Here is a 72,089-nt window from a genome sequence, read left to right on the forward strand (position 1 = left end):
GTAGTTGTTGATCCTAATGCCCTCTTGTGCTTTCCTGCTCTTGTTTTTCCTTCTTTCTCCAAAAATTCAAGTATGACACACCCTCCAAGAGTGCTCCAAGAAAATTCTAAGTGTCCAAGAGTATGAGAGAGAGATAATAATGAGAGAGCTCCAAAACTGAACTGAAAAATTGTTACCAATTGATCCTCATAAGCCTTTTTATGAACGAGACCTCTATTTTCTTCATTTTCCATTATTTTCTTTCAATTTCCTCCTCACATGCAACCTGTGACCTTTCACCTCCCATTTCTCCTAATTTCCATTATTTTCATAAATAATTGTGCCAAAATTCCATTTTTCCTTTCCAAAGACTTAGTCATTTCCTTTGCCAATTTCCTTAGCCATTAACCAACCACAAGTGATCCCCATCACTATGTTTTTGCCCAACATTCAGCTTGGAATAAGTGTCCCATCAAGCGTGGTTATTATTTTTCCTTTATTAACTTTTATTACATGGATTTTTCATAAGGGTTGTTACAGGGCAACTTACTAATGGCCTTTCTGCAAGGAAGATAAGGTATTTCACCATGGAAGATGAAGCCATAGGAAAATCATATTGTGCTCTGATGTTACAAAGGAACATTGTGGAGTGTATGTTGGAAGAGAACGAAGAAGATGTATTATCTTTGCCCGCTTATTCCAATCATTCTCGGTTTTGGACATTATTAATGAAGGCTAAAGAAGAGTTTGGGTTTGATCGCAAATGGGCTCACTCTTCCTTGTGATGAAGTTGCTTTCCAATATCTGATGACCATGTTTGGGAAAAAGGACCAACCAACTCCTGCAAATTTGAATATGGATAATCTGGATAAAATCATTGATAGCCATTCTAAAAAGGGAATGAATTGCACATATAATTTTTACTGACTGATCCAATTTATCGTTGCAGTGCACTCCTTTTAAGATCTCCAGTCTTAAAAAGATGAAATGTGCTTGAATCTTTTGGGGTTTGTGTATCTTATGGTTGCAAGGTCGCAAAGCCAACTCACTAAAAATCTGGCCTATTCTAACCAAAAGTCGGTTTTAACAGGTGTCAATTTGATATAAAAAGAATGGCTAAACCTTGTATCTATATTTTGAGTTAGCATGGTTAAATTGAATTCAAATGTTGCTAACGGTTGAGAGATTTTCTCATGGAAGTATGCTTAATGGTAAACCACATTAAAAATTCACAAGATATACTATTGGGTATGTGATTTGACCATTACATTATATTTACACGTTCCATCGTTATACTTGTTTTTTACCTCGAATATTTTTTTTAATCAGCATTCACAAAATTCCATTTTGTGAGAGATTTTCTCATGGAAGTATGCTTAATGGTAAACCACATTAAAAATTCACAAGATATACTATTGGATATGTGATTTGACCATTACATTATATTTACACGTTCCATCGTTATACTTGTTTTTTACTTTGAATAAAAAAAAAAATTAGCATTCACAAAATTCCATTTTGTGTAATAAACAACCTTAGGGAACTTGCATTTGGATTAATTCTTTCTGTCATTTAAAAAAATAGCAGATTCAATTAATAACTAGTTAGCCAAAGCCATTTTGTGTAATAATTTACTTCGAATAATTTTTTTATTCAGCATTCACAAAATCCCATTTTGTGTAATAAACAACCTTAGGGAACTTGCATTTGGATTAATTCTTTCCGTCACTTAAAAAATAGCAGATTCAAATAATAACTAGTTAGCCAAAGCCATTTTGTGTAATAAACAGCCTTAGGGAACTTGCAGTTGGATTAATTTTTTAATTCACTAAAGAGATAGTAGATTCAATTAATAGCAAGTTAGCCAAAGGGATTTACTTCTACCGGATCAAAAACTTCACACCCATGTATTGTTTTTTAACTCTATTGATCTTTTAGATAGACAGCTTGGTGTTGGAGTAACGTTATTAAGCCCTCTGTTTTGTGTTTATCTCATTTAATTTTAATATGCATTGTCCCCATAACAATTTGATTGTTTTTATGGTTTTTTCTTCTTTTTTTTTAAATCAAAACATTGTGAAAAATAAAAATAATAACAAGATCTTCTTTTTTTTTAAATCAAAACATTGTGAAAAATAAAAATAATAACAAGATGTGTAATAAAATTTTGTGCCAACAATATTTCCAACAATTAGGTAATATGTTAATACAATTTTGTAACGATTTTGTGAATATTTTGATATATTTTTAATATATTTGAGTAGTTACAATCTCAATACATGATATTAGACTTTTTATATATAGATATATATTTTTTTCAAACTATAATTCCCTCTAATTACATAATTAGAGAGCTGTAGAATTGTTGACTTAAAATGTTGAGATAAGTAAATATTTCCCAAGTAGTTATGAAGTTATGTGTGTCTCGAAACTACCTAACACGTTCTAAAATATATGAACTTGAATTCTCCCCAGGAACAAGCAATCACACCACCGAAATAATCGGATTTATGGTTGTGGTTCCATGGAAATGTGTAGATAATGCAATATGACAGGTCATTTTTTAACTCAATTTTAATAGATCATGTAACTCATTTTCATGTAGGAGCGTAAGTGAAATTTTAATGGCAAATCATTTTAAGTTAAATTTATTTTAAATATTACTATAATTTTATTGAAATAAATAAAAATATAATATAATTTTAAATACAATATGGTATAGCATATTTGGAAAATAATGAAAGAAAAATTTCAAATCATTTAGATTCATTTTAAATTTTATTATAATTTTTATTCAAATTAATAAATAATGTTAAAAATTAGTTATTATATTATTTCAAATCTATTTAAACAAGAGATTTGAATATACTTTCATTAAAATTATAATTAATTATATATATATATATATATATATATATATATATATATATATATATATATATATTTCAAAATAATAATATTTTTCTAGTATTAGTTTATATAATTAAATTTATATTAAAAATATATAATTTAATATAATAGTTAAATTATTAATATCTTATTCATATCATTTAAAAATTTATTTGGTATAAATTAATATGAGATATGCTACCAGTCATGAGTTACATATTTTTTCTTACAATTAATATTTCTTTGTGTCTTCTCTCTTTTCATAATAATATCACGGGGGTTTGAAAATATTGTCTTATTCTCTACTTTATATATTTATTTGTGCATCAATTTAAATTTATAATAATAAACAAAGTATCAATTAATTATTTGAAATAAAGACAGAGATAAAACCTAGTGTTAATAAACTATTGAAACTATCAATAGTCTTCATAGTCTCTAAAGTCCTTATAAGAAAACAACAAAATTTCCATCACTAATTTATCAGTTGTATCAAGTCTAGTTTCAAGTTCCAATTAGATTCAAGGTGGGAAGATCCTAGCCGTTACCAATGCACTCATAGTACAATTAATGTAATTCACCAAGAAAGGTTTATCATTCGTCACATTCTTGCATATAAGTTATATGCATCATGATAAATGGACCTATTTTCATATGAGATATATGCACCCTAATAGATGGAAAAGCATTTTGAATATTTGTTGCATCTGCTTTTAGTGTCAATAATAGAATAATGCATCAGAACAATGAAATCTTCTTCATTGAATGAACATCACTATAACTAACAATATTGTTATTTAAATTATAGATCTATTTGGGAAAATATGGTAAAGGGTAATGTTTGTCTTCACTCTAAGAATTCCTATGTAGCTCTAATGCTCTGAGGCATGTCAACCTTGTGATCCTTTGATTTGCCATGCTTCCTTTGTGACCTTGAGGCACTGCTTGTTAGGTCGACGTCCCTCCCATTGCATCTTCCCTTTTACTCTACTTTGCTACCTTGAATCCCCCTTTTTTTGTTTTTTCTTTGCTTATTCCCATATTCTCCCTCCATATAGATCTTCTAGCCGTCGGCCCCAGCGTTGGCCAAGTGGTTAATCATCACTAATCCGGCCTCCCCTCCTCATCTTGACCAGGAGGTCGAAGCTTTTTATTCCTTGGTTTGGAATGGACCTAAGTTCCAAAACACTGCATCATCTCATTTTGTGGAAAAATTAGATGAGATCCCCAAAGTCTAAATCTTGGCTCCCCAAACTAGGCTTCGAGCTCTCCAATTGGAAGATTGGGGCCTACTAGGCCAATTCATGGGCCTATGGCCCTCCCCATGAATAGTTTTCCAATGGGCCCTAAATAATTGGAAACCCTTGATAGATGGAAGAGTCACTTCTTCATTTTGTGGCAAGGCTTTCTTCACCATCTTCTTCGAGAAAAAATTAGATCGATATCAAATATTCCACAGTGGGTTGTACTTCATGGGAGCACAAGGGTTTTATTTGGATTGATGGAGCCCCAACTTCAACCTCGATTTCAATGTGCCTTCCTTTGTTTCTATGGGTGAATTTTTCCTTCCTTCCCCTTCACTGTTGGAATGATGCCACCTTCAAAACGATCGAGAACACATTGCGGAAATTTGTTGATTTTGCTGAACCCAAAGATGGACTATTCTCTTGTGCTAGGATATGCGGCAATCAATCTAAGCTTGGAAATTTGGGCACACATTCAAGAAGTCGACTAAGATCAATTGCCATTCAGATGCAAAGTTTTTCACGACTATTGACATTTTGCTAGAAATTTCCTAAAGAAACTAGAAGATCAGGAGAAGCAAAGTGATCAAGGGGAACAGTGGCAAAAAGCTAAAAAGAGAAAATTCCCTCAAAAGCTAAATCCTCCTTCAACCCAGCCATAGAGACAAGCGCCTACCAAAGAATTTGCCCCCGTCCACCCCCCCCCCCCCCCCCCCCCCCCCCCTCTCCAAATAACAAATTGGTAGGAAATGGAGAAGGAAAAAACAAATTAATTAACGGAGGAATCTCAAGTAATAGGTATGAAACACATGCAAATCAAGATGAAGATGAGGAAATCCCCTAGGAACGTACCTAACCGTGGATCTGACCCCTATCCTCGTACCTTCCCAAGGCCCAACGAAAGAATCTATGGTAGTTAGATCCAATGAAGACCCAATGCACATGTAAGTCAAATCCTCAAAAGCAGAGGAATACTTTTTTTTCCAAGGGATGGTATGACAGGAGCTCCATTTTCTAGTTCAACAGATGAAAAATAAAAAGCATACAAAGCTAGGGATATTAATCATAGAACCTATTGATCAAGGAGGAAATCCAATAGATAAATAAGGATTGAACAAATGAAAAAAAGGAGAGAAAGAACTTAGCCATTAACCCACCCTCAAAAACATCCAAATGGGTGACCTATGAAGTAAAGGAAATAAGAGAAGTTTTGGATTTTCCCTGCCTAAACGGGTTCCCCACTAAAAATGTAAGCAATGATAGTTCTCTCCTATAATTGTAGGGGCTTAGGGTCTAGAAAAAGGAAATCATAAGTGAAATCTCTAATCAAGAAGGAAAATCCCTCTATTGCCCTTCTCCAGGAGACAAAGCTTGAGGATCAAGAAATATTAGCCCAACACTTTTAGTTGTGGAATGGATGTCTTCATTTAGTGCCCATTGATCACCTTTCACTCCTCCATGGAAAAAGGATCTATGTTAGAGGAAATGATGAGCTAAGAAAAAATTTTGTTTGAAAAATATCATTCACTACTAAAATATGAAGAGGAATATTGGGCACTTAATTCTCGAAGCTTGCGATTATAGGGAGGAGATTGAAACACCAAAATCTTTCATAAACAAGTGAAAAATAAGTAGAGGAAAAAAAAATATTTAGGAGATTGAGGTAAATGGTACCAAGATATGAGACCTCCAACAAATCAAGAAAGCAACGATGTGATTTTTTCATAATATCTACTCTCATAAGGACCCTCTCTAATAGGAGGTTGAACTCTATATATTGGAGCATACTTAGCATGCCAAACCTGCTAAGTATGCAGAACAATATACAGGGTGATGTTGTATAGTGGAGAAGTGGAGGTTGTAAATAAAATCTGTAGCAGTCGACGAGGAAAGTTTGGGGTTGGGGTAGAGAAGGAATTCAATGCACAGATGGAGATGTTTAGCAATAGGATGAGGCATAACAATGTGATGAAGCTTTTGTGTTGCATTTCAAGCAATGATTGGAATCTATTGGTCTACGAATTTGTGCCCAACGACAACTCATTTGTTTTCTGAAGTGGGAATGAGAATGGTTCGTCAAGAGAATTGTTGCAGTGGCTTGTTCGTCCTAAGATTGCAGTAAGTGTTGCTGGAATTGTGAGACACTTGTTTAAGATTGTGACAGGAATGACGAATCTGAATAATGTCACCATGATAAACCTCACAATAAAAACGCCTATCAACATAATTAATATACGACCGTAGTATTAACTTTCTACTTACACACCAATAGCATTTTATATATAATAAATTTGTATCTATAATATATATTATAGATATTCATATACATTATACACTCTATTATAATATTACTATAAATTAACATAGATTTAATATATATTATATTATTAATATAATTTAGAAAATAATATATATGTAATTAATTTATATTTTATTAGTGTATTAATTCATTCCAACATTATTATATTATATTATTTAATATAATAATTTTTTTATAAATTATTTTTGTAGTTTTAAGTCGACCATATTATTTATGTTTTTTATATTTACTCGGTGCTTTTGAAACTCGACTGAAACACTGAAAATCCCAACTACATAAACATAAAAAGTAAATATGATACATAAACATTAAAAATAAATATGATTATGTTAATTATTTTATATCATTTTTAATATTATAATAATATAAAAAATAAATGTGATACATAAACACAAAATAAATCAATATGATTATATTAATTATTAATTAATATGTGAATAATATTAATTATTTTATATTATTTTTAATATTATAATAGATGTTTAAAAACCAAAAAACAACTATATAGATTTATTTTATTTTATTTTTTAATGTAAATATATTCATTTTATAAACATTCAAATTTTAATTAAAATTCAAGTTTTCATATTTAAAAAGTAATTACAAATTTTCCAAACCTTTTTCTAAACCTTTGCCTAACAATATTGCATGCCGACAAAAGTAAACCGACAGGAGAATATACAAGAATATATGATGTCATACCGCGTACGATTTACTTCTCTCTCTTTTGTTTTTTAATTTTTTTAGAATTCAGTTTTAATTTTTACCATGCTTTGAGTTTTTTTCATATATTTTTGTGTGGTCGAAACTACAACTATTTATCACTGTAATCATTCACGGTTCAGCGTATGCACTTGTCATGTTGTTTGGGGATACTCTAGTAATCTAACATTCACCCTTCAAACTTTCAAACATGGATGGACTCCACTCCCTAACGGAACATGGAGGACAGCAAGGCCTCATTACATACATCCCCGTACAACTTGCACAACCTGTGTTGGCGCTTCTCATTTATTTATACTAAGCGACACATAAGCGTCCCTTTAATCGTTGTATCCTTCAACATATAGGCGAGTCTTTCGTTGGCGCAGCTGCTCGAGTACTCCCCTACCCCACCGGACTCCCGGACAACTGCGAACTACAAGCCGTTCCAACGACATCGCATATTCCACACCTGGCAGATCCTGTATCTTAGGACATCCCCAAACCTGTAGGTCTTTGAGGTTTGAGAGGAACCTCAAAGGTGTTATGCTCTCCAGCTCCTCGCAGTCCCTGACATCCAAAGTCTCTAAAGAAATCAAATGTTCCACACCTGGCAGATCCTGTATCTTAGGGCATCTCCGAACATGTAGCCTTTTGAGCTTTAGGAGTAACCTCAACGGTGGTATGCTCTCCAGCGCCTTGCAACCCACGACATCCAATCTCTCTAAAGAAATCAAATGTTCCACACCTGGCAGATCCTGTATCTTAGGGCATTCCTGAACACTTAGGCTTTTGAGCTTTTGGAGGAACCTCAACGGTGGTATGCTCTCCAGCCCCTTGCAACCCCGGACCTCCAAACTCTCTAAAGAAATCAAATGTTCCACACCTGGCAGATCCTGTATCTTAGGGCATCCCAAAACATGTAGGCTTTTGAGGTTTAAGAGGAACCTCAATGGTGTTATGCTCCCCAGCTCCTCGCAATACCAGACATTCAATTCCTCTAAAGAAATCAAATGTTCCACACCTGGCAGATCCTGTATCTTAGGGCATTCCTGAACACTTAGGCTTTTGAGCTTTTGGAGGAACCTCAACGGTGGTATGCTCTCCAGCCCCTTGCAACCCCGGACCTCCAAACTCTCTAAAGAAATCAAATGTTCCACACCTGGCAGATCCTGTATCTTAGGGCATCCCAAAACATGTATCTTAGGGCATCCCAAAACATGTAGGCTTTTGAGGTTTAAGTGGAACCTCAATGGTGTTATGCTCCCCAGCTCCTCGCAATACCAGACATTCAATTTCTCTAAAGAAATCAAATGTTCCACACCTGGCAGATCCTGTATCTTAGGGCATCCCTCAACATGTAGGGTTTTGAGCTTTTGGAGGAACCTCAACGGTGTTATGCTCTCCAGCTCCTTGCAATACCAGACATTCAATTTCTCTAAAGAAATCAAATGTTCCACACCTGGCAGATCCTGTATCTTAGGGCATCCCCGAACATGTAGCCTTTTGAGCTTTAGGAGTAACCTCAACGGTGGTATGCTCTCCAGCGCCTTGCAACCCACGACATCCAATCTCTCTAAAGAAATCAAATGTTCCACACCTGGCAGATCCTGTATCTTAGGGCATCTCTCAACATGTAGGCTTTTGAGCTTTAGGAGTAACCTCAACAGTGGTATGCTCTCCAGCTCCTCGCAGTCCCTGACATCCAAAGTCTCTAAAGAAATCAAATGTTCCACACCTGGCAGATCCTGTATCTTAGGGCATCTCTCAACATGTAGGCTTTTGAGCTTTAGGAGTAACCTCAACAGTGGTATGCTCTCCAGCTCCTCGCAGTCCCTGACATCCAAAGTCTCTAAAGAAATCAAATGTTCCACACCTGGCAGATCCTGTATCTTAGGGCATCTCTCAACATGTAGGTTTTTGAGCTTTAGGAGTAACCTCAACAGTGGTATGCTCTCCAGCTCCTCGCAGTCCCTGACATCCAAAGTCTCTAAAGAAATCAAATGTTCCACACCTGGCAGATCCTGTATCTTAGGGCATCCCTCAACATGTAGGGTTTTGAGCTTTTGGAGGAACCTCAACGGTGGTATGCTCCTCAAGTCCTCGCAATCCGTGACATTCAAACTCTCTAAAGAAATCAAATGTTCCAAACCTTCGAGTGTTTGTAACCCATACTTTCCTGCGAGATCTATATTACTAACATTCAACTCCTTCAAAGAAACCAAATGTTTCAAACCTGGGAGCGTTTGTATCCGCGGGCATCTAGTGACATCTAGTGTCTCGAGCTTTGTGAGGTGCCCCAATCCTGGCATGCTCTCGAGCTTCATGCATAGACCAACCGACAACTTCTTCAAAGAAGTCAAATGTTCTAAACTTGGCAGCGTTTCCATATCCATTCCACTGATATCTAGTGTTTGGAGCTTTTTGAGCTGCCCCAACCCTGGTATACTCTCGATCCGCGTCAAGTCACAAAGAGTCAACGTCTCCAAAGACGTCAAATGTTCCAGATTTGGTAGCTTTTGTAGGCTAACCAAAAAAGAAAGATCTAGATTTCGGAGCTGTGTGAGCGACCCCAACGTTGGTATGCTCTTCAATCCCCGGCCCTCCAACCAGCAACTTCTAATTTTCAACGTCTGCAAAGAAGTCAAATGTTCCAAACCTGGTATCCCCTGGGGCTTTTTGCAACGAACATCAAGTATCTGGAGGCTTTTTAGCTGGGCCAGCCCTGGTATGCTGTCCAGCTCATGGCTCCCAATCTTCAACGTCTTCAAAGAAGTCAAATTATCCAAACCCAAGACCGATTGTATGTCGCAACAACCACTAGCATCTAGTGTTTGGAGCTTTGTGAGCTGCCCCAACTCTGGTATGCTCTCAAGGTTCTGGCACTCACTAACATTCAACGTCTTCAAAGACGTGAGACGTCCCACGCCTGGCAGCTCTCGTATCTCATAGCATCCACTAACATTTAATATCTGGAGCTTTGTGAGCTTCCCCAACTCTGGTATGTTCTGAAGCTTCTTGCACTCACTAACATTCAACGTCTCCAAAGACGTGAGACGTTCCACGCCTGGCAGCTCTCGTATCTCATTGCACTCACTAACATTCAACTTCTTCAAAGAAGTCAAATATTTCAAACCTAAGAGCCGTTGTATCTGGCACCCACCAACATCTAGTGTTTGGAGCTTTCTGAGCTGCTCCAACCAGCTTGTGCTCTGAAGATTCTCGCACCCACTAATATTCAACGTCTCCAAAGACGTTAGAAGTTTCACACCTGGCAGCTCTCGTATCTCATAGCATCTACTCAAATTTAATATTTGAAGCTTTCTGAGCTGCCCCAACCCTCTTATGCTTTGCAGTTTCTCGCATCCACTAACATTCAACGTCTTCAAAGAGGTCAAATATTTCAAACCTAAGAGCCGTTGTATCTGGCACCCACCAACATCTAGTGTTTGGAGCTTTCTGAGCTGCCCCAACCATCCTATGTTCTGAAGATTCTCGCATCCACTAACATTCAACGTCTTCAAAGAGGTCAAATGTTCCAAACCTAAGAGCGATTGTATCTCGCAGCACCCACTAACATCTATTGTTTTGAGCTTTGTGAGTGACCCCAAACTTGGTAATCTCTGCAGCTTCTTGCATCCACTAACATTCAACTTCTTCAAAGAAGTCAAATGTTCCAAACCTGAGAGCGTATGTATCTCTCTGCTTCCACTAACATCTATGCTCTGGAGCTTCTCGCATCCCCTAACATTAAAAGTCTCCAACGAGGTCAAATGTTTCAAGCCTGGCAACTTCTTTATCTCACTGCAGCCACTGACATCTAGTGTTTGGAGCTTTGTGAGCTTCTCCAACCCTCCTATGCTCTGGAGTTTCTGGCACCCGCTAACATTAAAAGACTCTAAAGAAGTCAAATTTTCCAAACCTGGCAGCAATTTTATCTCACCGCATCCACTAACATTTAACTCTGGGAGTTTTGTGAGCTTCCCCAACCCTGGTATGCTTTGGAGCTTCTGGCATCCGCTAACAATAAACATCTCCAAAGAATTCAAATGTTCTAAACCTGATAGGCTTTCTATCTGGCTGCATCCACTAACATCTAGTATTTTGAGCTCTTTGAGCTGCCCCAACTCTGGTATGCTCTCGAGATTCTTGCATCCCCTAACATCTAACGTCTCCAAAGAAGTGAAATGTTCCAGACCAGGCAGCTTTCGTATCTCACTGCACCCTTCCAGAAATAGATACTTGAGTCGAGTTAAATTCCCAAATGATGGTGGAAGCTTCTTCAAGTGAGAAGCGCCTTTCAAATCGAGATATTGGAGGTTTGCTAGATCTCCGAAGGGATTGGGCAAATCTTCGAATGGGAGTGGTCCAGAATATTTCACTACAATCTTTTCAAGGCGCTTCAGTTGACATATGGACTGTGGAAACAGTGAAAGGGGGGCGTAGATAATTAGCTCCCGCAACTTGAGAGGAGCCTGCGATGTTTAGATATCAACTATCAGACGATTTTCATCTACGAAATGAAATGAAATGAAACGAAGGAATAACGAACACAAAAATTTACCAAACCTGAGATTCAGTTTTCCACAATTCTGTTAATTTGCTTCCGTCCACTTCTAAAACGCGTAATTTCTCCATGGAAATCCAGGGAGGAAGAGAAGAGTGGGTGCACTTATTCCACTTTAGCCATAAGAGATCCGGTGATCTCACCCTAGTCAATATCTTTTCTACATAACCACCTTGAGCTGCAAGAAATTTCAAATTCCCGGAACCACTAAACGTCTCACATGGCATTTCAGTTTCATCTCCGGGGTCTCCATTCATTGTAATTCCACGGAATTGGGCTAGTTCCTGTTCAATCATGATAACTATAAAATACAGAGATACATTTCTCTTAAGAATAAATGGAAATCCAAAAGTATTAAACCGATTACAAAGGTTTGAAGGATTGCAGAAGCACTTACAGATGACGATTTCTCAAGCAAATCATTGATCTGCTTGGTCTCCTCCTGATGCCAAAGCCGACGTGGCGTTAATCCGTTAGCCTTATTTCTTCCATAATTTCGCGGGATTTCATTCATTTCTATTTTACTGGTCACCTGCAATAGACATCTGTTCTCTAGCTTCTCAAGTCCTTCCATGCCGAATATCCTTGTTGCGCTATCACTGTCTTCACCTATGAAGAAGCAAGCAACATCTAAGAATATTTGTTGTTCCACTTCATTAAGTGAATCATAACAAATATTAAGTTTATGCTCTATCTCGATAGGTAGTATGCAGTTGTGTCGAAGTTGATTCAATTGCTCTTCCCAGCCAGATCTGTCTTTTCCACTCAGACGCTCCCCTAGTTCTTTCAACGGTAGTGGCAAACCATCACAGGCCATTACAAAATTTTCTACCAGAGATTCAAATACCGGATCAGAAGGGTGTCGTGGAAACGGGCGATTCAAGTCATAAGAGAGTAAAAGGTTCTGGAAATCTTGTATATTTAGTTCAAGTAGATGATGAATGGTCGGGAGTTCTAAATATGGGAGATCGAAGGCATAGGAGAGTAAAAGCTTTCGGGAGTCTTCTCTATTTAGTCCGGGCAGATGATAAATGGATGAATCTGAGATGTCTGACATATGAAGGACATCCTTGGCACTAGAGGTAACCAAAATCAAGCTTTCTGGGGGAAGGACATTCTTGATTGGCAGTAGCGCATCAAGTTGATCCACATGATCAACTTCATCTAATATTACGGCGAGAGCGTCACAAGACGGGAGTAGCGCATCAAGTTGATCCACATGATCAACTTCATCTAATATTACGGCGAGAGCGTCACAAGACGGGAGATGCTGTTTGACACTCTCGGCGAGAGCGTCCCAAGACGGGAGGTGCTGTTTGAAGTCCTCAATGACCTTACCTTCCAAATCTTTTAGAGCACGTTCTCTCAAATTAAACAAAACTGAGGATTCTTTGAATTTTGATATCTTACAAAATTCTTTCGCCAGCGTTGTTTTCCCAATTCCGGCAGCACCCAGAATTCCCACAACCTTAGCCTCCTCCACAGGCTGCTTCTCTTGCTGCGATCGAACCCATTTTTCAAAAGCTTTTAATTTTTCGGTCAGCCCAATGTAATACTCTTCCACGGACGTCCTCTGGTTGTCTTTGAATTGCTTTGAATCATCTTCATCGAGAATACTTTCCAGCGCTCTTTGCACTTCGGAGCTTTGCCTGAACACTTCTGATGGTTCTTGAATATATTTCAACACGCTTTTCACAATCTTATTCATGAGCGCCTCTATGTTCTCCTCTTTGTTCCTAAATATTCTGTTAAGTGTAAAATAAATTAATAAGCAGTGAGAAACAGACTCGAGTGACATGTAGCTATTATTCCAACAAATTGAAAACTAACACTTACAAGGATGGGAAAGTCTGAGCTATTTCTATTGCAGATTGGCTATCCAACAGGTATGAAGTATAGTAAACTATGCATCCAATTTGCAGAGCAAAATTAATGATTAGTTTTGCTCCATGCTTATTAGATACCTGGAATTTGCAATGAAACAGGATGCTCTGGGAAAAGATTATAAGAATTCTTACCCGGCCAGCGTCAAATCATCTGATTTTGGGACATTGGCAAGCGCGCCTCTCCATCTCTTAATAGTCTCTATGTTATGTCGCCGTTTCTTTAGGTGGGAGTGCAGGGTTTCATTGTAAAATCCATCAAGATCGGCAGGCTTCACTCCATAGAAAACTGGAAGAATCTTAGCCCCGCACGTTTGCATAAGTAAGAGTTCATCCAGACACCACGAAGATTCCGGAAATTTGGGAGAAAATATAACAATATTGACAGAGGCGAATTGAATAGCCGCCTCTATTTGCGGTTCCATCCGGTGTGCCGCCACCAATTCTCGCTCGTCCAGAAATACTCGTAACCCCTGAAGCCCTTTAAGGCGACCGTAAAGACGTTTGGCCAATACTTCCTTCGTATCAGGTCCACGATGACATATGAAAACATGGTAAAACCGGGCTTTCATCACGCTTTCCACGCTGTTCACGATTTTGCACAAGAGCTCCTCCTCCTCGCTCCTAAATATTCAAACAGAGTGTAAAATAAGCAGTGAGAAACGGTTTTATATATCTAAGTCACTAGGGTGAGAAACCCCTGTCAATCTACCAAATTGAAAACGATTAACGATTCGAATTGTGGGAGATGCTTACCCATTACGCTTCTTCAGCTCGAAACCCTTTCGTTTGGAAACCTTCTCCAGCGCGTTTCTCCAAGCCATAGTTCGCGAGTCGTATGGTCCTTCCTCATGGGCACGCAGCGATTGAGCGTATGGTCCCTTACCACCTTTGCCAGTGTACCTGAGATGAGAAGGTTCCACTTGGTAAAACAAAGGGAGAATGGGCGCCTCAGACTTTGTCATCTGGACGAGCGTATCCATGCACCGTTTACAAGTAGCATATTTTTCAGAAAATATGGCGATCTGGAGAGAGGCTAGTGAAATGGCAGCTTCCATGCCGGATGTAACCTCCTCTTCAGACCCGTCCAGAAAAGCATCCAATCCACGGCCATAAAGACGGAAGCAGAGTTTCCTGGCGAAGTCTCTGGTTTCCTTCTCATAATGGTGAATAAAAATTTCATAATGGACATCATGAATCGACGGAGAGAGAGGGGCAGTGGAGGAGGAAGCAATGTCATGGTGATGATGGGTAGGTGTTATTTCTGCCATAGAAATTGGAAAGAATAGACGTATAGAAGAAAATTTGAAATGATGATGCGCAGCGGTGTACTTAGATCGCTGGAGGAATGTGTTGTAGGCAACAGCAGATATCTCTGGCCAAAATGATTATGCGCAGGCGTGTAGTTAGATCGCTGAATGAATGTGTTGCAGGCCTGTAGAGATCTCTAGCGAAAATAAATGTGAAGGAATGTGTTACAGGCCTGTAGAGATCTCTGGCGAAAATAAATATGTTGCAGTAGTGTAAATAGATCGCTCGAAGTGTTCAAGGCGACTGCATTAATCTATTGCAAAGGCGTTAGAAGTATTGGGCTGCTGTCACATTTGTTCAAATGGGCGTCTTTATGGATTGGATGGGCAGCTGTCACATTTGTTGTAATGGGCGTCCTTTATGAATTGCATGTGTACCGTTGGATTTAAATGATACACATACCACGGCGCGTCTGTTTTATATGGCTATGAGCTTGGAGCTAAGCTGGCACTTAATGGCTCGTTAGGCCTTGCCCACATACCACTATACAGAACCATAAAGACTCCGTGTGTAGACGTTTTCCTAAGATGGTGACATGTTAGTGCTATTTTCACAATGGGAATACATAATTGGCGAACATAAAAAATAGAGGTAGAATTATTTACTCAGGCGCCCGCGGTTTAAGCTTCTGTGTCATTTATTCCTCTTTCAAATGTATTTGGCGTTGAATAAAAATAAATGCTGAGTAAATTTTACATGTAAATGCTTAAGTTAGTTATCATAAATTTTTAACTGGTTGAAATATACGTTTAATGCAGAGTAAGTCAATGAAACCTAAATATGTAAGTTATTTATCATAATTTATCTATTTATTAAAGTATATGTTTAATGTAGAGAAAGTCAAAGGTCATTATCCAAATTTAAAAATTTGCCATCTTTTTCCAGATTTTTGTTGAATAACTATATTTGTTTGTTATTTTTCCCGAAAGAAGTCATATAAAAGTAAGTTAATATTTATCCAGATTCCATTAATAAATTATTTTATTTGAAATTGATTTTTATTGTTTTTTTATTTTATATGAATATTTTGTAAGTTTGTCATTACTCACTAATGGATAGTTTTTTTTAGATTTTTTATTAATTTGTCTTTCACCAAGTATTTTTGTCACCTATTTATAGTTTAACATTAAGAATTCAATTTTGTTATTTATTATTACTATTTAAATTTATTTGTTTGTAAAATGATTAGTTGAGGTTTTTAGTAATTTTCATTTTTCTATTAGTTATCATTTTTTTTGTTTTTAGTTTTATTTCCTTTATATTCAATTTTTTTTACTCTTTTTTTTTCTACTATTTTCATGAATTATATTTTTTCCTCCACATTTTCAATTTAAGATGACAAATTTTAAAAAGGAAAAAAAAAAAAGTTAAAAAAATAAATTCTAATATATTTATTTTAATTTTTAATTTTATTACTTTTTAATTTGACTTATATTGTTTTGTTTTGTTTTGTTTTTTGTTTTTTTTTTTTAAATGATCTTTTTTCCTCAATTTTAAATTCCAATTTCATTAATTATAGTTTTTTTTTTAGTTAATTTATAATTTGACATTTTTTTTCGTAACTTTCTATAATTTTCTTTACGGGATGCAACAAGTATACAATAATATATAATTACTAATTTTTAGGATGAGTATTTATTTCCTAACTTTAGTTTTTATAATTCGTGTGTCCAAGTATATAAAAAATTCAAGAAATTGACCTTGTTACAAGAAATTGAATTCAAGAAATTTATCTTCTTGAATGATCCACACTTAAACACAAACCCAAAAAAATTACAGATATAACTTTAAATACACAAATGCAGCATAAATAACACTTCATTTCATTAATATCAAATACTGAAATATGCTTACAAACAAAATGGAAATAAGACTAGCTCGGGCGATGGTAGCTTATCTCTGAGAAGAGATGTGGCAGCTACATGCCTCTGAACTATGTTACAATGAGGCTCATAGGCCTATTTATTATTGAGAAAATATGAAAAACCTTTAACATCCAAAAAACTAATCGTAGGAGATGAAGCACCAAACTATGGACCCAGTTTGGGTAAATCGGTATATCAACTTTCCAGGGTCGTAACTTTGGTATACTTGGGTAAATCGGTACATCAACTTTCCAAGGTCGTAACCTCGTCAAAAATATCTATCCCAGGACTACAAATTTTTAGTGTCCAACAATGATCAAACCCCCATGTTGGCCCCCATGTTCCCAAAAAACGTCGTTTAGAGCCTCAAAACAACTTCAGAAGTTCAGGACTCAAAAAACTACCAAAAATAGTAAATTGTGCTACAATTAAGGAAACTAAAAAACTTAAAGAGACAGTGGTGGGGGTCCAAGTGGAATAAGCGGGTGGCCACCAACATCCACTTGGACCAGTTCTTTCCCTTAGGAAGTAATGGTCCCCATTGCGTTGAGTGCCTCCATGAAATGGGGAAACTTCTGTTGAACTTGGTCCGTGGTGAGCCACTTGCCTTGGTGTAGGAGTTCACCAACTTTGAGTGAGTTGTTTTGCAACATCTGATGTGTCCAGTAATGGTGGGAATTATGGTCAAAGGCGGTCCACATTGAACACTGGGTCCAGGCCATTGAAGGGGGAATGTTGAGCTCAAAAGCATTGTCTCCCACAACCATGGTAATAATGTAAGGACCATATTAGGGTGCTATGAGCTTCCGATGGGCTCTGGTAAGGCGTTCTTTCTACAAATAAAACCAAACTTTGTCGCCCATCTGAAACTTGTGTGGCACCCAATGTTGGTCATGTAGTCACTTGTACTTGGCATTTGACTTCTCCAAGACGTTGTGAACCTGATGGTGGATGTGTTGGATGCATTCAATAAATCTGGTCGTTTTATCAACCTCAGATAATACATGTGCGGATTCTGTCCATGCAGTTGCATGAGGCATGGAAACATCAATCAAACATAATGGTTGAAATCCTAGACCCACTTGAAAGGGACTGTGACCAGTAGAGCTATGGAGAGCTCTATTATAATTGTGTTGCACATAAGGAAGACTCTCATCCTAGGTTTGTGGATGCTTGGAGTTGTATGTGCGAAGTATGTGCACTATCATCCTATTGATGACTTTCGTCTGGACATCAGTCTGGGGATGGAAGGCAATCGACTTGGTCAGGTTGGTGTCCAATAGTTTCCAAAGGCTTGACCAGAATGTGTTAAGGAACCTGCTATGCCGATCTGATATAATGGTCTGCGGGATCCCAAAATATACCCATACTCATTCAAAGAAGAGTTTGGTAGTTTCCATTGCTCTGATACTCTTCTTGCAGACCACCAATATATCCATCTTAGAAAATCTATTCACGACCACAAATACACAGTCATTACCATGCTTGGTAGAAGGGAGGCCAAACATATAGTCCATGAAGATGGATTCCCATGATTGGCTGGGAGTAGGCAAAGGAGTGTACAAGCCTTGCTTCTTGAGGGTTGGCTTGGCGATGGCACAGGCACTGTAGAATCTGATATATTTCCCAACGTCTAGTTAGAGTTTGGGGCAATAAAATTACTTTTGTAGTATAGCCACAATTTTATCCACACCAAAGTGTCATGCGACCTGACTGTAGTGCACCTCCCAAATCATCTTGGCACACTCGCTTGAAGGAACATAAAGGTGGCCCAGGTAGCACAATAATGCGTCATGGAGGTGGAAATCAGGAGCTTGCTTTCAATCTACTAACATATGGTATGTGGAGGTGAACTCTGGATCATTTTTGTATAGTTGTGGCCATCCAAAGGTCTCGTGGCCACAAGAGTTGAGAACAATAGTCAGTGCTGCAACTGGGGGTCGACTGAGGCAGTCTGCAACATTATTGGTGTTGCCCTTTTTGTATTTAATGTTCTAGTGGAATTGTTGCAAATATGTATACCACTTCTAATGGTGATCATTTTGTAACTTCCCTTGTGTCCAAATAAAATAAAGTGGTCGGTGATTGGTGTGGATCACCGTCTCCTTCCCTAGAATGTAATGCTTCCATTGCCGACAAGCCTACATGATGGAATACATTTCTTTATCATAGGTGGGGTACTAACTAAATTTATCGAAAAGTTTCTCATTGTGATAGACCACTGGATGCCCATGCTGGGTGAGGACTACACCAATAACATAGTTTGAGGTGCTTATCTCGATTTCAAATGGTTGTTGCTGGTCTAGTAGTGTGAGTACCGGTGCAGAGTATAGTCGGTGCTTCAACTCAATGAACACCTTATGTTGGGACTCGGACTAGGAAAAATTTTCTTTGACCCCGCTCTTTGTAATCTGACTCAAAGGCCAAGAGATATGGGAGAATCCCAACACGGACCTCTGATAAAAAATTTCAAGACCCAAAAAGATGTAAAGCTCCGTTAGAGTTGTCATGACTGGGCAATCCCGAATGACTTGGATCTTAGTAGGATCCACATGCACACCACATTCATCTGTGATGTAACCCAAATATTGGTCCTGGCTCATGCCAAAGGTGCATTTCTCCAAGTTGGCACATAGTCTGTGTTGTTGAAGGGTTTGAAGGACCTGTTGAATGTGTTGCAAGTGTTCTTCCCAACTCTTATTGAAGATTAGGATGTCGTCCAGATAAGAAACCACGAATGAGTTGGTGAAGGGTCATAAGATGTCATCTATTAGCCTCATAAAAGTAGCAGGGCCATTTGTCAACCCGAATAGCATAACCAACCATTCAAAAAGGCCTTCCTTGGATTTGAAGGTGGTCTTCAATATATTTGTGGGCTCTATTGGAACTTGGTGATAGCAAGACTTCAGATCGATCTTGTTGAAATACTTATCCCCCTTGAGTTGGTCCAGAAGGTCATCAATCCGTGGGATTGGATACTTGTTCTTGACAGTGATTTTGTTTAGTGCCCGATAATCAATGTAGAGCCTCCAAGTCCCATCCTTATTCTGTGCAAATACAATTGGGCTCCCACAAGGCAAGGAACTTAGTCGGATGTGCCCTTTTTGCAGCAACTCTTGGATTTTCCACTTGATCTCTTCATTTTCCATAATGGAGCGGCGATATATCAGCCTATTGGATAGAGGTTCTCTGGGAGTCAAATCGATCGAATGCGTGACCTGACAGTGCAAGGGTACCCCTGTGGGTGAGGAGAAGATATCCTTGTATTCTTCCATGACTGTATCCACCCGCTTCTGCTACGTGGAGGAACCCTTCCCAGGGGCCATGGATGTGGCTATGACCTTCGCCTTACTTTGAGAGTGAATTAGAAAGAAAACAAATTTCCCAGTCTAGGAGATGATCTTACTGCATTGCTTAGTAGATATCAAAGAGATGGCAGTAGGTGGGGCTACCTCCGGTATCCTATATAACTTACTACGCAAATAAATAATAATAGAGCGGAGTCTAGAATCATATAGATCATGTCAGTTCCACAAGTATGGTTGTCCTAATAATACATCACAAACTTCAAGAGGAGCAACATCACACAATATCTCATCCATGAAGGGCTTGATGTTGTAGGGAAGGCATCACTGTTGGCTGACACAGAGATCTCGTCCTTGGTGAAGCTACATGATGGTGTGCGACTGCAGATGTGTTGTAGTCGGTAGGCCTAGCCACTTTATGACCTTTGCTGAAATAAGGTTCTTTTTTCTCCTGTTGTCGACAATGAACTACAACGAAGAACCCTTCACCCACACATGTGAGTGGAATATGCGTTCCTCCTCCTCTGGATCTTTAGGCTCAATATTTTGGATCTGGCCACAATGGCACTGGGCCTGCATCAATGATCTTCTTCCATTTATCATTCCCCTTGTTGGGTTCTAACTCAGAGTCGGAACATGCATCTGACTCGAAAGCCTTCATCTTGACCACCATTGAATGCTTGGATCGACACTCACTTGTGTTGTGAGTGGAGCTCTTATGGAACTCACACCACTTTCTTGTGTCCTTCTTTGTCTTCATGGTGTTGTTATTTGCTTACGGCTTCAATGGGTTATCCTGGGTCGCCCCGCTTTGGCTTTGCCTTTTCCTCTGCGGTTTAGGGGCACCTTTCCCTTGCTTCGGATTCGCAGATCCAAAGTCTCACTTTTTTTGTTTAAACTTATGCTCAATCTTGATAGCGTATCGGTACGCAATGCTGAGCGAGGAGATGTCTAAGAACTCCATCTCATCCTAGATGTACCTGTGTAGGCAACCACAATACTTGAGTACCAAATGTTTCTCAGAATCCTTGATACCCAACTTCATGTGAAGGATATGAAAAATATTGGTAAACTCTGACACGTCTTGGTCCCTTCCTTGCCACAACGTGGTCCACTTTATGTATTTATCCTCATAGCTCCCGACAAGATAATACTGCTCCTTAATGGCGTCTCAGAACAAATTCCAAGTGGGTGCGGCCGAAGATAGTGAGGGTTTACTTTCATCATTCTTCTCACAGTAGGTTTCCCACCAATCCTTAATGTGGGGGGCAACTTTGAGAAGTGCAAAAGTAATATTTTCTTGGCTGGAAAAATCATGAACAAAAAAATACCCTTCTAGTAGATTTAACCATTTATCTACGACGTCTGCACCTATCTGAACCTCAAATATGGGGATGTCAAAGTTAACTTGTACCGTAAAGGGCATGGCACTTTTAAGGTAGCCGTTGGAAGGAGAACCGTCGCCCTTAGGTAGCCACTGAAGGATCTAGGCAAAGTTTTCTATCATCGTGTTCCTCTATCGCTCGAGGGCTTCTTCGAGCAAGATTTTGAAAGGATCTCGTACCCCCTCGTCTTTCTTCTCTTTTGCCATGGGAGGCCGTCAGGATTTGTGAGGCTGGTCCTGCAAAGATTCGACCAGTTCGAGCCCTAACTCCTTATATCCCGACCTTGTTGGGGGCATGCAAATAAAAATAGAGAAAGAGCAGACCACTCTAATACCAATGACCCAAACTTAAACATGAATGCAACAAATTACAGATATAACCATAAATACAGAGATTCAAAAAAATAACACTTCATTTCATTAATATCAAATACTGAAATATGCTTACAAACAGAATGGAAATAAGACTAGCTCAGGCGATGGTAGCTTATCTTTGAGAAGAGATGTCGCAGCTACATGCCTCTGAACTGTGTTACAATGAGGCTCAGTGGCCTATTTATAATTAAGAAACATCGGAAAAAACTAAACATCCAAAAACCTAACCCTAGGGAGATGAAACACCAAAACTATGGGCCTCGTTTGTGTAAATTCGTACATCAACTTCCCGGGGTTGTAATCTTTCCATACGACTTTCGTTTGACGAGCACAATACCTTGCTAGAAATATCAATCCGAGGACTACATCTTCTGAGTAGCTAACAAGTGGCCATAGTCGATGTTGGCCCTAATTTTCCCAAAAAATGTTGTTTAGGGCCTCAAAACGGCTCCCAAAGTTCAAGACCCAAAAAACTACCAAAAATAGTAAATTGTGCTACAATTAAGGAAACTGAAAAAATGAAAGAGACAATGGCAGGGGTCCATGTGGAATATGCGGGTGGCCACCAGCATCCATCTAGATCCTTGAATTAAGAATTCAAGTTTTTTTTTGTGATTAATGTTTGGGTGTATCTATTTTTGTAGGTCAAAGGAGGATTTGAAACTCCAATGCAATGCATTGGAGCTCTTCATTTCATTTTAGGGGATTCAAATTCTACGATGCAGAGGTTCGGGTATGGGATCCAAACTAATTCTACAAATGTTGGATATTACTAGGATCCCGCTTTGAATTTCCATATTTTGCTTCAAGTCGCTGCAGAACAAGAGATTGCTCGACATTTATTGAGAGATTAGTCTTCAATTTCTCATATATTTAAATTGTTTTTTTTTTTTAAGTTGTTTTACCTTATTTCCTTGAACCAAACACAAAAGATTGGTCTCGGTTACCATTCAAAAATTTAATGTGTGAATTTCGTTAAAGTTGTTTAATTTACTACAACTTTATTCTTGGTTTTATTCAAAGTGAATGTGTCAAATTCAGCCAATTTAACACTAAATCACAAATCATAGACGCGTGTATAATATTTCGAAAATATTTGAAAATGGGTTTTATTTATTTTAATATTTAATTTATTTTTAATGAATTCTTTAGTTTTAACGATATGAAATATTTTAAGAACTAAGTATTTTGATTATAAACTAAGTGTTTTAATATCTATCTATAGTTACTAGTGATTTAATTTATATAAATGTGTTAGTTATAATCTATTTGTTAAATTAATAATAAAACAAGTGTTATTATGTATTATTCACAAATATTAATTAACTCGTCTTTACAATTTAATTTTAAAATTAATTTAATACTAAATCAAAAATTATAAATCATGCCAACTCCATTTTTCCCTGTAAAAGAAAGCAATCATGTTTAAAGAAGGAAGCCATTTGAGAGATACCAATAAAAGTTTTGTTCCATATTCCCCTACCTTGCTTGCCACAAACACAATTGCATTCAACTCTATATCAATCATGTACAATGCTCATGAACTTTGTAGGAGAAAAAATGTTGTGCAAATAAGTTTCTTGGAATTGACATTTGATTTACTTGAAACTAAGTTTCTCCATATCAATTTGAAAAAAACACTGCCAAAGAAATAAAGTTTCATTACCGCCAATGATGTAAAGTGCTCACCAAAAATCACCATTTTAGCACAACATTTTCACTTTCATTTCTATTTTTAGTGAAAGCTTTAATTGATCAGCTCACAACTTTTCAACAATTCATACTCTAATTAGCTATATTTAAACTAGCGGCAGGTACTAGATACTACGTAGCACTTGTTTATCTCAATTCCACTAATAAATTCATTTTTCTACCCTTCTTCTTCATTTTTCTTTTCATATGTATATATTATTAGAATTTTGAATGTGTTGTGCTTTGAAAGTTAAAATTAAGAAATATAATTAATATTTTTGGGATTTTGTTATCACATTTATTTAAGTTTGATTTTTTATAATACTGACAATTATAGTGTCAACGAAATATTTGTAATAAACAGGTTTAAAATGCTAACAACAGGAGTGTTAGCATTACTAAAGTTTTGAAATTGAAAACAATGCGCTGACAATGAGAGTGTTATCATGTGTTTGAAAAGAAAAAAAGGAAAATGCGTTGTCAATGGAAGAAGCAGTGCATTTCTATAAAAATGGTCAGTTAAAACTCTACTTTTTCCTGTACAACATGGTAATTTCAGGCACCCTTTCCAAATAAATGAGAATGTATTTTTCAAAACTGAAAGAGGTTTTTGTTCACAATGAACCCATTTAAAAAAGCAACTATCACATTTCTACATTTTCGAAGGGATCACTGGACCCTATTTTTCAGGATTTCGTGAGGAAAAAGCTCATGGACAGTTGTTGACTTGGATGCCACCTCACCAAATTCGACTTGCTGATCCTTATCTCCAGCCATGACTCCAACAACAACATGATATTTAGATGCAGATAGGTTTGGAAAGTTTCATATGCATGTACCTAAGATATTTATACTTCTATTATTGGATTACTGTAATTATTTTGAGCTACAAACCTGTTTCAGTTGTTGTATTGTTTATATAAGAAAAGTCTGCAGAAGAAGAAAGGGTTGGTGTTTATTTGAGATTTAGCATCCTTGTGTATTTTGAGTAGATCATTAATGAAAACAACCTTTATGAGCATTTGCAGAAATTCTTGTGTTGTATTTCCCTGTCTGTTTTTGCTTTGTTTTATATTTCCTCATGTTTGATAAAAATTATATGAGATTGGGATTCATATTTTATGCTCATTTTTTCTTTATTTCTCAGGCATTAATAATTGTTATTCACTTAACCCTTACACTAATTTCCTTCATCTTCCTCTAAATCACTTAACTGTCAAAGGATTTACTATTACTCTGCTTTTGTGTTTTTCTCATCGAAACTGTGTTTGTATAACACCTGATTGGGTTAGACTCCATGCCCAATGGTGGAACTTTCACATAGCCCAACCAAATTTCAATCATTTTCGATAAATCTGGCCATAAGACTCAATTGCAAACCTTCTACTACAGTGACCTTGAGTAATTGAGTTTTTAGGGAGAGATCCCTCTCCAGGTTGAAGGGCCAGCGTTCAACCTCAAAGAGGTTCGAGGTTACCTTAGAGGTTTTCCCGCAGTCAGGTTTCCTCTAAGAGATAACATTTTGCGCCTTTGTTGGGGAGTGAAAGGCATATTTTTCCCAAACGATTTTATTGTTTAAGATCAGATCTCTGAGGGAAAAGATAGATTTGTATATTAGTTTTGGCTACAAGGTGTTTTCTTTGGCGACTCCAGTTTCAAGAATCCAGAGTTAGAAGCTTCCATGGTGACTCCATTGTCAGAAGGATTCATAGCTCAAATGATTCAATGGTTATTTCACTAGGCCAATGAAGAACTCAGACACTGCTACTATTGTTTTAAGGTATGCAAGTTTAGATTTTACAATTATTCCTAGTTTTCCTAATCATCTACCCAAAGATGAATATTTTCTAAGAAATGAACCAAAATTTAGTGGTGATGATTTGAGCCCGACTTTGAAAAATATCGCAAATTTTCGTGACTTTACTTATCTCCTTAAAGTCAAGTGTGAAGATGTATACATGAGAATATTATATGATTCATTCCAAGGGAAGTGAAAAAATTGGATTGAATGTTTGTCGATGAAGTCCATAACATCCATAACAAGATTTTGGGTTATCTTCTTTGGAACATGGATGGAGGATTTTTTGTTTGTAGTAGATCATGTTTCCGTTCAAGGTTTTAGAGAATGGAATGATGAGTATACTGATGGTGATGTGGACCAAAAAAAATTCTGCTTTTTTGTCCTCTTATTTAAAGTCATGCCAATGTAGCTCAAAAGAAAAGATTCATTTCTTAGAAGAGTATTCCAAGGAAATTCAGATAGAGCTTGTAATATTAGAGGATCAACAAATTTTTCCATATAAAGATCATTCTTTTGGAATTTATTCTCAACAACAACGAAAATACATATTGCTTCCCTCTGTTATTGAGTGTGGGGAATTTTCTGTTTTGGATTATGAATTTGAAATAGAAAACATGCATCAAAAGTTCAACTGTGATAATCAAATTGTAAAATACATTGAAGATCAAGAAAGATATGGCATCTATGAATTTGATGATCATGTAGCCATTTATATTCAAGAGTTTTTTAGTTCAAATTTTCAACCATGGTTTCACTGTGAAGATCAAGTTTATTCTGAGCTATCATTGTATTGTGAAGTTTTTATTTTAATCAAATATAATCAAGGAGCCTGGTTTTCAAAATAGATGTTAGATTGGTTACATTGGAAGTTTCATATAACTTGAAGAAAGATAAATTTAGTTGGTTAGAATAAGAACAATGTACATAAATAAGCTCATAAGACAAAACATCCTTTCATTTTGGCATTTCAATTTTTAGTTTTTAGCAATTGGTGTTTAGGTTGAAACCAGAGTTCATGTGTGGATTTGATTGTAATAAATAATTTTCAGCTTTCACATTGCAATACATCTTTTAGTTGGTTAGGTTTAGTTTCAATTGATGATTGGACTAAGTTAGAGAGAAGTTCACAGAGTACAATACAGGCTTTAGGTAAGAAGCTAGAAATAACCCAATGGATTAGGTCTATGGTTTATAGGCTTCTCGCTGACATCCATGATCATCCTCATGAAGCCAACTATTATCACATTTCTTTAAGTTTGAAATTTTTTAACACTGACAATTACAATGTTAGCGAAATATTTGTAATATATGGGTTTAAAACGCTAATAACAGGAGTGTCAGCGTTATTGAAGTTTTGAAAACTTAAAACATGCACTCACAAAGGGAGTGTCAACGTTATCGAGTGTTTGAAAATAAAAAAGGAAAATGCACTAAAAACTGGAGTAACAACGCATTTCTGTAAAAATGGTCACTTAAAACATGTTTTTTTCCTATACAACACAATAATTTTGGGCACGCTTTCCAAACAAATGAGAACAAAATTTTCAAAATTGAAAGAGGTTTTTGTCTGCAACAAACCCATTTAAAAAAACCTCTCTATGTTTTCTAACATCTATCACGGCTTTGGATTTTAGATGGGATCATTGGAGCCTATTTTTCAGGAGTTAGTGAGGAAAAAACTCATGGACAATTGTTAACTTGGATGCCACCTCATCAAATTCGACTTGCTAATCATTGTCTGCAACCATGAATCCAGCAAAAACATGATCTTTAGATGTAGATAGGTTTGGAAAGTTTCATATTCATGTACCTAAAAGATTTATACATTTATTATTGGATTACTGTAATTAGTTTTTAGTTACAAACCTGTTTCAGTTATTTTATTGTTTATATAAGAAAATATTGTAGAAGAAGAAAGGGTTGGTGTTTATTTGAGATTTAGCATCCTTGTGTATTTTGTGTAGATCATTAATGAAAACAGTCTTTATAAGAATTTGCATAAATTCCTGTGTTGTCTTATAGGCAACAATAAATATCTATGGCCAAAATGATTATTCGCAGGCTTGTAGTTAGATCGCTGGAGGAATGTGTTGCAAGCCTATAGAGATCTCTAGTGAAAATGATGATGTACAGTAGTGTGGATAGATCGCTGGAAGTGTTCTAGGCGACTGCATTAATCTCTGGCAAATGTGTTAGAAGTATTGGGTGGATGTCACATTTGTTCTAATGGGCGTCTTTATGCATTGGATGGGCAACTGTCACATTTGTTCTAATGGGTGTGCTTTATGCATTGCATGTGTAATGTTGGATTTAAATGATACACATAAGACTATACATAACAATAAAGAGTCAGTATGGAGGTGTTTAGTGCTATTTTCATGAGGGGATTCCTAAGATGGTGACATATTAGTGCTATTTTCACGATGGGATTACATGATTGGCGAACATTAAAATTAGAGGTAGAATTATTTACTCAGGCGCCTGGGATTTAAGCTTCTGTGTCATTTGTTCTTTTTTCAAATGTATTTGGCATTGAATAAAAATAAATGTTGAGTAAATTTTACATGTAAATGCTTAAGTTAGTTATCATAAATTTCTGACTTGTTGAAATATAGGTTTAATGCAGAGAAAGCCAATGAAATGTAAATATTTAAGCTATTTATCATAATTTTTTTTATTAAATTATATGTTTAATGTAGAAGAAGACAAAGGTCATTACCCAAATTAAAAAAATTGCAATTTTTTTAATTTGGGTAATGACCTTTGACTTCCTCTTTTCTAGACCTTTGTTGAATAACTGTATTTTTTTTTTTTAAGTAAATGGAAAAAAATCAACATAAAAGTAAGTTGTTATTTATCCCAATTCCATTAATAAATCATTTTATGTGAAACTATTTTTCATTGTTTTTATATTTTATATGTATATTTTGCAAATTTGTTATTCTTGTGAAACTATTTTTCATTGTTTTTATATTTTATATGTATATTTTGCAAATCTGTTATTCTTCCCAATTCCACTAATAAATATTTTTTTGAATCTTTCTTCTTTATAGTTCTTTTCTTTTTTTATACATATATCAGAATTTTGTATGGGTTTAAAACTAAGAAATATAATTAAAAGTTTTGTGATTTGGAAATTATCATTAAGAAATATAATAAATATTTTTGTGATTTTGTTATCACAATTATTTAAGTTTGAAAATTTTTAATGTTGTCAATAAAATATTTGTAATAAACATGTTTAAAACGTTGACAACGGGAGTCTCAGCAGTGCTGAAGTTTTGAAAATTTTAAAAATGCATTGACAATGGGAGTGTTAGTGTTATCATGTGTTTAAAAATAAAAAAAGGAAAATGTGCTGATAATGGGAGTAGCAACACATTTCTATAAAAATGGTCAGTTAAAACTTTGTTTTTTCCTGTACAACACAATAATTTTGGGCACGCTTTCCAAACAATTGAGAACAATTTTTTCAAAATCAAAAGATTGTTTTGTCTAAAGCAGATCCATTTAAAGAAACCTCTCTCAGTTTTCTAACATCTATCACGGTTTTGGATTTTTGAATATGATCACTGGACCCTATTTTTCAGGATTTCGTGAGGAAAAAGCTCATGGACAGTTGTTGACTTGGATGCCATTTCACCAAATTTGACTTGTTGATCCTTATCTCTAGTCATCACTCGAGCAACAACATGATCTTTAGATGCAGATAGGTTTGGAAAGTTTCATATGCATGTACCTAAGATATGTATAGTTCTATTATTGGATTAGTGTAATTATATTTGAGCTACAAATCTGTTTCAGTTATTGTATTGTTTTTATAAGGAAAGACTACAAAAGAAGAAAGAATTGGTGTTTATCTGAGATTTTACATCCTTGTGTATTTTGAGAAAATAATTAATGAAAACAATCTTTATGAGCATTTGCTTAAATTACCCTGTTGTATTTCTCTGTCTTTTTTGCTTTGTTTTATATTTCCTCATGTCTGATAAAAAGAATATGAGATTGGGATTCATATTTTATGCATCTTTATATTTCAGGGATTAATAATTGTTGTTCACTTAACCATTGCGCTAATTTCCTTCATCTTCCTCTAAATCACTTAAGTGTCAAAGGAATTATTGCTACCCTTATTTTTTGTTTTACTCAACGAAACAATGTTTGTATAGGACCTAATTGGCTTAGACTCCATGCCGAATAGTGGAACTTTCACATAGCCCAACCAAATTTCAATCATTTTCGATAAATCTGGCAATAGGACTCAATTGCAAACCTTCTACTATAGTGGCCTTGAGTAGTTGAGTTTTTAGGGAGAGATACCTCTCTAGACTGAAGGGTCAGATTTCAACCTCAAAGAGGTTTGAGGTTACCTTAGAGATTTTTCCGTAGCCAGATTTTTTTAAGAGATAACATTTTCGCGCCTCTGCTGGGGAGAAAAAGTCATATTTTCCCTAAACGATTTTATTATTTAAGATCAGATCTATGAGGGAAAAGAGAGATTTGTATATCAGTTTTGGCTACAAGGTGTTTTCTCTAGCAACTCTAGTTTGAAGAATCTAGAGTTAGAAGCTTCCATGGTGACTCCATTGTCAGAAGGATTCATAGCTCAAATGATTCAATGGTTATTTCACTAGGCCAATGAAGAATCAGACATTGCTACTATTGTTTCAAGGTATGCAAGTTTAGATTTTATAGTTATTCCTGGTTTTCCTAATCATCTACCCAAAGATGAATATTTTCTTAGAAATGGACCAAAATTTAGTGGTGATGATTTGAGCATGACTTTGAAACATACCAAAAATTTTCGTGACTTTACTAATCTTCTTAAAGTCAAGTGTGAAGATGTATACATGAGATTATTTTATGATTCATTCCAAGGGAAGTGCGAAAATTGGATTGAATGTTTTTTTGCGAAGTCCATAACCTCCATAACAAGATTTCGGGTTACCTTCTTGGAAACATGGATGGAGAAAAAATATTATGTAGTAGATCATGTTTTTGTTCAAGGTTTTTGGAGAATGGAATGATGGGTATACTGATGGTGAAGTGGATAATTTTTTTTTTTCATTTTTTTCCTCTTATTTAAGGTCATGCAAATGTTTCTCAGAAGAAAAGATTCATTTCTTAGAAGAGTATTCCAAGGAAATTCAAATGGAGCTTGTAATCTTAGAGGATCGGTAAATTTTTCCATATCAAGATCATTTTTTTGGAATTTCTTCTCAACAACAACGAAAAAACATATTGCTTCCCTCTGTTATTGAGAGTGGGGAATTTTATTTTTTATTTTATGAATTTGAAATATAAAAGTTCAACTATGATAATAAAATTACATAATACATTGAAGGTCAAGAAAGATATGACATCTATGACTTTGATGATCCTGTAGTCATTTATATTGAAGAGCTTTTTAATTCAAATTTGCAACCATGGTTTCACTGTGAAGATCAAGTTTATTCTGAGTTATCATTATATTGTCAAGTTTTAATTTTAACCAACTATAATCAAGGAGTCTGGTTTTCAAAACAAATGTTAGATTGGTTGCATTGGAAGTTTCAGATAACTTGAAGAAAGATAAAGTCAGCTCGTTAGAATAGGAACAATGTACATAACTAAGCTCACAAGATGGAGCATTCTTTCATTTTGGAATTTCAGTTTTTAGTTTTTAGCAATTGGTGTTTAGGTGTAAACTAGAGTTTGAGTGTGGATTCGATTGTAATAAAAAAATTTCATCTTTCACATTGCAGTATAGTTTTCAGTTGGTTTGGTTCAGTTTTAGTTGATGATTGGACTAAGTTAGAGAGAAGTGCACAAAGTATGATCCAGATTTAAACAGAAACACAACAAATTACAAATATAACCATAAATACAGAGATGCAACAGAAATAACACTTCATTTCATTAATATCAAATATTGAAGTATGCTTACAGACAGAATGGAAATAAGACTAGCTCGGGCAATGGTAGCTTATCTCTGAGAAGAGATGTGGTGGCTACATGCCTCTGAACTGAGTTACAATGAAGCTCAAGGGCCTTTTTATTATTGAACAATAAGAGAAACCCTAAACAACCAAAACCCTAACCCAAGGAGATGTAACACCAAGAGTTTATGGGCCCCTTGGGGTTAGTTGGGCAGCCAACTTCCCGAGGTCGTAACTTGATCATATTATCTCAGTTTGACAAGTATGTTACCTCGTTGGAAATATATCTCCAAGGACTACAAATTATGACCTGATTGCTTCAATCACCAGAGCAATTTTGCCAAAAAATAGTCATTTAGGGCCTCAAAATGGCTCTGGATGTTCAGGACTCGAAAAACTGCAAAAAATAGTAAATTGTGCTACAAATAAGGAAAATGAAAAATTGAAAGAGACAATGGCGGGGGTCCAAGTGGGATAGGTAGGTGGCCACCAATATCCACCTGGATCATTCCTCCCCCCTTAGGAATCAATGGTACCCATTGCGTTGAGTTCCTCCATGAGATGAGGAAACTTTTGCGGTGTGACTTGTTGTGCAATGTCTTACGTGTCCAATAATGGTGGGAAGCATGGTCGAAGGTAGTCCACATTGAAGACTGGGTGCAAGCCAAGGAATGGGGGAATGTTGCACTCCAAAGCATTGTCTCCCACATCCTTGGTAATAGTGTAAGGAGCATATCCGAGTGGTCTGAGCTTGCGATGGTCTCTGGTAAGGCATTCTTTCTGCAAATGCAACCAAAATTTGTCACCCACCTGAAACTTGTGTGACGCCTTATGTTGATCATGTCACTGCTTGTACTTGGCATTTTCCACAATGGAGCGACAATATATCGACCCGTTGGGTAGAGGTGCTTCGGGAGTCAAATCAAACAAATGCTTGACTTGACAGTGCAACGATACTCCTGTGGGTGAGGAGAATATGTCCCTGTATTCTTTCATGACCATATTCACCTGCTTCTACTGCATGGAGGAACCCTTCCTGGGGGCCATGGATGTGGCTACGATCTTCCCCTTACTTTGAGAGCGAACCAGAAAGAAAATAAATTTCCTAGTCTAGGAGATGATCTTGCTACATTTCTTAGCAGAGATCAAAGAGGTGACTGTAGGTTGGGCTACCTCCGGTATCCTGTATTACGTATTACCCAAAGAAATAATCACAGAGCGAGGTCTAGACTCATATATAACATGTCGCTTCCACAAGTATGGTTGTCCTAATAATACATCACAAACGTCAAGAGGAGCAACATCACACAATACCTCATTTGTGAAGGGATTGATGATGTAGCGAAGGCGGCACTGCTAGCTGACTCAGAGATCTCGTCCTTGGTGAAGCCACCCGATGTTGTATGGTTGTGGGTGTGGTATGGTCAGTAGGTGCAACCGCTTCACAACCTCTGCTGAAATGAGGTTCTTTTGGCTGCCACTGTCGACAATAAATTGCAGTGGCGAACCCTTCACCCACATTTGTGAGTGGAAAAGATGCTCCCCCTCCTCTGGATCTTCAGGCTCATTCTTCTGGATCTTGGCAGTGGTAACAGTGGCGTTGTGCTCCACATCAATAATATGCTTCCCTTTTTCATTCCTCTTGTTGGGTTCTGACTCAGGGTCGGAACATGTTCCTGATTCTGAAGCCTTCAACTCGGCCACCAACGACTTCTTGGCTCGACACTCACTTGTGTTGTGAGTGGGGCTCTTATGGAACAAACACCACTTTCCTGTGTCCTTATTTGACTTCGTGGTGGTGTTCTTTCTCGCAGCTTCGACGGGTTGTCATAGGTCACCCCACCTTGGCTCTGTCCTTTGTTCTTCGGATTCACAGATCCAAAGTCTCGCTTCTTTTGTTTAAACTTCTGCTCGATCTTGACAGCGTATCGGTACATCGTGCAAAGCGAGGAGATGTCTAGGAACTCCATCTCGTCCTTGATGTACTTGTGTAGGAAACCACGGTATTCAAGTACCAAATGCCGCTATGAATCCTTGATACCCAACTTGATGCGAAGGGTTTGAATAATATTGGTAAACTCCGACACATCTTGGTCCCTTTCCTGCCGCAGCGTGGTCCACTTTATGTGTTGATCCTCATAGCTTCTGACAAGGTAGTACTACTCCTTGATGGCATCCCAGAGTGAATTCCAAGTGGGTGCGGCTGAAAACAATGAGGCTGTACTTTCATCCTTCTACTTGCAGTAGGTTTCCCACCAGTCCTTGATGTGGGGGGCAACTTTGAGAAGCGAAAAAGTGATCTTTTTCTGGCTGGAAAAATCATGAACAGAAAAATATCCTTTTAGCAGATTGAACCATTTATCTATGGCATCCGCATCTATCTTACCCTCAAATATGGGAATGTCAAATTTAACGTGTACCTTAAAGGGTGTGTGCTTCCAGAGTAGCTGCTGGAAGTAGATGTGTCGCCCCTGGGTAGCCACTGAAGGATCTGGTCAAAGTTGTCCATAATCACGTTCCTTTGTCGCTCGAGGGCTTCTTCGAGCAAGATTTTGATAGGATATCCTCCCCCCTTTTCTTCCTTTTCATCCTCCATGGGAGGCCATCGGGATTTGCGAGGTTGGTCTTACAAAGGTTCGACCCGTTCAAGCCCTAACTCCTTATATCTCGACCTTGTTGGGGACATGCAAAGAAAAACAGAGAAAGAGCAGACCGCTTTGATACCACTGATCCAGATTTAAACAAGAATGCAACAAATTACATATATAACCATAAATACAGAGATGCAGTAGAAATAACACTTCATTTCATTAATATCAAATACTGAAGTATGCTTACAAACATAATGGAAATAAGACTGGCTCGGGCAATGGTAGCTTATCTCTGAGAAGAGATGTGGTGGATACATGCCTCTGAACTGAGTTACAATGAGGCTCAAGGGCCTTTTTATTATTGAACAATAAGAAAAAACCCTAAACAACCAAAACCCTAACCCAAGGAGATGTAACACCAAGAGTTTATGGGCCCCGTTGGGGTTAGTTGGGCAGCGAACTTCCTGGGGTTGTAAATTGATCATATAATTTTCGTTTGACACTTATGATACCTCGTTGGAAAGATATCTCTGATGACTACAATCGTTGACATGATTGCCTTCATAAGAACTGAAGCTATTTTGCCAAAAAAAACGTCGTTTAGGGCCTCAAAATGGCTCCGGAAGTTCGGGACCCAAAAAACTGCCAAAAATAGTAAATTGTGCTACAAATAAGGAAACTGAAAAATACAATGGTGGGGGTCCAAGTGGGATAGGCACGTGGCCACCAATATCCAGCTCGATCAGAGTAGGATACAAGTTTCAGGTAAGAATTTGGAAATAACCCAATGGATCAGGCCTCTGGTCTATGGGATTGTTGCTGCCATCCATGATCGACAACATCCCCGTGAAGCTATCTATTATCACATTTCTTTAAGTTTGAATTTTTTCAATGCTAACAATTACAATGTCAGTGAAATATTTGTAATAAACATGTTTAAAATGTTAGCAACGGGAGTGTCAGCATTACTGAAGTTTTGAAAATTTTAAAATGCACTGACAGCGAAATGTCAGCATTAACGTGTTTTTGAAAATTAAAAAAAAAAAAGGAAAATGCATTGACAACGGGAGAAACAACACATTTACATAAAAATGGCCAGTTAAAACTCTGTTTTTCCTGTAAAACACAGTAATTTCGGGCACCCTTTCCAAACAAATGAGAACGATTTTTTAAAAACTGAATGAGGTTTTTGTTCACAACAGACCCATTTAAGAAAACCTTTCTCGGTTTTCTAAAATATATCACACTTTTGGATTTTCGAAGGGATCACTAGACCCTATTTATTAGGATTTCATGACAAAAAAGCTCATGGACAATTGTTGACTTGGATGCCACCTCACCAAATTCGACTTGTTGATTCTTGTATCCATCCAATACTCCAACAACAACATGATCTTTAGATGTAGATAGGTTTTGAAAGTTTCATATGCATGTACCTAAGAGATTTATACTTCTATTATTGGATTATTGTAATTATTTTTGAGCTACAAACGTATTTTAGTTATTGTATTTTTTATATAAGAAAAGACTACAGAAGAAGAAAGGGTTGGTGTTTATTTGAGATTTAGTATCCTTGTGTATTTTGAGTAGATCATTAATGAAAATAGTCTTTATGAACATTTGCAGAAATTCTTGTGTTGTATTTCCTTGTTTGTTTTTTTTGTTTTTTTATATTTCCTCATGTCTCATAAAGAGAGTATGAGATTGGGATTCATATTTTATGCTCCTTTTTCTTTATTTCTCAGGCATGAATTGTTGTTCACTTAACCCTTACACTAATTTCCTTCATCTTCATCTACATCACTTAAGTGTTAAAGGAATTACTGCTACCCTACTTTTGTGTTTTTCTCATCGAAACTGTGTTTGTATAAGACCTCATTGGGTTAGACTCCATGCCCAATGGTGGAACTTTCACATAGTCTAACCAAATTTCAATCATTTTTTGATAAATTTGGCCATAGGAATCAATTGTAAACCTTCTAATACAGTGACCTTGAGTAGTTGAGTTTTTAGGGAAAGATCCCTCTCCAGGTTGAAGGGAAAGCTTTCATCCTCAAAGAGGTTCGAGGTTACCTTAGAGGTTTTCCCACAACTGGGTTTCCTCTAAGAGATAACAAATTTTAAAATCAAAATTAAGAAACATAATTAATATTTTTTTATAAAAGTTAAGGGTGAAAGTTTTGGATCCATTACAATTTGAATCAAGTAAGAGGAAGACATTAGTAGCACTTTTACTACTATTTTGAATACATGGGAATCACACATGATAAAAAACCATTTTATCAAGCACTCAATGATGACCACTGCCCACTGAGTAGATGATGATCGAGTGCATTGTTAAGGCACTCCTATATGTTAAGTCACCAGTTAAATTCCCATTTCCTTATTCAGGTGTTATTCTTGGACATCACCATGATGTAGCCTCACCAATTCGGAACATACAAAAAAAATGGTAAAAAATTATTTATACTTTTGAGATAAATCTTGAATTTTGATTTTCCGTGACAGGGTGGGTTCAGTAAGGGGGGTGGGGGCAGGGGGGGTGTTCTCGAGGGGTGAGCCTATCTCTCTACTAACGACATGGACATTAATGGTCAAGCAACGAGGTTTTTCCTCGACGTGCAAGAGCATGTGATCACCTAGATGGCTATTAAATCACAACATGGGGAGGAGGTGGGGAAGTTTAGTGGAGAGTGAGGAAGGTTTGTGAAAGAGAAGGGGGAGGAACCGAAACCCCCACAACAAGCATCTAAGTATTACTATGGTACAAATCGTGAAGAGATCAACCTGAAATTTGATGGCCTAATGAGAGGATAATATTAGTGAGGTGAAGAGGCCAGCTCGAGTTAGTGGGCTCTCATTTGGTAGTGTGGACTCATGAGTGGTGGTGGAAAGTCGAGGTTGGGCGAAGTCACAAGCAAAATTGGATATTGACATTGGTAGGAGGACGTCAGCTCCATTGTCCATTCCTATCTTGGTTTCCCACGTCATGACATCTTCGGTAATATTTCCTTTTCTTGTTAATTATCATGGTCTCATCTGTTTTCCCTCAGATGGTCTAGAGCTTAGTGAATTGGGATATCCATTAATCCTTTGTTTGTTGGGCTTTGGGTTTGTTATGGTAGGCTTTTGTCTTGGTCTAGTTCATATTTTAGATGTAGGTCTAGTGATATCATTTGGTCTATGGTTTTGTAAGCTAATGTTGGGGAACCTCTTATTGGTGTTTGATGTATTGACTAATTTTTTTAGAAAAGGTGGTTTTGATCCTAGTATGTCTCTTTTCTTGATCTATTTGTGGCTTTGTTTTAATGCTTTGAGCACTAAAAGTTATAAGTTTGGAGGTGGTTATTACTCCTATGACCCTAGTAGATGTGGTTATTTTCTAGCTTGAGCTAGTGTCATAAGTTTGAATTATGTAGATGGTGTGTTGTTAAACAATGTGTGGTTAGTGAAATTGTTACAATTTGGTGCAAACCCCAAACCCTTGGTTGTGGCTTTCTTTATGGCCATTTAAGATGGAACCTCTCATGCACGTCATGTCACCTAGGTAATGTATGTGTAGTAGGAGGGGTAGCAGCGGAAGGTGTCCCCAGGGCCAAAACATGCCCTGTTTATTTGTGCAGGAATCAATCAATACTTACTTCAATGATGTCTATCTTGAGACGCGATGGGAAATCCAGAATTTGGAAACTATGATGGGTGCTGAGAGGTAAGTATTTTCCGACTCTCAGATCTTAGAAGAGGTATCCTACCAAATTCCCAACCCTTGTCACACTAGGAGACAAATAAAACAATACTTGAACTCAATTGCATTGCACTAACAATTGCAGACTTTGCTCGACATGGTATTAAAAGAGAATTAGGTGGAAATATATAATGTGTTTTCCCCATTAGAAGACATCAAGAGAAAGTTGAGAAATCAATGTTTCCTCATGGACATATTAAATGCAAGGTTGGCCTATATAGAAGGCCATCTTCAATGTGATTCTAAACTTCTTTCTCCTCCCAACTCAAGTGCAAAGGACCGAGCTCCTGTTTCCTCCTCGGATTCTTAATGGTCTAAGTCTGCTAGAAATTATGGTTTTATGTTATGTTTTGTACTATGAGGATATTACGAAAATTTATGTGTTTGTTTTTTGAGTTTCTACGTAATGAATAGGTGGATGAATTCCCCGGTCTTTTCTGAGATTAAAAAAAAAAAACAAAAACAAAAACCTCCTAAATGAACGAAAAATAAACAATGCATGGTGGAATAATGCACTCTTGTTTTAAAGACATTAGGAGAAAACACATTTTTTAATTTACCAAAACAAAAAAAACTCCAATTTTAATTTATGATTGCTACCAAAAATATTTTGTGAAAGTAAAATTGTTGCATCCACTTAGTAATTATGAATAATTAAATTAATTATTTATACAATATTCCAAAATATTCACAGTGATACAAATAACTATTACCTCCAAAGAATAGGGAAACTAAATTTAAAATTCTAGGTTGGCTTGAAATTAAAAGACATCGTGGATTGTAATGGGATAGTTGTCAATGTGATCGTGGAGATAAAAACTAAACCTAGAAAGAAACTCCAGGGAGAAGGAAGCATTTTGATTGTGATGAGGACGATTGTTCACGTGATATTGGACATAAAAATTACACGTAAAAAAGACGCCACGGAGGAGAGAAGCATTTTGATTATGATGGGACAACCGTTTTGTGTGTCGTTGTAGTATGACACTTTAAGTTAATTAAATTAAATTATTATGTTTTTAAATTTTAGATGTTTTATAAAATTATATGTTATGTTATATGATTTTTTTTATGTTAAAAAATTAGATTTTCTGTTTTTTTAAACTTTTATTTATGTTTAGTATGTTTCTTTATTTTCATTATAATAATTTATATTGAGTATTTTAAAAATATGTAATATGATATTTTAAATTAATTAGACTTTGATCGTCATATGAATATAAATATTTAAATGTTAATTCAATTAAATAAATTAAATCATAAAAAATAATAAAAAATAAAAATATTTTTACGCAAATATACATATTACATATAAATAAATTTAAATAATAATGATTCATAATTATAATTATGATATTATATAATTAATCAACATATAAAAACTTAATATTTACAATATTTTTTTCGCTTATTTATTAATTCATTATGCATATCATATTAAATAATTAAATTTAAAAAATTTAAAAGCATGTGAAAAAATGTATATATTACCATGGTTTTAATAAATTAAAAATAAAAATGTTTCTACATATAAATGTGTGAAATTCATAGATATAAATAATATTATCAAAAGTCAACGTGATCTATTTTAACTCTGAATCTACTGAGCACCTAGAGGAGTGGAAACATTTTCTTAAGTTTGCACTCAAAAAGAGGTTTGCATCTTGAGAGATTTGATCCCTTATGGTGCTTGGTAAATCCAGAGTTAAGATGGATGTATGTTGGTTATTATTAAAGGAAGAGACATCAAATTTAGATATAGATAAAATTATTATTTATATAATGATAATGTCAAAATGAAATATATTTAAATAGATAAAAAATAAATATAAAAAATATTTGAAAATCATATTTTTGCATATTCATATGATTTTTAAATTTTTAGTTTTATTGAGTTGAGTGACACTACAACCAACCTAGATCCATCTTAACCTTGGATCAATCAAGCGTCGAGAGAGATCAAACCTTTTGAGGTACAAACCTTTTCTTTGAATGCAAAACTTGAGGAAAGGTTTGCACCTCGAGAGACTGATTCCTCTCGACGCTTGATAGATTCGAGGTTAAGATGGATCTAGGCTAGTTTTATTCATGTGAAGTCACACAAAAATTATTGAACATCTAATTATTCTAATCATTTTAAATAAGTTAAATATGTTTAGGATAATATGGTCATTTAATTTTAAATTTGTTCAGTTACCTCAATTTGTTGAGATGATACAGACTCTTAATAACTTGAATGATGCAAATTGATGAAATCAAAATTAGAAATCAACATCTACAGTGAAATCAATGCACCTGGCGCAAACAATCAAATAGGATTAGAAATAAACATCCATTTAAATCAATGCACCTAGTGCAAGAAATCAAATAGGATTAGAAATCAACATCCACTCAATGCTTTTAGTGCAAGCAATCAAATAGTATTATAAATCAACAACTACACTGAAATCAATGCATCTAGTGCAATCAATAAAATATGATTAGGAATCAACATCCACATTGAAATCAATGTATCTATTTTAGTGAAAAACCAAAATATTTATGGCTTTCTAAATTCAACTTATTTTACCTTTTATAAAAACTTTACTTTGAACTCTTCCTTTATGCTTAATAATGTTCAATATTATATAATACTATATAATATCTATTCTCTCTCTCTCTCTCTCTCTCTCTCTCTCGATATATATATATATATATATATATATATATATATATATATATATCTCCCTTGTCACTCCCTCTCTCTCTCCACCTTTCTCTCTATATATTTATTCTTCCCTCCCTCTCTCCCTCCCTCTCTCTCTCCTTTTTTTCTCAAGTCCTATCTCTCTTACCTCCTCTCTCTCCCTTTCACTCCCACCTCCCTATGTATCTCCCCCCATCTCTCTCTCTCTCTCTCTCTCTCTCTCTCTCTCCCCCTTTGTGTCTCCCTCTTTCTCTCTCACCCTCCAACTCCATCTCTCTCTCCCTTCTTCTCTCTATCTTTGGGACCTGATAGGATGCATCAAGAGACAAAGAGGTTATCCCCTCTTTGTCACTAGACTTCGAATGGCTTGAATTAAACCTATGAGAGCCTAAATCAAGGATAGGTTAAGGATGTAGTGTAGACCGTATTAATCTACCTATTAGGCTCTACACTCCATCTCAATCTAGCCTATCTCTATCATTATCTCTCTCTGTCTATAGATCCATTTTAACCCATGCCTATCTTTTCCTTACCCTTAGATCCATCTCAAAATTAAATATTATTCTATATTTAGAGATGTTAAATTTATATAAATATAAATCTTATTATTAATAATCAACATAGATCCATAATGATTTTTTATTTACTCAAAATAGTGAGAAATTAAATGCAAACATTTTCTCAAATTTTATACTAAAAAATAAATTTTATTTTAAGACACTTTATAAATATGGAATTAAGATAAATCTATATCAATTGCTTTATATATATCCATATACATATATAGTTAAAATGTACTATGATTTTGGTTATTAGAAGAAAAATACTCCATTTAAGAATGTGTAGGGATTAGCTTAATTATATATATTTACTGTGTTTTCTTAATGCAAGAGAAAATTTCCTGTCCAAACTCATTATATGGAAAAATTTAGTTAAATTCAAGGAATTCGAAGTCTAATGACTTTGTAGGCTGTAGATTCCAGGTGGATTTGAAAACTTCATGAAAATAAATATGGAAACACAGGCTTTAAACAATAGCTAACAAAAAGATTCATAAGAGTGAAATAAGCCTTTACTGGGAAAGGCTATGCATAGTAATTTAATGTGTAATTTTGAAAATAAATTAGAAAGTTTCTAACATTCTCATTAAGTTTTCACCTTAATACTGCACAAACAGTTTTTGTGATTGCTAAGGACATCAATTAAATTTAAGAAAAAACTTATCACTTTAATGTTCATTGTTCCTTGCATAATTTATGCCATTTCTAAAATCAAGGATATGGATTTGAAGGATATAGTTATTGCGACAATGGAACAACTCTGTTGGAACAAAAATTAAATGTTAGAAATTGTAGCAAGAAAGGCTCAATTTGACTTTTTCCTTAGTCAAATTGAGTAATTCAGTTTTCCACATCAACAAAATGACTTGGATGGCAGTTAACTTGTGTGACGTGCCTTTGTCTCCTAGTTATATCAACTAATTCGAGTTTGTAGGCTTGGAGTTTAGTTGTGCATGTGGTGATTGCCAAATTTTAGCAATCTAGTTCAATTATTTTCAGTTGAACTCAATTAAGTGAGCTCTAGTAATTAATAGAGCCAATTGAAAGTTAGTTGAGCATTTATGACTCTTGAAAACTTAGTGATCTCTCAGTTTTTTTTTCCCACTGGAAAAATCTGTAATTTTTCATTAATATGGAAAAATTACATATTGTAGATGTTGTTGCATATGTTGTAAACTGAGTCAACCATGGACTACATGAGGGACTTTGAGCTATCCAGATACACCACGCAGGGTGATCTACCAAAAAATACAGCTGTATAAAAACTATTATAAGTTTGTATGAGCTTGTACATAGGCCACGCTGTGCCCCTTCCAGTATAATATCTCAAAAAATATATGTCAAAGTATAATAAAAAACATTTCAAAAATCAGTACTTTACAAAATACATTTGTAGTTCAAGGACCGAGGTCCCTCTGATAGTGTTGATCTATATAAGGCCGATGATAATAGCGGAATTCATTAAGCCCCCTCTGCTCTTGTATCACCCATTCTCCTCTAGGTAATGATGCGGCCTCCTTGGATAGTTGGTCAGCACTGCAATTATGCTCCCTGTAAATATGTTTGCAAGAGATATTGTTAAATTCTGCCTTGAAAATATTCACTTCATTTAATATGTTGCTGAGTGTGTGTATGTGACAAAAAGATATGCTATTGAACCAGTTAATAATAATCTTTGAGTCCCCAAAAATATTTAGATTGAAGCACTGATGTCCCAAGGAGAAATGCAACAAGTGACGGAGGGTAATGAGTTCCGCAAAATTATTGGTGCCAGCTCCTAATCCAATCTTGAATTTGTAGAAGTGTTGTTCATTTATGTATAAAATGAAGCCACCTCCACAGCCCTGTTGATTTGCAGCCCCATCAAAGAAAGCCCAGGGAGTAGTTTTGTCAATGCAGGGCGGTGGGTAAGTGCGGCACTCTCTAGGATGTATAGGTTCTGGAAATTCATTATATGCAGAGATTATGCCACCCTCTATGTGCGGCCAGCACACAGCTTTGTTATCAAATATGAATCGATTTCGAGCCTGCCAGATGTACCAGCTGACAAGCAAGGGGGGGCACTGAAGTTTGGATCCCTTTTGTCTGCCAGACCAATCATCCCATGCATTGCTTAGATCATTACTAGCCCAAAACCTAGCGAAACGAATAGATGTGGATAAACTCCGCTAAAGAGATTGCAATGCAGTGCAGAGTAGGAAAAGATGTTCAGTAGATTCCAATTCACATTTGCACAGAATACACCAGGTAGGCCCATAAATAGCTCTGTGAACTAGATGCTCTCCCGTGGACACTATGTCTCTAAGAATGCACCAGAAGAAAAGCCTGGTGCGCGGAGGTGCAGTAAGCTTCCAAATGTATCTCCACCAATTCAATGTCTGTTCTAGTCTTTTGTGCTGTATCAGGGAACTGTAACCTAACTTTGGGGAATATATACCATTTTCTGCCAGACACCAAACTAATTCATCAGGTCCCTCTTTTATCCTTATGTGAGATTCAGATAATGCTGAGATATATTCCTGCCATTCCTGGTGCCATCTAGGGGGAAGGTCAAGTTGTCGAGCAGATTTCCAAGCTTGTGAAAAAATATCGGTATTTTTTTGATCTGCAATGTGCGAGAAGACCCTGATCTCATGTGCATGAAGATACATGATGAGGTCTCTAGAAAGTAGGTGTCTTCCTCCACTACCAATCCACGGATCCAGCCCAATCCTACCCAGGGAACCATCATTGATTCTCCACACCAGATTGTCTCTTATATGGGGAAGGGAGTGTAGCAATGCCTTCCATACGGATGAGCTGCCATTCGACGGCCAAGTAGGTAGTCGAACCCAATCCAACATGTTCTGTGGCCAGATATATTTATGATATGAGATATGAGTCCATAGATTCTGACCAGTCAACAAGGTCCAGCCCATTTTGGCAGCTAGGGCTTGTGCGAAATAGTGATCTCTCAGTTAACTAGTCAATCAACCCAAAATAGCCTAGACATGCATGGAATTCGAATTTCCTAGTTGAAGTGGAGGAAAAGTCAGTGTCTAAAATTAATTGCATACTAGTTGAGTGTACAGGTTTTGCACTTGAGGCAAGTGATCAATTCCTTGGGGACTGCACAAGGAAATAGGCATTTCCCTGATTATTCAGGAGCCTAATTTATCCATAATTTCTCAAGGAAATAGGAGAAAGTTGGGGGCTTGAATAGGCTAAGTATTGGCCAAAGATAGTCATTCAAAATGATAACATGTTTACAGTGCAGGGTGTGCTTCAAAGCTTCAGCAAGTCATTGTAATATATTATCATTTCATCTGAATTAATGCAAAGAAACAGAGGGGTTTTTACCAATCTTGTTCCCCTATAAATCATTTTTTTTCTTATGGTTTTGATGGTTGCATGTCATTGCATGTGTTTCTAAATTGTGATTTCCATTTCGAAAAATTGTAGAGGAGATTTGTAATCTCTTGTTTTCAATTTGAATTCTTTAGTAGTAGCAAATATCTATTAAATTATACATGGCATCGGAGCCTTGAAATCACATTAGAACTGAGTTATTCGAACTTCTCCTCCAGAACTTTTGAAGTGCAGATTTTGTGAAGAAGTTTTCTGCAGTACCAGGAAGAATTCTTTCAACGGATTGAGATTGGGGCATGCCTTAGAGGGAATGTCCAATTTCATATCTTGGAAGGACATGATGGAGGTTTTTCTTGATGATAATGGATTGCTGGAATATATTAAAACTAATATTGAAAAACCTCCAGAGTTGGATACACAACAACTAACCCAATGGAAGAAGGGAGTTGCAAAATCCAAGAGGATCAACCTAGAGTGTGAGAGAGATCACATAGTCTCGAATTTACATGGGAAGTAGAATCCAATTTATATGTGGAAGACCCTCAGAAATTTGTTCAAAAATAACAGTGATTCCAAAAAATTGGCATTGAAGGATAAGCTCAGAAAGTTACATCGGGATGCAGAAAAATGAAACTGTAGTCCAATATCTCTCAAGGTTCACTCAAGTTCGAGATGAGCTTGGAGATGTTGGAGAAAATGTATCATCAACTAATATAGTGATCTTATCTCTCCTAGGCCTTCCTAATTCCTGGCATAGTTACTAGGACTCTATAAATAGAAGGGGAAAATTACCAAATTGGGAGAGACTTTGGTATGATTTGGTATAGGAAGAGATCAGAAGTAACACCTGATAAGGAGGAACATCCAAAGCTGAGGAAGAAGATATTTTTTCCTTGGTTGGGAAGGGAAATAAATATAAGGCTAAGAAGGCCCAATGTAAACCAGAGTCCAATCAGAACAATGGTAAGAAGAAGGACCTAAGAAAGATAAAATGTTTTTGTTGCCACGAATATAGGCATTATGCAACAGTGTTCGCACAAGAAGTATAACAAGAAGCCTTCAGGAGGAGTAAGAGGTGAAGAAATTGCCTCACAATTAAAATTATAATTCAACCTAATTGCATGCATGGATAACATTGTAATGGGGAGTTTGTGTTACCTAGATTCATGTGCCTTGTTCCATATGACAGGATGCAAAAAATTCTTCAATAACCTAGAGGAGAAGGACCTCCAAATACACATAGAACTTGGGGATAATGGGTGGTATAGTACCAAAGAAATTGGAACTATAACCTTTAAGAGGGATTTAGACTCCCAACTTCATATGAAAGATGTATATATGTACCTGAGATGAAGAAGAATTTGATATTTGCAGCAATATTAGAGGATAAGGGCTATGATATTGTTTTCAGTAAGGGGAAAACCTTCTTGAGACATTTAGCCACCAGGAAAGTGAAACAGATTAGATTTTGAGTGAAGAACCTATACAAACTTGAGGCAAAAGCTTGCACTGCACTGAGTAGCAAGGCAAAAAATGTGAAAAGTGGGGAAATTGGAGAACTCTGGCATAGGTGCATGTGTCACTTACACCATGGGGCCTTGAAAATCATGCATTAGATTACCACCGATCTCTTGAAATGCACCCTTGATCGGCATGATGTCTGCAAGGGATGCACATTAGGGAAATATGTCAAATCCACCTTTTAGGGCTGAGATAGTAGAGCAGGAGAAATCTTGGAGCAAGTCCAATTTGATATATGTGGACCATTTTTTACAACTTCTACAGTGAGGAGTCAATAAGAATCCCCTTATCTTCAACATTCAAATTATATTAATTATTCTTTCAAAATATTCTATGCATTATACCTCCTTTCAAGAAAACACTTTCTTGCACATGCATAAGTCATCTCCATGACTAATATTTTACTTTAACATGCATAACCATAACTATTTACATGTACAATAGTTTAACTATTATATGCAAGACCATACTTTTAATGCATTTAATCCAAACACAAAACTATGGAAATATGTAACATCCCTCGTGTGTAAAGATTATAAAAACACGCCTATTAATCTTCAATCTCACATGCATTAAATACATTCTTAAATATTATAAAAGAATGCCTTTTTCATCCATATATCACACGTGTGCGTACAATTACAAAGCATGCCTTGCAATCCATATTTCAAATCAAATATAGTTACAAAATGGTGAATGCATTTTCAAGCTGGGTCAACTTTATTTATGAATGCAAAAATGATCACCATCATCACTATTGTATTGTCCTAATGCAACGTATTACCATATGCAACTCACATTTATGTTATCAACCTCCAATCCAAAGCATGAATACTATGTCATAATTCTCCATTCTAAGGTTTTCAATGAATGTTCCAAAACATTCCAATAGGCATTAATGCATACCATAAATTTCCAAGATTAGATTTACACCCACTATAATCCTGAATGTATTTCAAATCAATACATTACTTAATGGTTTTTTTTTGTAATTGTATTTTCACGAAATTAAATAGTTATTGTGCTAATTACCCAACTCTTAAGCATGCACAAGTGTTGGAAATTCTATGAAAAAATATAGAAATGGTCTTAGTCTCCTTTAAGAAAATAAAATGGAAAATAGATGCATCTTCTTGTGGTGTTGGTAATTGTAATCTAGACGTAGCCACATTGATTTGTTCTTCAAGGTTATAAATGGACCACAATACCTTAGAGAAAATTTATAATATTTAACCGTTAATGAAGAAAATATTTTTAATGAAATTAACCATGCAATATTTTCAAAGAATTTAACATAGTTAAATTATTTTTCTATGCACAAGATTCATGTAATCTTTTCAAGAAAATAACATGGTTAGCTTATCCTTTTACGCACAAGAATCATATGCAATAGTTTTCAAGCAAATAACATTGTAACCACCTCCTCCCAAATTTATCCACTTTAACCAACATGCCAGGGTAAACATGAGCTCAAGGCTACTATAACATGACCCGACCTTCTATGTCTAGTTAAGGAAATGGATTTGACAAACTGAAACTTTATTGACCTTCCTCAAGGTCTACATAACACTCAGGGGCCAGAGAACTACCCTACGTGGCCAATCCTTGAATTGAGTCTCTTTTTCACTGAGAAAACTCCCCAAAAACATGCTTGAGAAGGAAAGGTAGTGGTTGAGAGCCTCTAACCACATGCATAATCTTGCTTCCCAATGATTTTGATCCAAAAGTTGTAGTTCAGAGGGTGCAGGTCCAGATTTTGAGCCACCATTTTAGGCTAGCCTTCAAACCACTACCCAGAACTCAATGAGACTTTCCAGAATGATAATTAACATTAGGACAAATCAATTCATATAAAACTTGTGCAAGAAATTGAACTAACCAGGCCTAACCATAACAATCATTTTGTCAAATACATGGTAAACATATAAGCTACAAGTCATGAATGCATATCTGATCATAAGAGTTTGGAACTTATTTGAGAATCATCAAGAAGATATAACTACCTCTCATAATAGATGCAATAACACTTGTAATCACATGCATTCATTAACCATCAAATACTTATCAAATCCTAAACAAATCCATAGCTAAAGCACATAACAGATCCATGCGTATAACCAACATATAACCATATTATTAACCATGAAAGAACAACCTTCAAAACATCATAGTAACAAGTACAAGTGATCATAGATTACCATAATAAAATAACTCTTATTAGCTGATGCAAATAGCAACCAAGTCAAGGAATTCCACGTACCACCCAACCATAGAGTGGGCTTAACCAAATTTTTCTTTCATCCAATCACTCTTGTGCCATATTCCAAGCATGAATGTGGAATCTCAAGACATAAATTACTAGGGTTTCCCATAGATTAAGCCACCTCCACCCTCATTCTACTACAATCTCACAAAAATGGGTCTAGATATCACATAAGAAAACTAAGACATAAACAACCAGGGCTTTCCAGAGATTAAACTACCTCCACCCTCAAGCTATCATAATCTCACCAAAACTAGTCAAGAGATCACTAAGCCCAAAACAAGCTTGGATGCCTTAGAATTTTTTCTCCATTACCTTGAGGAATTTTCTTGTCTTCACCCACCTGTTGAGGGCTTCTAGGAGATTAAACCACCTCCACCCCCAACCCTTAGGAATTTTCCGAAGACCACCTCATCCGGTTTCCAAAACCTTTTGGAAATCCAAATATCAACCAGAGAAGAATCCCATCACACCATGATTATCTAGGAAATGGCAAGGCAAGGCTAAAACCACTATCTAACTAGGAAAAACCCATGCCAATTACAACAAATGAACCAAATGAACAAATGCATGCACCATGCATTCACACCTCAGCTAGGAAATCACACATACAACCAGTTACCTGCAATATCCTCCTGCTAAAGCTTCTTGATCCAACCTTCCTTGCTTGTCCTTTGCTTTCCTTTTCTTTCCTTGTCCTTCCTTGGCTTCCTTTATCCAATGTTAGAGTGATCCAAGAATGATATAAGTGTGAAAGAGTATGAGGGAACCAGACTAGAACTGACAAAAGCTGACCAAAAATTGTGAACTGATCCTCATAGGCCTTTTTATTATTGGGGCCTTTAATTTCTTCATTTTTCTCTATTTTTCATTTAGTTTCCTTGTCATGAAAATCCATGACCCACCTCCCTTTTCTCATATTTTCCTTTACTTTCATAAATAAATGCCAATTAATGCCTCCTTTCCTTTCCAAATCATTTCCCAATGCCTTTCTCAATTTCCTTAGCCATAATAAATGACAAGAGATGCCCACTAGGATGTTTTTCCCAAGATTAAACTTTGAATATGTGTCACATGACCTTGGTCCTAAAATGCCTTTAGCAATCTTTATTACATGAAATTTTAACATGGGGTTGTTACAGACCCCTCGCCATTGGGAGAACACCATCCTCGGTGTTCTATGACACCTATGACCAACAAAACTACTGAAAACCAAAACATACTGCCCATGGATATTTATAACTTAGCTCGATGTAGTATTTACAATGAACAAGTTGTTGGAAAAAAAAACCATATGATAAACATGACAACATGACAATCATACCGCTTATTGGAGCTTTATAACACAACTCATTGTTGTAATTACAATAAAATCCATACATAGATATGTACATATACCAAAACTCACTTTCCTGAATCGACAAATAATTAAGGATACATAGCCCACATTTGATCAACCATCTCCTATGTAGCTTCATCAGGACGAAAGTGCTTCCACCGCACTTTAACTTGGCTGATTTTTCAAATTTGGAGCATGAGTTGTTTCCATTGTAATATGCACTAAGGTTTTGATTAGAATTCTCCTTCTGGCTCCACCTGTAATACATACCAGTCAATTAGATGATAAAAATCCTTCACATATTGCTTAAGCAATGAAACCTGAAAAACATCATGGACTTTCACTATTGGTGGTAGTGCAAGTCTATAGGCTACTATTCCAATCCTCTCAAGGATCTCAAAAGGTATACAATATCGAGGTGCAAACTTGGCACATGATCCAGTCCTCAAGGAGGTCTTCTTGCGCTTGATGCATAAGTACACATGATCCTCAACTTGTCTTAGGTCCCTATACTACTAGTGTAACCCCTTATTGTTATTAGTGAAACCCCCTTATTGTATTATTGTGCCCATATACTCCACACGTTATTATTATTATGCCCCATAGAAGCTCATTGTTGTTATTGTTGTGCCCCTACAATATTATTGTTATGTAGGCTCTGATTGTATTGGGACCCTTTAGACTCTTGTATACAGAAAGGAGGCCTTGTCATTTGTATCATCGAAGAATTGTTCATTTGTGTAATGTAAAGGAGGTTTTCCCCTCAAAGAGGCTAATTTTTAAGTCGTTAATATATCTTTTCTATCTCTTTGTGAGCTGGTTTCATAACATTTGGTATCAAAGCTTTGAATTCTAGAGTTTCATTTCTCCAAACAAGTCATCGTGGCATTTTCGCTATAAATTTTTCTCTATGAAGTTTCAGAGGTTAAAAAAAAAATATTTGATCCAAAATATTTCTAAACCTCGGATCCAAATTTCAGATCTTGTCTCGCTATATTTTAGAAGATATGATCTAAGGAAGTTAGGGTTTTTGCAAACTCCATAATTCCATCTTAAATAGGTCATCGTGGTATTTTTGCTATAATTTTTTTTTACAAAGGTTCAGACTCTACAATTAAAACCCATTTGAACCGAAATCTTGGTGAAGCTCGAGCCTGAATATCAGATCTTGTTTCGCTAACATTTCAAAGATACGGTTCAAGACATTTAGGGTTTTTGAAAGCTCCTGAATTACATCCCAAACAAGTGACCTTGGGAAAATCGTCATAACTTTCTCTCTGAGTATTAGATTGAAATTTCGTCGGAAGTTACAGAAAGAGGACAGACTTTACTTTTATTTGTATTGTTTTCAAGTTCGAGGGTCGAAACCGTGACACATGGCACTTCGTACAAGTTCACTCTACTGAAAAAAGTATATAATCAAATCATCTTAGGAGATTGGGCATAACTCTTTCTTGGAGAATCCAATTTCGAACTGATTGTGGCATTGGAAAGAGGACGCAAATGGATACTATAGGTCACACTTTCAGACCTTAGAGATCTGAAATTTCATAGATACAAGAGATTCAAGACCGAGCTGCTAAAAGCAAGAAAAAGAATGATTCGAAACAATAAAATAGAAACACCTAGTAAGCAAAATTGGATGGATGATTTGAAGAATGCGATCGAAGCTAAGATAAATAGTTTTATATGTCATATGGAAGATAATATCAATGGTAGGGAAGTATACTTGAAGAAAGACATGGAATATTTGAAGAAAGACATGGAAGGTTTGAAGGAAGGTGGGACAAAGCTGCTACAAGAAAGGCCTCCTAATGACAAAAAGGTAGTAGAGGAAACTCATGATGAGAAAAAAATAAATGTTAATCATGATTTAATGGAATCTAACATTAGATTGAAGACCCACCATATTTCAAAGATCGATATGAGGAAGTTTGATGACAAGGACCCCATAACATGGATACTATAGATGGAGACTTTTGATCTACATAATGTGCAACTGTTACAAAAGGTATGTATTGCATCTTTATATTTAGAACCAAATAATTTTTTATGGTATAAAGGGCTTTGTTCTTGTAAACCACTTGTCACTTGGTCAATTTTCACGGAGGAAATGATAGCACATTATGAGGATACAAAGAGAAACACCTTCTTTAGCCAATTTATAAATCTCAAACAAAAGGGTTCAATGGCAGAGCACATTGAGGACTTCCAAAACTTGAATATAAGGGTAAATGATATTCCAGAGAAGCAGAGGATTGATGTCTTCATAGGGACTTTAAAGGATAAAATTCAACATGAGGTTCATCTTTGGGAACCTGATTCATTGGAGAAGGCATTCAGGTTGGAAAGAAAAATTGAAAGCAAAATTATGGCAACAAGAAATCCTACCACTCACAATTATAAAGATGGAAGTGTTGTTTCTCCTAGCCTTCTACAACTTACAAGGTTGACACTACAACAATTGGAAGAAAAAGAAGAAAATTACCTTTGTTACAATTATGATAGAAAATACACTAAAGGTCATAAGTGTGCTAAGAAGAAATTATTTTACATTGATTGTGAAGAGGAGGAAGAAAAGGATCAAGAAACGTCAAAAGAAGAGGATATACACCAGGAACCAACCCCAGAAAAAGAAGAAATGAATATGACCATATATTCTAATGCATTGGCAAGAATTACCACTCCTCAAACTCTCAAGATAGAAGGACATATCAAGAAGAAAAAGGATAACCTCACTTTCACGCAGAATCGAATGAAACAACAGGAAGATCAACATGGAAACGAAATAATTTTTGACATAGGCGACTGGGTATTTTTACGACTACAACCATACAAACAAATTCCCCTCAAGCAAGATAAGAAGGATAATATATTATCACCAAAGTACTATGGTCCTTATAAAGTGCTGTAAAATATTGGTACTATGGCATACAAATTGGAGCTTCCTGCATCTTCCCGAGTGCCTCCTGTTTTCCATGTTTCATGCTTAAAGAAGGTTACAGGTGACAAGGTCCCAATTCAAAAAATATTGTTAGGACTTGACAAGGAAGGAAAAATCATATTGGAACTTGAAGTAGTCACAGAAACAAGAACCCGATAGCTATGAAATCGATCCATTTCAGAGTATCTCATCAAGTGGAAGAACTTACCCACTGAAGATTCCACATGGGAGGAAGAGAATTTTATACAGAAGCACCCATAATTGCTTAAGCGTTGAGGACAACACTTTTTGAAGGAGAGGGGCATGTTAGGCCCCTATACTACTAGTGTAACCCCTTATTGTTATTAGTGCAACCCCATTATGGTATTGTTGTGACCATGTAGTCCCCATGTTGTTATTATTGTGCCCCATAGAGGCCCACTATTGTTATTGTTGTGCCCCTACAATATTATTTTTATGTAGGCTCTAATTATATTAGGACCACTTAGACTCCTATATATAGAAAGGAGGTATTGTCATTTGTATCATCCAAGAATTTTTCATTTGTTTAATGTGAAGGAGGTTTCCCCCTTGAAGAGGTTGATTTTTAAATCATTGATCTATCTTTTCTATCTTTTTATGAGTTGGTTTCATAACAACCTGAAACTCCTTAAATTTCTTGTGATGATCTGCATAACTCTTCTATCTATCATATGCTACCTTTATATTCATCTTGATAACCTACATTTCTTGTTCCATCTCTGTCAGGATATCCTATGCAATCAATACCTTGTTCACTGGATTACTCTAGCTGATAGGACTATTACAACTCCACCCACAAAGTGGCTCAAATGAGCTCATCATCAATGACTCCTAATACACATTTTTGTAAAAAAAACTCTACGAGTGGAAGATATTCCTCCCACTTCCTCTTTTAATGCATAACATACATTCTTAGCATGTCCTCCAGAATCATGTTGACCTTTTCTGACTTTCCATCTATTTGTGGATGGTAAGTTATACTAAAGGCCAACTCTATACCCAAAATTGCAAACGACTCCTTCCAAAACCTGGAAGTGAACTTGGCATATTTGTCTGATATGATCATGTTAGGAACACTATCTAATCTCACTATATCCCTAATGGAGACCTAAGCTATCCTATTAGCTGAATTAGTAGACTTCACTAGAATGAAGTGAGCTACCTTGGTTAATTTTTCAACCACAACCATGATGGAATTATGTTTTCTATATGTCCTTGAAAAAACTGTAATGAAATCCATGGAAATGACCTCCCATTTCCACTCTAGAATTAGATTCAGCTATAATAAACTACCTGGATGCTTGCACTCTAATTTTACCTATTGAAAATCCAAGCATCTAGCCACAAAATCAACCACTTCCTTTTTCAAGTTCAACCAATAGTAAAACTTCTTCACAACTGTCACAATCTTCTGATATCCTGGGTGACTTGAATATGGCTTTGCATGAAATTCCCTCAAGATAATCTTCTTGAGTTCACTATTGTCTGGCACATAGATCCTATCCCTAAACCTGACCAAGCTATTTATTGTGAAATTATGATCCACATCTTGCTCACCTATACCTTGTTGTTGTAATCTATGTTTAAGCTGTCAATACTTGTCATCATGTTACCCTTCCTACAAGATCATCTCCTCCAAGTCTGTCCCATATGAACTCATAGTTGAAATGTGATTTACCTACACTCTTTTGCTAAGAGCATTTGCAACCCTATTCTCCTTACCTTTGATGTACCTGATATTGAAGTCAAACACTCTGAGCATAGCCAACCATATAGCTTTCCTGAAATTCAGATTAGGTTGGTCAAGCAAGTATCTTAGCCCACTGTGATCACTCATCAGAATGAATCTCCTACCAAGAAGATAATGTCTCCACATCTTCAATGCATGAAATATTGCTGCCAACTCAAAATCATGACTCACATAGTTCTACTCATGCTCATTCAGTTTCCTTGAATCGTAACATACCACCTAACCCTCCTGCATTAGGACCCCACCAAGTCCTCTCTTGCAAGAATATGTACACACCATGAGCCCTTTATCTGGATCTCTAATCTTTAAAACTGGAGCATTTGTAAGAAAATGCTTCAACTACTCCAAACTAACGATGCATTCCTCTATCCATTCAAATTTCTTTCCTTTCCTCTATAATGATGTAATAGGATAGGAAATCTATGAAAGGTTCTTGATGAACCTCCTGTAGTATCCTACTAGTCCCATGAATGATCTCACTTCATCCACATTCCTAGGAGTTGCCCATTCCATGATAGCTCCGATATTTTTTAGGTCCACTGCTATACCTTCTTTGGAAATAACATGCCCCAAGTAATGAACCTATGTCTGAAAGAAACTATAGTTACTAAGCTTGGCATACAACTGATGCTCTCTCAATAATCTTAACACTGCTGCCAGGTGTTTTGCATGCTCTTGCTCATTCTTAGAATATATCAATATATCATCAATGAATACTATTACAAACTTGTCCAAATAAAGACGCAACTCACTATTCATCAAACACATGAAAATAGTTGAAGCATTAGTCAAACCAAAAGGGACCACAACAAACTCATAATGCCCATAATTGGTCTAGAATGTGGTCTTGTATATTTCCTCTTCTTTGATGCATACCTCATGGTATCTTGATCTCAAGTCAATCTTTGAAAACATGGTTTCTCCCTTCAACTGATCAAATAAGTCATCAATCCTCGGCAACAAATACCTATTCTTAATAGTGACCTTGTTCAACTGTCTGTAATCAATGCACAACCTGAGAGTACCATCCTTATTCTTTACAAATAATATTATTGCACCCCAAGGCAATACACTTGGCCTTATGTATCCCTTATCAAGTATTTCCTTCAGCTACAACTTTAGTTCCACTAACTTTGGTGTGCTCATCCTGTAAGGTGCCTTTCATGATGGTGTTGCTCCTAGCATCAACTCAATATAGAAATCCACTTCCCTATGAGGCAGTAACTCTATAATCACTGCTGGAAATACATCCTGAAACTGTTACAAAATAGTATATTTATTTTAGACTTCCGCATCCTCAACAACCTTACCTTTGTCATTGGAAACATGCATTGTGAACAATACACACCCTTTCCTGCAACTGTGCTTTGTCTGCATAGCTATAACCATTCTTACTAATGTGGGCTTCTTATTTCCTTGCTAGATTCTCTTTTCTTCATCACCATCCAAGCACTCAATAGCCTTCTCATAACAAACATTGTTACCAACTAAATGAGAGAATTACCGATTACCCATTTTTTTGAGGTACCAAAAAATAACCTCATTTTGAAAAGTGGTTATTCAGAGTACACCTTTTTTTTTGGAGCATATTTTTGACACTTTAAATTTTCTTATATATCAAGTATGAACATTTTTTTTTAATGTTAGTGATTTTCATATTGATTTTAGAAAGTGTTGATGCAACATCAAAACATTTTTTTAGAAGGCTTATTTTTGACACTTTAAATTTTTTTATGTATCAAGTATGAACAATTTTTTTAAATGTTAGTGATTTTCATCCTGATTTTGAAAAGTGTTGATGCAATATCAACCATTTTTGTTTAAAGGGATTATTTTTTACATTTAAATTTTCTAATGTATTAAGTGTGGATATATATATTTTTTAATGTTGGTGATTTTCATGTTGGTAATAAAAAAAAAAAAAAAACCATGACAAAAAAATCAAATATATAAAAATATAAAAAAAAAAAGAAAAAAAATAACTTGTAAAAATAGAAAATTTAAACAAAAAATATATAAAAATGAGAATATTCCAAAAAGACATATAATTTAAGGAAAAAAACATTTTTTTAAGTTTATATATATATATATATATATGCCGAGGGTGGCCCTGAATGACCTGCCAACCCTGGGCCAATTTTTCTTTGTTTTTTAATATATATATATATATATATATATATATGTTAAATTTTTAACCTTTTATAATTATCTGGTTTTTTATTTTGTTTTATTTTTTAACTTGAAAAAAACATTTTTGATTTTTTTTGTCATTTTTTTTGTGTGTTTTTTCGTTTATTGTTTTTATTTTTTTTCAATATTTGAATTTTTGTTTTCTTTTATATTTTTCATTATTATTATTATTATTATTTTCTTAGGGTTTGTGTCGATGCTCGCCTAGCAACCTAGTCCCATTATGTGCAATTTGATAATTGATTTTATATTTTCGTTATAATGAATAGAGTTTGTCCTCACAATGTGTCAATTTCATGATCGGCCTTTAAGTTTTCATTACAATAGGTCGAATTCACCTACACTGTGTGTCAATTTGATGGTTGATTTTTAAATTTTTGTTGCAATATATGAAGTTGTCTTAGGCTAAGATTTTAAAATTGCTATACATTTAGCATTTAAAAAATAAATTACTCTTGGTATAATAACTCTTTCAATCAGTTGTTTATTTTTAAAGTTTTTTTAGTCATAAATTTTTTCCATAATGTCATAGTTGAAATATTTTGAAAACTTATGATTTTTTGTAGTCATAATCTTTGGTTTTAATTCCATGGTTGAAAAATTATCAATATTTTAATATTTTTCTAAGTCATGGTATTTTATTTTTAATGCTATGGTTGAAAACAATTATAAGTATTTTTTATTTAGCACCATGCTTGAAAATTGTTGGAATTTTAAAGTTTTTCAAAGACGTGATATTCTAAATTTAATGTCATCCCTAAAAATTGTTGGAATTTAAAGGCTTTTCAAAGACGTGATATTTAATATTTAACGTCATGCTTGAAAATTGTTGGAAATTTAAAGTTTTTCAGAGTCATGATATTTTATTTTTAGCGTCTTATTAAAAAATGATAAAAAATTACCTTGAAAAAAAAAATTATGTTATTCCAGCATCAACACTTTTCGTTTTCAGGGTTTTTTTTGCACAAAAAAAGTTGTTTTTACTGTCATTTTTAAAAAATGTTGAAAATTTACCCCTAGGCAAAAAAATGGTATTCCAGCATCAACACTCTTTGTTTCTAGCCTATTTTTTCATGTTTTTTTGGGGGTTTTTTGGTTAGAGTTCTCGTTTTAAGGCAATAGTTCTCGTTTGATCGGTAACTTTGTTAACAATCTACCTTGGTCATCTGAAGATATAACCAATCCATACGCATAGGCATAATGTATGATCCCAATGGAAGCACATTTAGATGTGTTGATGTAAACATACAATTCAAATAAATTCACAAGCTCTCACCCAATGATGAAGACTTTTCTTAGTACCTGTAGCCAACTGAACCAACCAAAACTCTGCAACACTTCTTTTCTCAAACCACACTTATGCATCAGGTCACGATTAACATAAATATAATTAGATCTAGGGTCAATCAAAATATAAGCAACTTGATTGTAGAGCTTACCTTCCATCTCAATAATGGATATATGTTGATTCGCCTACTTGTTATCAAATGTTGCATAAATTTGAGGAATACTCTGGCCCACATCCCCAACTTTGTGCACCTCTTGAGCACGGTAGATCTAAGGTTTGCCACCATGATACAACATATAATCCTTCTTGTGATGATCTTTGCCACAAATCCAATACTGTAACTCTCCCCTACAATCATCTCTATTTTGCAGCTCTCCAGGTTGAGATCCATGTCCCTTCTCTACTACATTAAACTTCTTATAAGGAACACCATTTTCTTTCTCACTTGCATCCTAAGGTCTTCCATTCTTTGGTGGCCACTTTTCTTTAGTATTTTCATTCCCTTTCGACTTAAAATTACGCTTTGATTGCTCATAAAAATGCTTCAACTTTCCAATGACTTCCTTCGGTGATTGAGGCTCATCATACTCAATTTGATCCTTGAATGTTAATGGCAGCCATTGCTAAATCTATTAATCTTTGTCTTCTCATCCTTAAGATAAGGTACATACCTCAACAACTCTAAAAACTTAGTCATGTACTCCTCATCTGCCATATATCTCATTTTCAATTCATGGAACTCCTTAGCCTTACCATCATAGTATCTATCTAACAATTAATTTTTTTGAGAAAAGCCTTTTAAACTCATGCCAACTCAACTCTTATGTCTTGATGTCTCTGACACATTTCACATCTTCCCACCAAATGTTTGTTTTCCTTTATGACTAAAAATAACTATCATGGCTTTCATATTCTATGTATAATCATGCAGCTCAAAGAACTTCTTCATCCCAAACATCCATGGATCTGCATCTTCTAGTTTCTTCATCTCTCCATCAAACTTAGGAGGTCTGAATTTCTTGAACTAATATGGAAAGTATCTCCTCTCACTCCTCCTGTAAGGATGATAGCGATGATGTCCATGATACGTACCTGAACCAGAACTAGAGTAGAACCCATAACTACTACCTCTCCTGTTAGGTTTATCCAACCATCTGCCACCTTTGACCATGTATTCCTTGTCAAACATGTTCCCTCCATGAGATGTGCTACGATATTCCTCATTATTCCTATCTTCCTGTCCATAATTGATCCATCGTTGTCCCTATCTCTGTAAATCTGATAGGCTCTGAAGGATAACTACATTAACCTCATCTTGCTTTTCCTTTGCCCTTGTAAGTCATTCTTGTGACTAAATTATCCTATCATTTTCTGCTTTGCAATTTATGATTTTTTCCTTCAGACTTCTCAAGGTATTCATTATGTCAGGAGATTTCTATTCCCCATGTTACTCAGTCGATCTATAAGGAGAGTCACATGAACTGTAACCCACGATTCTGTTAATCGTCCCTAATCTTCCTCTTCCCGGAAACATACCATGTCAGATAACAAAATATAAAAAAAATAAACATACCTTAGTGAAGTTCAGGGGAGGCTATCTTGTCTATACAATCAGTCTAGATTATCATGATACATGCATATACATAACCATATCAATATATCAAGATCATGCATGATATCATTAACTATATACAGTGACCTCATGCACGATAAACAATACCATGACAATGCATGCATAACAACATGCATCTATCCCATCTAGTCCAAGTATTTCAACCATGCTCTAATACCACCCTGTGGTATCAAATATCACCCAAAGAGAACATAAACCCACTCTTTTACCACCATGTAACCACCTCCTCCTACATTTACCCACTTTAGCTAGCCTACTAGGGTAAACATGAGTTGAGGGCTACTATGACATGAACTTACCTCCTAATTCCAGTTAAGGAAGTGGAGTCGACAAACTGAAACTTTACTGACCTTACTGAGGAGCTAGAAGACACTTAAGGGCCAGGGAAACACCCCAGATGGCCAATCCCTTAGGTGAGTCTCTTTTTCACTAAGAAAACTCCCCAAAAGCATGCTTGACAAGGCAAGGTAACGATTATGAGCATATAACCACAAGCATAAGCCCACTTCCTAGCAGTTGTGACCCAAAATCTACAGTTCAGAGGGTGCAGTTTTGGATTCTGAGCCACCATTTCAGGCTAGCCTCCTTACCACTGCCCATAAATCAATGAGACTTTCCAGAATGATAAATAACATAAGGATAAATCCATTCGTACAATACTTGAACAAGAACTTTACCTATCCAGGCCTAAACATAACAATCATTTCATCAAACACATGGTAATCATGTAAGCTACAGGCCATGAATGCTTATTTGATCATAGGCTTTTGCAACTTATCTAAGAATCACCAAGAAGGTCTAATGCCCTATCATAATAGCTGCAATAAAACTTGTTAGCCATGCATTTAGGAACCATCAAATACTTATCATATCCTTAACAAATCCATAACTAGAGCACATAACAAATCCATGCTTATAAACAACATATAACCAAATTATTAACCATGATAGAACAACCATCAAATCATCATAATAACAAGTACAAGTGCTCATAGATTACCTTAAGTAAATAGCTCTTATTAATTGATGTAATAGCCAACCAAGTTAGGCATTTCCACGTACCACCCAACCATGTATTAGGTTGAACCAAATATTTATTTCATCCAATCACCCTCGTGCCATATTCCAAGCATGAATGTGGGATCTCAAGACATAAATAACCAGGTATTCCTAGAGATTAAACCACATCCAACCTCATGCTACCACGATCACGCCAAAACCAGTCAAGAGATCACATAAGCAAACCAAGACAAGAACAAACAAGGCTTCTCGAATATTAAACTACCTCCACCCTTAGGCTATCGTAATCTCACCAAAATCGGTCAAGAGACCACTGAGCCCAAAACAAGCTTGGATGCCTCAGAATTTATTCACCATTACCTTAAGTAATTTTCTTATCTCCATCGACCTATTAAGGGATTCTCAGATATTAAACCACCTCCACCCCCAACCCTTGGAAATTTTCCTAAGACCACCTCACCAATTCCCAAACCCCTCCTGCAATCCAAAGCTCAACCAGAAAAGAATCCCATCACACCATGGTTATCCAAGAAATGGAAAGGCAAGGCTGAAACCATTATCTAACCAAGAAAAACCCATTTCAATGACAACAAATGAACCAAATGAACAAATGCATGAACCATGCATTCGCACCTCAGCTAGAAAATCACACATGTAACTTATTACCTGCAATATTCTCCTATTGAAGATTCTTGATCTAACCTTCTTTTCTTTTCCTTTTCTTTCATTGTCCTTCCTTGGCTTCCTTTCTCCCATGCTACAATGCTCCAAGAAATCTCTAAGTGTGTAAGAGTATGAGAGAACCAAACTAGAACTAACAAAATCTGACAAAAAGCTATGAAATGATCCTTAGAAGCCTTTTTATCATTGACGCCTCTAATTTCTTCATTCCCCTCTATTTTTCCTTCAGTTTTCTCCTCATGCAAATTTGTGACCCTTCATCTCCCTTTTCTCCTATTTTTCGTTATTTTCATAAATAAATTCCAATAAATTCCTCTTTGCCTTTCCAAAGCCTTTGCAAATGCCTTTGCCAATTTCCTTAGCCATCATAAATAGGTTATGCCCACTAGGATGTTTTTCCCAACATTCAACTTGGAATACGTGCCCCATGACCTTGGTCTTATTTTGCCTTTATTAATCTTTATTACATGAACATTTAACTCAGGGTTGTTATAAACATGGTTAACTTATCCGAAGAATAATCATATGAAAATATTTTTCAAGAAAATAACATGGTTAACTTTTATTTTTACGCACAAGAACCATGCAACCTTTTTCAAGAGGTTAACACACAAGAAACATGGAATTCTTTTTCAAAGAGATTAACACAATAATTTTATCTTTCTACACATAGAACCATGCAATATTTTAAAGAAAAAATAAACATATTTAGCCTATGTCTTTGCACACAATAATTCATGGAAGTTTTTCCAATAATTTAATATAGGTAACTAGTCTTTGCATACAAGAATGCATGAAATATTTTCAACAAAGTAAACCTAGTTTACCTATGTCTTTGCGCACAAGATTTCATGAAATATTTTTCCAAAAATTCAATATAATTAATGCATACTCAAAATCAAGGACGACTAACCTCTTCACGGATGTTCATGGCCTTGTCCTTGGAATTGCCTCACGGTAGCATGCAAAATAGAGTGGAATATGTCTTTGACCTCATCAGCCCATCTCAGATATGTTAAATTCCAAATATTGTGGCATCCCAACTCTGCACATATGGGATTTATTCTCACAGATGACAAATCCATTACTTTTAAACCTACCCACATGCCTACTCTATTCGTGAATATCACATCTCACCTTGTACACGAGATATTTTTGTCTATATAAATCTTGTAAATTGAGTACCCATTTGCCAGTGTAACATAGGAAAACATGGAAGAGAAATTGAGATATCAAAGGAGTGGCTATGGAATAACCACTTAAACCTTAGAAACCCTAACATAATCATAATACTTCAATAAAATGCAAATCTCAAATAAAAATAAACGATTCCCACAACATGGATACTTATCATCACTTGAAGTTACTATGCAACCATTATAGCGAATAAGCAAATCTAAAATTAACTCTAATTTTAAGAAACATTATTTGTCCAAGGGAAATGTACCTTTCATGGTAATGGTAAGCAGTTAAGAACCATAATGGATTCTTGATACCGATCGTAGCATGTTAAGGGAATGATCACATGTCAAACACATTAAAGTAATATTATTTTCATATTATATAAATGCTAAACGTTAATATGCAATTCTAGGGATATTACAAATAGTCCCTTACCAAGTTTAGCTAACTTGATGTTGGAGTGAAGTAGCGTATTGATGAAGGCCCAACGATATATTTGGCCTTGGTTTTCAATACTTTATCTTTAATTATAATACATTTTCATGGTTTTCACATTTAAAAAATTGTATATGTGTGTGTTAATAATTGATTCTGACATTACATGATGGCTTACATTATAGTATAATGAATGAGTATTCTTTCCAATTGTACTGAAAGAGACCTAAAACCTAATAACAAAATGATTACTAGTCTTTGAATTTTTAAACATTCTTATTCCTAAAATTTCCTAACAATAGCTAAGGTGCATAGATTAACCAAGCCAATAATAATAACTTATATCGACTCGATACATCACTTTTTTATTCAAAGTACTCTTTAATATTTTTCATGCATTTCCAGTCAATATTTAATTTAGGAAACCTACCTTTAAGGATTAATAGTGAAATTTCATTTACATGATACACTGAGGAGTTATTCATCGTGCACTAGATAGATGAAGCAAGGAAGTTTGACCCTAATTCTAGAACCCATTACCATGATAATGTAGAAGTTCACTAGGAGATCATAAAAATTCATTTGGTTAATATTGGGAGTGCAATATACATGCTAGTGGTTGGTATGAAGAAAACCTAATTATTCGTAAAGCAACCTCACCACATGAACCACTTCACTGTAAGGTCGTATAAAATCTAAACGTTAATTGTTTAGAGCCTAGAGCTAAAGGGCCATGGCAATGGACATCCAAGTATCTAGAATTTTGGTTATATAGAAGTGGGCCCTCTTTAGGGATCCAAAATATGGATCCATCAGAGCTAATAATTTAATATGTGGCCCTGGCTCAAGGTCATGATGGCTTTATGGCTTAGCCTTGAAGTTGGTCATAAATTGAGTATTTGGAGTTTCGGTATTATCAAGAGTGTCACCCTTTGTATACTCATTGTCTACCAAAATTTATGTGTCTTTTTAAAATTGATTATTCTTTGTTGATGGAATATTGGATGAATATTGACTTGATGTTCAAATTAGAATGGCTTACATTGGGTTCATGTGCTTAACCTATGGTGATGAAGTAGATATCATCACAACATTCATCTTGTAAGGAACTAATGCAGTGACTAATTGATTCCTATGTTTTTCCATACCCATCTTTGTCTTTGTTCTTAGCCCATTGACATTTTTCAAGGGGCTAATCCATTATACCAAACTTCCTTTCAAGCTTGCATTTGTTTTCTATCTTCAAAATTTTTATCAAAGTAAGAATTTGACAATCCTAATCACACTATACAACCAAAAGTATTGAAATGGCAATTTCTTCTAGTAAATGACACTGCTTATGTATAATGAACCTTATTTTTAAGCGACAACGTGCTTACAATTTTTGCCCTTTTATTTTATTCCAATGAAATCACACATTATTATTAACATGTGCATGCTTTTAACATGGACATATTGTTGTTATAACATATAAATTGGCCCGAAAAACATTGGAAGGAACTTTGTACAAAATATCTAGTCCAAGAATGGAATACGAGACTTATTAAAAAGGCTTGGAATACCAATATTGGATCTCTTTCTCTAAGTCATGCTTTGGGCTCAAAATTAGTGGCTTCTAATACACTATAGATTTTTTCTTAGGCCCATAGTAGAAATTATCCTTTAGGTTGTGGTTAGAATTATTTAGCATTTGGTTGGGATATCAAGGGCAGTATGACATAAACAATAACCTTAGGTCCTAAACATATATTCTTATGCTTAAGCACCATGAATGTGTCCTCATAGCACCGCATGGGACATGGATGGGTTGCAAGTCCTTTGCCATCATCAAAGAATGAAAATGACTACCTTAGCATCTCATTAAAGCTTCTTATGCTCAAGAGCCATGAAAAATTCCTTGAACCAATGCATAGAAACAATATAGGGGTTATTTATCCTTCAAGTGGGACACATGTACCATTGAGTTTTGTGAAATAGAAATAGATGCCAAGGAATAAACATGGTTAGATGGAATTTGAGTTGAATATGAGTACCATTACGAGGCCTTTTGCATCATGGATTGCTCTCATGTCCTTAACCATTATCAAGAGAGAGAAACAAGATTATTTTTCTTTGTCTGAGTGTCTCCTGCGAAAAAAAAGTGATTTTTGCATTCACTTTTGGTGATTTTAAGAAGGAAGTTTTCATTTTTAGTACTTATGTGGCACATGGTAGTTCAACACATGATTTTTTAATTCTAGTTAAGGAATTGCAATTGTATTATAATCCAAGGATAATGGAATGGGGGTTTATGGATATTGCAGTATATGCATATTGTATTGTAACATTGTAAAATAGAATATACTAAAAAATATTTCTGGTTTTCCCAGTTTGAGTTTCTAGGGTAAAATATCTATGTTTAATGTGTGTGTGTGTGTGTGTGGGTGTGCATGAACAACATTGCATCTTTTCTAATTTTATTAAGAATTTACTTGCATAAATTAATTGTACATGGGTAAAACCAAAAATTGGTATTAGATCAGTTTGGCTTCATGGGGACACCTTTATGGCTAAGGATTTTGGCTCGAGCTTGTGGAAAACCTTGTTAAAGTGGCATGTCTACAGTATCAATTCTTGTGGTGAAAGGAAATGGTGACCAGTTCAAAGATAGAGATTGATCAATTCAATGGGAAACGCTTCGAGTTGTGGAAGATCAAAATGGAATATCTTTTGGTGGAAAAAGATCAATGGATCATTATGGATCCATGCACCATATCGAAAAAGATGTTAACAGAAGGCTGGACCAAGTTGGATTGAAAGGTAGAGAACATAATACAATTATGTCTCTCAAATTTGGTATTATGGAATGTTTTAAGATAAGTTATAGTAAAGGCATTGTGGAACAAGTTAGGCGCTTCGCAATAGTTTAAGTCCCTGGTGAACAAAGTGTTCTTGTCGAAGAAGTTGTATAACTTGAGGATAAAGGATGGAGAATAGAGCATATGAATGCCTTCAATAATATGGTTAGTCAACTTTTATTTGTTGATATTAATATTTCTAATGCGTATGTGTATGATTTTGTTGTGTTATTTATTAGAATCATGGGATAATCTAGTTGTTATCATAGGCAGTAATGCGACTACTTTAAGTTTTGATGAAATAATCTCATACTTTTTATAGAAAGAGATGAAATGAAAAATATGGAAAGTTAGAATGCAGATGCCTTATCTGTAAGAAGACGCTCCTAGGATAGCAATAAAAATATGTCCTTAAGAGGGAGATCTAAATCTCTAGGAAAATTCGTAAATCTATACTAGAGATATGGAAAAGAAGGGCATTACAAGAAACATTGTAGATCCAAAAGTGTTGCAAAAAGGAAGGGATCCATTGGTGCTCCTTCTACAAAATAAAAAACCTCCCTAGATGAAAAAGGGGATGTGTTCTTGGCTTCTTCAAGAACACATACAAATCATGAGGCATGATTGGATGAATTAGTTGCGTTTATTCATATAAACCCTCATAGGCAGTTGTTTTGTGAATTGTTAGCTTGATGGGACCAGACCCAGGTTCAGAGTTATTCGTGACAATCAACCAAACCCTAACTACTAGCCCTTTCGGGAACAACCTGCGTAGCGTAGGTTACAGTCTCCCCGAAGCAGTATTAGGGGATGCTAGAACCAGGTTCCTGCATCCAAAGGCTTGTGTGATGGTCTTCCTAAGGATCTTAAGGCTCAGATATACCTTCGTGCAACCCTAACTCTCATTGATCAACTACTGTAAATCTATTCCAACAATCTCCAACAATTAGTGAAGGTCTTAAATTGTCATTAATATGCATAAAAGATACAGATCCACTACTTTCATGTAATAAAAAAGCATTAATTCACATAAGTAATAACAGATCGCAGAGATATACAAATTTAACTGAAACAATAAACAAGGCATAGATGCACATATTCGACTCAAAACAATATTTATTAAGATGTAAACATTCACATTCAAACTTCTTATCCCTGCGCACCTAGTTGTAGGGGCCCGCACACTCAACTGCGGACTTGTGAAGGTCTCCTCACACTCAGCTGGAGGAGCCTTCCCCTTTCGCTTAAGTACATGAAACATATCTTTCCTTCCTTAGCACCTTGCTCTTACAATTATTCTCTACCAAAAATTATCTCTTTAGACCTGCTATGCCTCAACTATATATAGCCTTTTCATTACAATACCATGGCCTGCGAACCATGGGCAGGTCTCAAAACCATCCTATCACCTACCCATACAAGGGACTAATTCCCCTTTGACTCTTTCTTAGCTTCACGCTTCGCTTCCACATTTCGCGGAGACTTTACACTATTTAACAAAAACTATTACAAAAATTGACTTAACTGACAAAAAATGACCCTAGGGATCCCATCCCAAGAGGCCCCCAAGCCAAATATGGTGACTCGCCCTTGAGTCACTGAGATAGATTCTCCACTTTATTGCAGAGGTCACTAAACTCCAGCTTCAATACTTCAAGTTTTGTTGTGCTCTGTACTACAACATGCTGCACTTCTTCGACCAGCTTCTCTGTAGTTGGCCCCTCCATCGTGAGGCACATGGTCCTTTGTGTCTGGTGGAAAGTCTTCATCTTCTCTTGAATAGATAGAGTAATCTAGCTTGCTTCCTCTATCCATGGTTGAAGTTGATGCTTCAATACTTTTTTTTTTCATTGCAGCTCCTCAACCTGTGCCTGAAGCAGTTTCCCTTATTGTAAGCGCAAGAAGCACTGGACTAGCACCAAAGTGCGCACAGTCACCCTGATCTCATCAACTTTCTATTGTGCCTCTCAGATCTCTATACCTAGTCGCTATAGGTTTAAGTCCTCCTGCAAAGTGGTCCATAAATCCAATGCGTTTTCAAAAAGATCATTGCAGCTTGATATTGCATTATCTAAAGTAGACATGTGTTCTCTAATGGCTGCGTCACGCTGCTCCCTGACCTCTGGCAGAGTAACCAGCTTTAGTTTCAATTGTAGTTCTGGTATCCTCATCTGAAATGGAAAAATAACTCAGCCTACCTCATCCTTAGATTGTCACACTACAACAGTTAATTTATGAACCTTTGCTGAAGCTACTGCATCCTCTAGAATGTGTAGTTCTAGTATTGAATTATACACTTGTGTAATTGCTGCTTCAAGGCTCTGCCTTCAAATTGCTAGCTCTTAGTTTTCCTTAAGATTCTGAGCCTTTTCGGAAAAGATCTTCTGATTTTTCATTTTGACTTCGCTAATTACCGATAGTGAAATGTTCTCTGATCTGAAGCTCATGTGAGACCCCTTGATGAAGCACATGGATAGTCTAAAGTGGTAGCGCAACTAAATTAACACCCACGCCTTTGATATTTCCAAGTTGGACGTTATCTTCCTCTGAATCTACGCGTAATGTTCCTTATGGCAAGGGAATGACTCTGAGGTTTAGATTCCGTTCTGTTTCTCGCTTAAATCCCGCTCGCTTGTCCCATGCTCTCCTGAATTTTGCCTGTTTGAATCTGAAACTCTCGCAGATCCTTTTGGACGCTCCCCATCATCTACATGTACTATTGCTCGAACTGTGTCCACAACTCTATCATTGTGTCTCTGACCTTATCCCTAATTTCATCAACGTCCCCCTTTGTGAGGACCATTTGGGTCAATGCGCACTTGCTTGTCTAATTTGTGCTTTTTCCTTGGTCTGGTAGTTGTCTCGTTTTGGCGCTTTGACAGCTTGAAGGGAGTGCTCTATGCATCACCCCCGCCTCCTTCCTGCTTGTATTTTTCCTACTCTTCAGTATGTTGGGAAGCCGAGTCCTCGACTTCTATTGTGGATTATTTTGCAAAGCGCTCTTTTTTGAAAGCTGCCTTAGCGGCATTTTATTTCTTCTTCTGATTAGCCAATTCCCAAGTGCTACTTATGCTGCTTCCTTCCATTTATGCACAACTTTCGTCTACACGGATGAGTTATCGCCACTCCCCTGGAAATGTCCCCACAGTCTCATGTACATCGACCTCCGTAACTATGTATGGAAACTTGTGCCATATATTCTTAGGATCTCGCCTCACACAGATGTATACATTATGAAAATTAGCCTTAAATTCTGCGTAGGCCCGCAACTGCTCAAACAAGGTTGGAGACAACCTTGGCCTCTAATTGATCACCATGTGGAGGTCCATCTCGACTAGTATCCAGAAGACTTTTTCTTCCCTGACCCTCTCCGGGTCCTTCGTCGCCCACAATGAAGAAAACTTCGCTACCTCCAGTAAATCTTCATCCTACGAAGGGAACTGACTATCCTTCGGAAGTCGCCATGCAACGAGTATAATCAACAGCACAAGGCAAGCATAGTGAAATTCCTTGCCATCATCCTGCGCTTCACAGAAATTTTCTAAGAACTCCTTGCAGAGGTACTGTGCCTAGTTGTACTACACCCCCTTTGTGCACTGTGCAACCAATGAAATTACTGGTGCCGGAACCTTGACCATGCAACATTTTCGCATGATTCCCAACCAAAATATGAGTGGAAAAATACACCTCTTGTTCTATAATAGAGCAGATAGAGTATCCACGTGACTTCTTGACCAATCCAAACTCATTTTTCATTTTATCCGATGGCTTTCCCATCCTCTGACAAGCATCACATGCCTTACAGTATGCCTTAGAATCCTTATGTATTGTTGGCCACCATAATCCTATGCGCAGAACCTTTTGCACGATTGCTTTACCTTCATAGTGTCCTCTTGCCACTCCTCCATGTGCTTTAGTGAGGATACTAGAGCGCTCAAACTCCAGAACGTATCTTCGCATTATTTCATCAGTACCCATCTTATACAAGTGTCCTGCTATGACAGAAAATTCAGCATCGCAGACCACCAGTTCCTTCTTCTGTTGAGTATAATACCCTTCTAGATTTTTTCCAGTAGTTAGAATATGAATTATATCAGCAAAGTGATCATTTGCGCCCCTTACAGCAAAGAGCTACACATCTGGAAATCCTTCTTCCAAATTGGTTGGTTCTTCACCTTCTCGATTTGGCTTAGGTGATCCGGTCCTGCGTTCAACCATCCAAGCTTCACTATTACTTCAAAGTCATACTCTTGGAACAATAAAAACCACCTACAATTCTTCCCCCCCAACACAAGCTTGTTGACCAGGTACCTGAGAGCGGGGTGATCTGTGTACATTTTGAAATGTGTGCCCAAATAATAATTTCAAAACTTTTGCAGCGTGTAGACCATCGCTAGCCCTTCGCGCTCTGTAGTGGAATAGTTCTTTTCGGCTTTTGACAGTTTCCTACTTGCAAAGGCTATTGGATGATCAATATCACCTTCACCAGGCTAGGTTAATACCACACCCAACACAATACATGAGGCATCAACATGCACATGGAACTCTTTCTTCCAATCTGGAAATACTAAGATGGGCGCAGTCACCATATCTTCCTTTAACACATCAAGACTCTGTTGACACTCCTCATCCCAACAAAATGTCACATCCTTCTTTAATAGTTTCTCCATTGTTGTGGTTATCTAGGCATAAGACTTGATAAACTTCCTATAGTACCCTATGTGGCCCAACGTTGTGCGCAACTGCTTAACATTCTTGGGAGAATCTAAATTCACGATCACTGCGATCTTCATAGGGTCTACCATCAATCCTTGCTTACATACTACATGGCCTAGCAAAATTCCAAAAGGCACACAACATATACACTTCTTCAAATTCAGCGCGATCTCGTATCTGCGACATGTATCCAACAAACTTGCAACATGGAGCTTCACCAATCCGAACGCAATCCAACCATCAAAATATACCTCCAAAAATTTATGAATAAACTCCTTAAATGCCGTTATTATGACCCCGAAGAAGATAGCGGGTGCATTATTCAGCCCAAATGGAATTACTCTATACTAAATGCAACCCCACTCTGTTGCGAATGTTGTCTTGTTGCGATCCTCCGACGCAATCTTAATCTGATGGTACCCTGAGAACCCATCAGTGAACGAATAAACCTCCTGTCCTCCAACATTCTCTAAAAATTCATGTGTGAATGGTGTTGGAAATGGATCATGAACGCATGCATCATTAAGCTTCATGAGATCTACGCATATCCTAATTTTTCCTTGCTGTTTCTTTTCCTGGACAACCATTGGGCTTGCCCAATCAGATTCTTCAACTGGTTCAATGATTCTGGCCTCCATCATCTTATCAATCTCTTTGCACACCTTTTTCTTATACTTCAGATTGAGCTGATAAGGTCTCTACTTTACGGGCTTCGCGTCAGGTTTCAAAGTAATTTTCATAACTCTCATATCTCTTATAATACACTTCAAATTCGAGAACTTTGTTAGGAATAGATCCTGGTATTCGCGTAGCAGATCGAACACCTTATCGATTTTATCTTCATACCAATAGTCTCCTATCTTCGCGAACTTAAGCTCCACATCAGATCCAATATTTACTTGCCTAGTCTTCAAAGGTTATGATATATCAGGGTTCTCTACTTTAGGTCCTTCAACCTCGCGCTATCCCTAAGTTTATGGAATGTTTATTTTTCTTGGATCATCTTCCTCTTCTTCAGCAGTCACATTGTAGCATTCTAGCCTGTGGTGCAGCTGTGTACTCGAGTTCGGGTGAACCCATTCTACCGACTCTTCAGGTGGGTTCTCTACTTTAGGTCCTTCAACCTCGCACTATCCCTAAGTTTATGGAATGTTTATTTTTCTTGGATCATATTCCTCTTCTTCAGCAGTCACATTGTAGCATTCCAGCCCGTGGCATAGCTGTGTACTCGAGTCCGGGTGAACTCATTCTACCGACTCTTCAGGTGTTCGAAAGATAGCGTCTTTAATCTCTTGGAGCGCTTCATCGATGCACTCAATCCCATCCTCAAAACTGAAAGTTAATAAGAAGCTTTCCCTCAAGATATCCCATTTAGATTTCCCATGGCGTAGCTCCATTTCCAAATAACAATTCATGGGAATAGTATCTAAAGTGTGACAGAAGATGTGCACCCATTCCTACTGTGGCTCTTCTCCCCATGCTTTAGTCCACCGCACGAAGTGTTCGCGGGGATCACCCTTTCCACTATATTTTTCCGTCATCTAGGTATTAGCGTATCCAAACCTAAGATTCATCATTCACTTGTATTCCTTCTAGTCAGCGAAGATTTCCTTACGCGTACCCCACCAATGGGGAGGCATAGCACGTAGTACCAATTCAAGTGCCTGGAAATGATGTTCCTCGGGCACCTCCTTATCAAACTCATCTAAAAAAATATTAACATCATTTAAGCCATTATAATGCAAAATTTTTCTTACCTACGTGGATACACACTGCAGGGATTTGGTCATCATATTGCAATGTAGCATAGAGACCGCATGCAATCTATTATGCCAGTGTTTGATATCTTCATCTGAGTCTGAGGTATAGGAGCTATCTCTATCCCATGTGATCCGTCCATCTGCGGCGGGATTGATCCAATCTTTGTCATGCACAGTAATCTTGTAGATTGGATCCAAATAATTGTCCTCCTCATAGTCATGGACTGGTTCAGTATAGCGCACTCCTTCAGTAGGGTCTAGTGGCATAATAACCCTGAGTGCCTTCTTCTCAAATGTCATCATTCGCTTCTTTAGATTAATCATCATGTCCATGTCAAAGGCCG

General features: G+C 36.3%; 2 protein-coding genes across 2 annotated transcripts; both read right to left on the minus strand.

The window, feature by feature from the left end:
• Positions 1–7,475: 7,475 nt before the first annotated feature.
• On the minus strand, positions 7,476–13,440 carry LOC149215978 (uncharacterized). Its single transcript, XM_089389789.1, has 3 exons — positions 12,099–13,440; positions 11,704–11,985; positions 7,476–11,609 (listed from the first exon to the last, which is right to left on the minus strand). The coding sequence occupies exons 1-3, from the start codon at positions 13,407–13,409 to the stop codon at positions 7,476–7,478; spliced, it is 5,727 nt and encodes a 1,908-aa protein (XP_089245915.1). The 5' UTR covers positions 13,410–13,440.
• Positions 13,441–13,563: 123 nt separating this feature from the next.
• On the minus strand, positions 13,564–15,143 carry LOC149215979 (uncharacterized). The gene is made up of 2 exons (XM_089391124.1): positions 14,341–15,143; positions 13,564–14,208 (listed from the first exon to the last, which is right to left on the minus strand). The coding sequence occupies exons 1-2, from the start codon at positions 14,853–14,855 to the stop codon at positions 13,716–13,718; spliced, it is 1,008 nt and encodes a 335-aa protein (XP_089247250.1). The 5' UTR covers positions 14,856–15,143; the 3' UTR covers positions 13,564–13,715.
• Between the last annotated feature and the right edge of the window lie 56,946 nt (positions 15,144–72,089).

This window comes from Pinus tabuliformis, chromosome 1_1, assembly GCF_031772625.1.
Source record: "Pinus tabuliformis cultivar Carrire ecotype Pingquan chromosome 1_1, CPIR1, whole genome shotgun sequence".
NCBI classification, from domain to species: domain Eukaryota; kingdom Viridiplantae; phylum Streptophyta; class Pinopsida; order Pinales; family Pinaceae; genus Pinus; species Pinus tabuliformis.

Excerpts from the sequence above, each read along its gene's own strand:
- LOC149215979 (XM_089391124.1), bottom strand. The coding sequence starts at position 14,855 with ATGGCAGAAATAACACCTACCCATCATCACCATGACATTGCTTCCTCC. Across the intron at positions 14,209-14,340 it reads GAGCTGAAGAAGCGTAATGG|GAGCGAGGAGGAGGAGCTCT; the intron begins GTAAGCATCTCC and ends TTGAATATTTAG.
- LOC149215978 (XM_089389789.1), bottom strand. The coding sequence starts at position 13,409 with ATGAATAAGATTGTGAAAAGCGTGTTGAAATATATTCAAGAACCATCA. Across the intron at positions 11,986-12,098 it reads TGCTTGAGAAATCGTCATCT|GAACTAGCCCAATTCCGTGG; the intron begins GTAAGTGCTTCT and ends ATGATTGAACAG. Across the intron at positions 11,610-11,703 it reads TGTGGAAAACTGAATCTCAG|GCTCCTCTCAAGTTGCGGGA; the intron begins GTTTGGTAAATT and ends TAAACATCGCAG.